Below are 72,089 nucleotides of genomic sequence, written 5' to 3' on the forward strand. Positions count from 1 at the left end.
TGAATAGATGTTTTTACACTCTACCTAGTTGCACATGTGGGTCTCTTGATGGGTTTTGTTAAGTTCATGTTTTAAAAGGATGCCAACAAGTTTGAGACTGAGATTTGTTTACCAGAATGAATTCGAAATTGTCCCCAAATTGAAATACGAATCTAAAAGCTAGAGAAGTTCACTTGTTTTGTTTAGTCTTGTAATGTTGTGCCTGTGGTTTCTTTTCTCTCCTTTTGAAATGACTTTCAAGAAAAGGAGCCTTTGTGTGTGTGTGTGTGTGTGTGTAATGCTTATTATCTGTTCTCAAGTGCTGCAGATTTGTTGCCCAAGTTTGCCCCCTACCGGTGGCGTTTGAGTATTAATTTTGACTTTGAAAACATGGACATACTGATGATTTAGCGTAATGAATGATGTACAGTAGGTTTTGGATGATTTGAATGAAACTAACATGCACATATTAACATATTCCTTTGTTTATATAAAAGGCCAAATTGTGGCATGATGCACCCAGAATGAAATCAAGGATGGGATCATTTTATTGTCTTTTTTTTCTCGTTTTGATGTTGAGTTTGCGTTACATAGATGCCAAATACGCATAGTTTTTTGGGCATTATAAAATTATGGATGAGAACATTTGTGTCTTTTTATTTTTTCCCCTCCTTTCTCAGTTCCTTGTTGGTTTGTAATTGAAATACTGTTCTAAAAGTATTGTGACATTTTTCAGACTTTAGAGGAACATGCTTAAAGTTACAACTACAGGTGTGAACTTGACGGAAACTGACTTCATTCACCAAAAAAAAACAAAAAAAAAATTTAGTAGACAATGATATTCATGTATAATGATGGCTTCAGCATCCAAATACGTTTTTTTTTTTTTTTTTTCTAATTAGTTTTAATAATTACAAAGTGCACTATTTAAAATATAACTTGTAAGCTAGAAAAAGCTCTATTTTTAGACGGGTATCCTCAGAAAACACCTACCTCAGCGCAAGGCTCTGCAAAAGGAGTAATAAGGGGCGGGCCCATGTACTAAACTAGCCAATCAGAGAACGCCGTTTTAACTGTCAATCATTTTGCGCGTTCGGGACACAAGGGTGGTTGACATGTCTTCAGAAAAAATCCCGCCGTTGCAGATCAAGGAGAGAAGGCTTAAAATGGCAGAAGTCAGCAAAATGCATTTAATTAATCAAAAACGTTAATTAATAAAGGATTATTTACGAGGTAAAACCAAAACTTCCAGCTGGGATAGAACAGGCGCACCCTCATCACGTGACGTACACAGAGAACTTGGTAGAGATCACGTGACACGGGAAGTCTGAATAGTCTCAGCGAACCGGTTCTTTCGAATGTTTCGTTTCAAAGAACCGGTTCAAGCAACTGATTCAGTATTGACATGGCAACCACTGCGTGCCGTAACGTTTCCAAACAATTAAGCCAAATGTAAACCTTCACTGGGTTTATATGAGTTTTTTTTTTAAATAATGGTAATTCATGTGCCCTCTTCAATTTAAGCTTCAGCTTATAGACCTATTTGTAAATTAAACAATAGTAAAATTATTTTACATCTCTTGGCTGAAGACGGCTATACTCGTTTAAAAAATGGTATTTATTAAAACGAACTATTTTCCACGTGTGTGTGTTGATAAAACCCGTACAGTAAAATCATAAACACATTTAAAGTAGATTTTATTTGTAACTTTTCTGATTGTGAGTCACAGCAGAATCGCTGACTCGAGAACCGCTCAGACTGATTCACTCCGATTCGTGAACGAATCATTCAGTTCGTTTCGTTAACCCGTTTTGTTCAACCGAAGATCCGACTCAAAAGAACGATTCGTTCAGTAGTCGGACATCGCTTGAGCGGAAAAGAGAGTCCAGTGAGAGCTGTCAACGCCTCTTCCATATCCATATTCCAGCGTCCTCTTCCATATTCAATTTCTATTCGCCCTCATGTGGATGTGAACGCAAAAGTGTCTGACAGCAAAGGTGAGTGGGATGAGTGCTGACTTCAGTACAGATGTGAGTGTATGATCTGTGATGCTTCTCATTGTGCTGCTTCAGTGGTCAGGAAGGGAAGTTGTGTGTGGTGAGAAACACATCTGTGGCCTGCCGTTTATTGTGTATTGCTCCAATTTGCAGGTTAATAACCCGACTGCGCAGCCACACGCCTCGGGTCGACGCTAACAAACCTTTTTCATGCAGTTTTATTTTGGTCACAAGCGGATGAGGTGCTTTGAGTCTGACGTGGCGCTCATTTAAATAACCAACACAACGCAGCTATATTCATCTTTAAAAATAACCACATGCTGCTTTAGAGTAGCGAGATATGTGGGAAAGTATATGAGCTGATATGAGCAACAGATCCTTACCAAATATTATGGAAATGCCATTGGTATGTATATGTAATAGTGTTAAAATATATAGTGCGTGTATATATATATATATATATATATATATATATATATATATATATATATATATATATATATATATATATATATATATATGTGTGTGTGTGTTTGTGTTTCCTGTGTTAAATTAGTTGGCATATCTTAATCTTGTTATATTTGATGATACAAATCATTCAGTGCATCTCTAGGTTGATAGAAAGCTTAGTGGTGATTTTAATTTGAATGTAAAGGAATCAGGAACCTGTAGGTAACCAATAACATAAGTACATGAAACGCATTACTCTGTTCAGATGGTTATCATGCATGTGCAGAGGATGTATTTTCTGTCTAGACTCAGGGCCATAGCGAGGAGTGACTTTATTAATACTTTGGGACCCTTACCTTTTTTTTAAATTTACATTTATAACATGTTGTGGTCTGCTAGAATAGACTTGCATGGAGTTAATCAGGAAGAATATTTTTATTTTACTAAGCTGTAGTAGAAAACTGCTTACAGTGCAATTATAAGTGAGTTCGTCTTGTGCGGATGTCCGTGAGGATTATGGGGAAAAGAACATAGTAGGCCTACTGGAGTTATCTTTGAGCAGTCAGGGAAGAAAAAGATATCAGATCTACATGCAGCGTAGGAGCTCTGGTAGTGCAGTTTTCAATTAAAATACTAAATAATAAAGAGCAGAGGAGAACGGTGATCTTTTTGGAGATATACATACCGTAGCTGATTTGTTGTAGGGTTTTTTTTAGATGTTGTATTTGATGAGTCTGTGTAATGTTAAATAAAAGGTATTATTTTTATTGGTTTACAATGTAATTCTATTGTTACAAGTGAACATTTTTGTCATTTGTCAAACTCATGTCATTCCAAACCTGTAAGACTTTCGTTCATCTTCAGGACACAAATGAAGATAATTTTTAATGAAGTCTAAGATATTGAAAGCCTACGCAACTAACACTTCCAAGCCCCAGAAATGCAGTAAAGACATCATAAAAGTAATCCATGTGACTCCAGTGGTTTAACATCAATTTAATGAAGCAACGCAAATGCTTTGTTTGCACAAAAAATAACATCATTTACCACTTTATTTACAAAATATTAATCTCCAGCATGTTCACGCAACGTCTGCTCTCGCCACAACACGCATACGTCATGGTGCTCTCGTAAACATGTGTTTGTTTGTTTTTTTGTTTGTTTTTTTAGGTACATTTTCATTTTTGAGTGAACTAAACCTTTAATTCTTAAAGGTGCCCTATAATTGAAAATTGAATTTATCTTGGCATAGTTAAATAATTAGAGTTCTGTACATGGAAATGACATACAGTGAGTCTCAAACTCCATTGTTTCCTCCTTCTTATGTAAATTTGATTTGTGCAAAAGACCTCTGAAGAACAGGCGAATCTCAACATAACACCGACTGTTACGTAACAGTCGGTATCATTAAAATGTACGCCCCCAATATTTGCATATGCCAGCCCATGTTCAAGGCATTAGACAAGCCAGTATTAATGTCTGGAGCAGCACACAGACCTTATGCAGGTAAGCAAGCAAGGACAACAGCGAAAAATGGCAGATGGAGCAATAATAACTGACATGATCCATGATATCATGATATTTGTGTGTTGATTATCAACATATATGTTGAGCACCTGAACACAAAGGCCAATCCAGAGGTGTTTATGAATCCACAACAGCACTCAAAGCGTCACATTTTTTAAATGTTAGAAGTCAGTATTTTTGACAAAATGACTAATTCTTATTGTCTTATTTTGTAATATATTAATTTTCTTTTCAACCAGAGATGTGCGATGAAAACCAGTCCTAAAGCAGGACAAGGCCAATCAGGTATGTTTTAGATTTATAAAATATATATTTTTTAATATCGCATAAACATTATATCGCATAGAGATCATCTGATAGTGGAGTACCTTGCCATTGAATGATTACCATATTCAAATAATGGTATTTACAAGGTTTTTCAGAAAATACCATTAAATTATCATGATACATATCCCAAAAAATAAACAAAAAACATTATATTACTATTGTATTAGGTCCAAAAACATTTATCTGGTATCTTTTTGGTACTTATTGTGAGTGTTAGATTAAATCTTGTAAATTATTCATCATATTTTTCAACGCAGAAGCTATTTTCTGTGAATGTGTGTGACTTCTGATTCATTAGCCGCTGTAAGTAAATAACTAGAAGGAAAAACAAATTGCAGTTAATGGTAAAACTATTTGCACTACAACCAGTGTTTATGCAAATAAATTTAATATGATAACAAATGGCAGTTTGCATTATCAAGCAGCTAAAAGCGGCTGACACCGGAAGCCTCACACACATTTACATTGGACATGCTCTTACATTAAAAATAAGGTGTATATAACATATGTCATTGTGATTTAAAAACAATTTTTCACAGCTACTATGAGCAGTGAGCTCAATGTGCCAATGGGCTCCCCAGCTCCCGGGTGCTCAGACCGCCTGCAGGATGGTGGTGGGATGGATTACAGGGACTGGGTTCGCCGCAGCTATCTGGAGCTGGTCACCTCCAATCACCACTCGGTCCAGGCTCTCTCTTGGAGAAAACTCTACCTCAGCAGGGCGAAGCTCAAGGCCTCCAGCCGAACCTCAGCCCTGCTGTCTGGCTTTGCCATGGTCAGTATATTACACTCTACGATCCCTCAAATGTGTGAACTATCAAATGTGTGCGGCTCTTGGTACACAATGGCTGTGTTCGAAAGCTTGTTCAGCTGACCTCACTGCCCGATCAGGCGATTACTTCACAGTAGGGATGTGACGGTGAGGAAATTTTCCCACCGGTTAATCAATGTGTGACAATACTGGTATCACCGGAGACTGGGAGTTATTTAACTAAATTCAAAAGCCAAAGTCAAATGCGCACTGCCGTATGGACATTCATAATGGTGCGGAGCAGAGCGAGCGTTTTCAGTTCATTCCTATGGGAGCTTCATGTATAATGATACTCTTCACTCTCTCTGCGCCAGTGGACACACACCGCTAGGAATGCCATGCACATTTTACTTTCACTTTCAAATTAGCGCCAATTTTGGGGCGGCAATTGCTTGAATTGCATTGGGAAGACACGTTAAGTTACGAAAATTAACCATGTTTTCATTGTAGTAAAACAATGTTTTTTCTTTTTGGCGTATTGATTTTAATTTGTATAACCATAGTTTTACTACAATAACCATGGCTTTTTTGGCTTTATTTGTTGTAAAACCATGGTTAATTTTCATTAGGGTTATTGTAGTGTCTGTTCTCTAACTGAAGTAAATTATTTTATTACTATAAAAAATCAAAACGACGCTGAGGGGTGGACAAGTGATGTAACTGGTGTTGAAGATGAACACTGTGTAACACTGGTAACAGACTATCACAGTAAACCTACTTCACAGGCAGCGAAGATACCTCACAAAACTGATTTCAGACAGACTTTTGAAGCAGCGTTTAATGATCTACAACAATATAGAGTGCTATATTTGGTGATAACAAAGTGAATATGTATTTACTATAACAGTAATTTCTCACTAGAAATGACATCAAAAGTGGAAAAAGTTAGTCGAAAATGGACATTTACACACAAACCGACCACCAAGTGCAACTTTCAGACACCATATTTATTTTTTAGCTCAGCGGTCACCCAATGGAACGCACAGGATTGTGGGATATCATAGGCAGTGATGGATACATCTATGCTGCCTTCAAAAATCGATCAGATGAAGGTATCTCACGAGACGGGAAGTGAAGCTAACATTGGTTTTCGGACCCGAAGGCAGCATTTTTCAGCTTTCGGATGCAGCCAATGAGTCTTGTGTACACTACTGACTGTGGCTTGTAAAGCTTGTGTGTTGTCGAATTTCTTAGAAGCATTAGATGATGTGGAGATAAGATTGTCTGAAACATTGTCCTGTGGAACTTTGAACCACTAACCAAAATAGAGTGTAACAGTGACTTCCCAAGTGACCGGAAGTATTTTCCACATTAATTTTCTCCATAGGGATTTCATACATTCTTCAGCAAAGAGTTACAAAAGCAACTAAATGAATCGCATCATTTGATTTGAAGCAAGCAAAAGTGTATGAAAAGACAAGACTGTAGCTAGTTCTGTCGATTTTGATTATTTTAGAAGAACAAAACCGAATCATTTAAGTGATTTTATTGTTGTTGACTGAGATATAAAACAATGTATTTTTAGTTTTATCACAAAATATTCAGACACACAAGAGCATGTAATCAGACTGACTTGACTGCAATGATTCATGGGAGTGGGCAGTATTTTCTGAGCTACCATAGTAACAACTCTCGCAGGTTCTGGAAGTAAAAGCTCCTTTCATTTTCTTCATAGGAATATTATTTTTTAACAACAACTTATAAACAATTAAAGACAACCTTACTGTGAGCTACGAGGTTGTTAATCGATGATATTTGCGTCCTTTGAAGACATTAGCCCACATTATTTCAACTTAGTTTTAAAAATAATCATGTTTAATAGGTGAATTCATGGTGAAAAACTACATTACCCATGATGCTGTACAGAATTCTACCAATCAGAATCAAAACATGCAAAATGCACTGAAAGATCTTGTTAGCTCCGCCCACTCCCATAACGTAATCGAGACCTATGTCCCTATGCTCTCAAAATACATAAATATTTGAATATATTCGCTTCTTGGGAACTATCATTACCGGGGATCTAAGGTGGGACTTAAACATGAATGCCGTGATTAAAAAAAGCTCACCAACGGATGTACTTCCTGTGGCAGTTGAGGAAGTTTAATCTGCCGAGGACAATGATGGTGCACTTTTATACTTCCATCATTGAGTCAATATTAACCTCCTCTATTACCATCTGGTATGCTGCTGCCACTGCTAATGATAAAGGCAGACTGCATCGTGTTATTCACTCTGCGGAGAAGGTGATTGGCTGTAGTTTGCCATCTCTCCATGACCTGTATACTTCAACGACACTAAAGAGGGCAGTTAAGATCGTGGTCGATCACACTCACCCTAACAGTTTGGAATGTTATGATTCACCTGGTTGGCTTGATTCAAGGCTTAAAACGCTGTAGCGAAGACTTTTTTGGAATCCCTATGGGAGAAATGATTGGAAAAAATACTTCTGAAACCAACACCGCTGGAAAAGTGGGTGTACACTGTTGCACTCTATTGGTGGATTTTTCTTTAGGATTATGGGTAGTGTAGTTTTTCTGTTGGGAAGTTGGCAAATACACTTTTTTTTTTTTTTTTTTTTTTTTTTTTACATGAACAAAAAAACGGTAATATCGCAAAATATTATTACAATTTCTATTTTAATATATTTTAAGATGTAATTTATTCCTGTGATCAAAGCTGAATTTTCAGCATCATTACTCCAGTCTTCAGTGTACGGAAGAGGATTAGGGCCAAGCAATAATACAAAAATAAAACCATCTCGAGATTAAAGTTGTTAAATTTCGAGAAATGTTGAGAATAAAGTCATTAAATTACGAGAACAAATAATTTAACAACTTTTTTCTTGAAATTTAATGACATTTTTCTCATAATTTAACGAATTTGTTCTCATAATCTAACTATTTTATTCTCAACGTTTTTTTCTCAACTTTTGTCTTGAAATGTAACGACTTTTCTCGTAATTTTACAACTTTAATCTCGAGATGGTTTTATTTTTTTATTATTGCTTGGCCCTAATCCTCTTCTGTATCAGTGTCACATGATCCTTCAGAAGTCATTCTAATATCTATTCTAAAACTTTTGGGATGTCTAGAGGTTTATATCAAATTAAACCTGCTTTCATTTTAATTATCATTTATGCCAACCATTTCCATCTCATAATGTGGTCATGACCAGGTGGCCATGGTGGAGGTGCAGCTGGAGATGCAGTACAGCTACCCAGCTCCCCTGCTCATTGCTTTCAGCATATGTACCACAGTGCTGGTGGCTGTCCACCTGTTCGCCCTCCTCATCAGCACCTGCATCCTGCCCAATGTGGAAGCCGTTAGCAACATCCACAATCTCAACTCCGTCTCCGAGTCTCCCCACGAGAGGATGCACCACTATATTGAGCTGGCCTGGGGCTTTTCCACCGCTCTAGGGATCCTTTTGTTCCTGGCAGAGGTGGTGCTCCTCTGCTGGATAAAGTTCTTGCCGGTTGACTCTTTGGAACTTAAGCAGAACCGTGTCACCACCACGGCTCAGCCCGGTACCGGCGGCTGGTATGCGGCCATGGCCTCCACCATCATCATGGTGCCGGTTGGATTGATCTTTGTGGTGTTCACAATTCACTTCTACCGTTCGCTAGTGCGACACAAAACAGAGCGGCACCATCAGGAGATCGAGGAACTGCACAAAATCAAGGTGCAGCTGGACGGCCATGAGCGAGGCCTGCAATCAGTGTGAGATCCACGGATGCTTTTGGTTTGCCGCAATGTTGCTAGACTCTTTAAGCTTTCAAGCACATCAACTCCTCCTTGAGTGTTTCGGGCTTTTTTTTTCTATTTTCTTCTTTGAGGTAAAGCCTTTTTGCCTGGTGAAAGGATTACTCAAGTAGAAGATTTGCAGCAAAAAGGTGCATGTTTACAAGATTGCAAGGGCTATTTATTTGCATTTCTTTAGGTCAGTTGTGTCTTTAAGTGCCATTTTCTGTTTCAATGCCTCTAAATACAGAAAATGAATGTCACAGAGTGGCTTTCTTTAAAGGGTTAGTTCACCCAAAAACAACATTTCTGTCATTAATTAATCACCTTTTCATCACCTTGTTCATCTTCTGAACACAAATTAAGATATTTTTGATGAAATCCGAGAGGTTTCTGATCCCCAAGAGAAAGCAATGTAATTACCACATTCAATGTCCTGAAAAGTAGTAAAGACATTGTTAAAAAATAGTCAACGTGACTACAGTGGTTCAACCTTAATGTTATGAAGCAACGGAAACAAAAACGTGCGCAAAAACAAAACAAAAATAACGACTTTATTCAACAATATCTTCTCTTCTGTGTCATTCTCTTGCGCTGTTTACGTCCAGCACTTCCAGGTTCTACGTCAGAACGCTGACTCAGTATTGGCCAGATCCTGAGTCAGCATCACACAAATGTGTCGTGGTGCTCACGTGATTAGCGTCGGCCAGTACTGAGCCGGCGTTCAGACATAGAACCAGGAAGTGCTGCACTGTGTCTACAACGTAAACAGTGTAGGAGACTGAACGGGAAGAGAAATTGTTGAATAAAGTTGTAATTTTGTTTTGATTTTGCGCACAAAAGGTATTCTCATCACTTCATAACATTACGGTTGAACCACTGTAGCCACGTTGACTATTTTAACGACGTCTTTACTACTTTTCTTGACCTTGAAGATGGTAATCACGTTTCTTTCTCTTGGGGATCACCAACTTTTCGGATTTCATAAAAATATCTTAATTTGTGTTCAGAAGGTGAATGAAGGTCTTACAGGTTTGGAACAACATGAGGGTGAGTAATTAATGACAGAATTTACATCTTTGGCTGAACTAACCCTTTAATAGAATTTGCCTATTTCTCTTCCTTTTGCCATGCCATCCTGGATCGATAGCGTGCCACAGATAATGAGACCAAATGATTTGGTCTTGGATCCATTATGGATCAGAGCTGCCAGAGTCACTGCCAGAGTATCTTTGACTAAAATATCCAATGTACATACTTGATTGAGCTTCAGTTTAAAGTAATTGTCCAGCCAGAAATTAACATTAGATCATCATTTAGTCATGTCATTCCAAACCTGTTGGACTTTCCTTCTTTCCTCGGAACACAAAAGACAATATTTTGAAGAGTGTTTTAATGTTTTTGTCCGTACATCTAAAGTCAATATTCGACAGCATTGGATCCCACTCACTTTCACTGTATGGACAAAATAACAAAAAGACACTGTTCAGCAACAGAAAGTCAGTCATACAGGTTTGGAATGAATAAATGATGACTGAATGTTCATGCCTTTAAGAACAGTGATGCACCACATAGTTTGCCTGTTTAATAGTGGATGTGTAATCCTGGCATTTTTCAGCCTGCAGAATTGTCACTCCCCAAAAAAAAAGATTCATTTTAAAGCTGTTACGTAAGTATCGCTCATACTAGACCTATATGTATTGCAGTATTTTTAGCTTGGGTGTGAAATCTAGATGCTTTAGCCATGCACAGTGTGTGCTTGTATTTCATTGAAGCTTTTGCATGTGTAATATAATGCACTGTGACTCGTCAAGCACAAAGGTGGAGTTTTTATCCATATTTCACATAAGGCCAACTGAATGTTATTCCTTTGGGCTACTAGAAGTTTACACTGTCGATGACAATAATCGCACTCAAAGATGATTTGCTCCAAGAAATTACTTTTAATGGGGACAGTTAATTATAAAATACTTGAGAAAGACAATGGGGCTTGCATCACAGGCCGAGCTGAAACCATTTAATGTGAACCAAGTTGGCGGTCCTGTCATCAGGCTCAAAATAATGTCTGATATTTATGTAATGAGTCAATTTGAGGACAACATTCCAGGGTCAAAAGATGTCGGACCAATTTCTAACTGCCTTAAATAACTAAACTGACAAAAGTGCACTTGTAATGTAGTCCATGGAAATGATGTGTCCTGTTTGTTTTGCAGACTGATTTCAACTGCTGTAGTTCTTTCAAAATGCAGTGTTCTAGTTTGCTGCGTCATTTCATGCCTGAAGCATTAATTTAATTTAGTATGTTCATGAGTCAACTCCATAATAAGGCATAGAAGCGCTACAGTTACACCTGCAGTGTGAATGCTCAAACAAGGGAACTTGACCAAAATTATGTGTACTCTGCTTGAAGGGGGTTTTAAAAAGCACTTTGCTTTGGTGTGTGTGGTAAAATATTTTTAGTATCATTTTTGATACTTTTGTTGCATTGTGCCACACTATCAGTATAGAGAAACTCAAATGAATATCTAGTGTAGGTGACTATATCGAAATGTTATGTTGAGCATGTCCTTTCACACTCTGTCTGTACTTGTATGTTAATTTATGTCGAATAAACACAGCCTATTTTGTTTACTTCAAAACTTTGACATTTCTGTGTCCAATGGAAATTTGGCATGCCTCGGAGATCCATTCAGGAAAAAAACTGCTGTTTTCCTTTTTTAAAAATCAATTTATTACAAGGAATGACCGAATCCGCAGACAAAGGGTGAATGTAAAAATGTTTGGGTCATGTCACTAAAATCTCATTTTAAGTACTAGAATAAAAAACGATAGGTGCGTCCCAATGCGTGTAATTCTGCACTACTCTATGCCGTTTTGTTGTATAAATAGTGCGAGGGAAAAGTGCACTTTAAATACCTGGAAGATGCACTCAATTAAAGGGCACCTATTATGCAAAATTCACTTTTACATGCTGTTTGACCATAAATGTGTGTTGGCAGTGTGTGAGCAAAACCACCCTAGAATGAGAAAAATCCACCTAAGTGTTTTTTTTACAATTTCAATAATTCATAAGCACTGTCTCAGAACGCCCTGTTCTAAGATTGCTCTCACTGTGATGTAGAATTGCGCTAAGCCCCACCCACGTGGTTTGATTGACAATCTGGTTTTGGCATAGACCCCGCCGTCGGTGATCGGTCAACCATCCTCCATTGTTTCAACGACAGCCGGTAATGTCTCCTAAGAAACATAAGTGTTCTGTTGTGGGATGTAATAATGAACATAGTAGGTTTTACTTACTTCCGACATCAGAGCCACTGAAAACGCAGTGGATGGATTTTATTTATGGAGGAAAGGCGCCACTCAAAATTCCAAAATACGTTTATGTTTGCGCAAATCATTTTTTGACTGACTGTTTTGAGAACGAGGGTCAATTCAAAGTTAATCCTCAAGTGTGGATCGTTGCCTACTGTTCGCGATCCAACGTCACCTCCAGAAGAAGTAAGTGTATTTAATGTTTTTTGAGCAAATAGTCATTTCAGTCGATGTCAGCCAATTCAATAACAAATGCGTCTAAAGTTGTTGTCGTCGTCGTAGAATTTCTGTGTATATAATTTAAACCTTGTTTGTATAGTGTGTATCTACAGGGTTTCCGCGGGGTCTTAAAAAGTCTTAAAAAGTCTAAAATTCTGAACTTTAAATTTAAGGCCTTAAAAAGTCTTAAAAACGGCCAGATTTTCATCAGAGGTCTTAAATTTTATTTAGTCAGGTCTTAAATTTTTTTTACCCATTTCCAGAAACGCTACCTGCTGAAAGTTATTACAAAGTAGCAAAAATGTAGCGAGTCGTAGTTCTTTCTGGGGTATATTGGTGTTGGTATACGCGGTGATAAAACTACAAATCCCGTGATAAATGCAATACCTGCCCGCGAAATACGTCTCCTCAGAGTTTGTTAAAGTTCGGCTAACGTTACGTGTGGAAAATGGGAAAGTGTAACGTTACTTTCAACGAGACATGGATCACAGCGATTTCTGCTGTTGGTTACAAGCGATACCCAAGCTCCCGGTACGAGGCTCACTGCAACCTTTGCAAAAAAAAAAAAAAACAATCAGTTAGAGAGTCTGGGTGTGAAGCGGTGTAAAGGCGCTGGAGTCACACGCCAGAGCGGAGAAACACAAGCTAGCCGCAAAATCCCTTCAGCGGACTCGGCCTCACCACTGCCGTCGTCCTCAATGCCTGTCCCTCCGGTCTCCAGCGCAATATCATCACAGCTCCGTCGAACAACCTTTGGGGTACTTTTGGAGCGACTGACACATCGAAAACCGAGGTGATTTGTATACTACACACGGTGACTAAACAAACACCACTCATTTAATAGCAACAGTGAGATTAGCGATCTCTTCCAAGTGATGTTTCCAGATTCAGTAATCGCGAAGCCGTTCTCTTGCGGGCCCAACAAGATCGCTTATGGCGAGATTTGGATTGGGGGAGTTTATAAAGAGGGAATTGATTCGTACTCTTACCGGTCCGTATGTCGTAACGTTCAGTGAAAGCCAAAATCAGACCAACAGGTCCCGAGGTAAGTATCTATCTATCTATCTAAAATAGATTATCTGGTGTGTGTGTGTGTGTGTGTGTGTGTGTGTGTGTGTGTGTGTGTGCTACATTGGTTGTTACATGGGTTGGAGTAGCCTGTTCAATCTTTATTAGGTTATTAATATGCTGTTTTGTAATGTAAATAAATAATGAGATGAAATCTATTCTATTTGAGGGCAAGTTTGTTTTAGCCTATTTTCATTTTGGGCCTAAGGTTTTGGGCATTTGGCACATTGATGTGTGTGGAAGGTTACTAATGTGATTGCTTTATCTGTAAATTAAATAAATGCTTTTTCAATGACTGAATTCATTGAAATAAAATTATTTTTTCAGAATTTTTTTGAGTTTAATATTTTTTGGTAATGCGTCGTGTAGGTCTTAAATTTCAGTCTTTATGGTCTTAAAATGTCTTAAAAAGGTCTTAAATTTGACTTACTGAAACCTGCATAAACCCTGATCTAACGTACTTAGCAAACGTTATCACAGTATTTGTGTTTGTAGTTTAAAAAAAAATGCGCGAACGTTATCACAGTGTGTGTGTATGTGTGTGTGTGTGTGTGTGTGTGTGTTACACATCCATAATTGCAAAGGGGACGCGATTAAAACTCTGTAAGTACATAAATGTATCAAATAACCATTCAGAGACGTCCTGCTCCATTCTCAATGGACTATATGCACGGAGCGTTCTTTAGAACTTCCGCATTAATATAAGCCAGCTCGAAAACTTCCGGTGAGATGTCATTTGCTGGTGTGTTGCGCATCAGTAGTGTAATACTTAGTTTATAATCAGAATATAGTCACTTAAATAGTCAGGCATAGCATTAATTTAGTTATTCAAACGTAAGACAGCATAGAAAATAAATGAATAAAGACGTAACTCAATGTTCCTCCTCGGCTAAATTCAATTCGACCATTAGTTTTCACACTTTTATGTGAAAAAAGCTTCAAAAATTAAATATTTATTGTGCACTTTAGTTAGATTAATTGAATAAAATGTGTGTTTTCACAAGTGTGCTGAAATCATTGATCTTGCGCTGCACTGACTGACAGCTGCTGTGATTACAAAGGGAGAGCGCGGTGCTCGCTTTCTGTGTAATTCACAATAAAAGTTATTGTTTTTCATAAGATTTTGTGAGTATTTCATACTTAACACTGACAAAATGTTTTTTCAAACCTAGTTATTTTATAATGTTTAATATTTAGTCAAAAACGAAGTGAAAAACGTTTAGAGGAAATGGCCGATATGTGCGCAAATAAATGCTACTTTGCCGCCACCTGCTGGTTAAAGTGCTAATTACTGTCTTTTTTTTATTTTTAAATAAGTGTTTTCTATCAAATGTTAAATTTCCTACATTTTTAAACGTTCGGTTTTACAATGGGGACAATCTCAGAAGGATGAACAAATAATGTTTGGTCATCGCATTAAAAATAACATTTGAAGTGCTGGGGAAAAAATGTGTGTGCGTGTCTAATTACAAACAGGGCATTTTTAAATAGTCCCAATAGCTTCGTCTTTATTGCAATCAATAAAACTGATTTATTGGCAAATTAGGTAGATGTAATAACTGCATTAAAATATAAATACAACATTAAAAAGTTAACCATAGATGGTTTTGTGTCGATGTACAACGACTACAGAATGAACAGCTAACAGTTCACTGGAAGTGCTCGAGCTGGCTTAACGACAACCAGGAAGTAACCCGTGCATTGTGTTTCTTCTGCCGGAGTCTCTTCATCATCTGGGACTGATTCCGGTTCAAACATGTACGGCTGAATGCCATACAAAACCTACTGTCTATGTACAAAACCTACTGTCTATGTACAAAACAGCGGGTCTCTCATTCTCAGCCATTCTACTTCTACCAACTGTTTATTGCCATAGGTATGCAAGTTACGCCCTCATCCAAAGGCAGGGCGGGGATATGCAGCTCATTTATATTTAAAGTGGTACACACCAAAACAACTCAAAACAACACACTCTTTTTAAAACAGGCCCCAAAAATGACATTTTCAAATGGTTATAATAAATTAACTGTGGGGTATTTTGTGCTGAAACTTCACAAATACATTCTGGAGACACCCAAGACCAATATTACATCTTGTAAAAAGGGGCATAATAGGTGCCCTTTAACTGAAAAAACTAAGACTGCATCCCAAATTGCTAACTCTCTTGAGTTGGTACTTATTCAAAATAAGTAAATACTTTACGAACACTAAAAAAGTATGTTCTATATAGTATGAGTAATGTAATCTAGACATACTATATTCATCATACTGTCATTATAATGTGACCTACCAGCAGTGTTGGGGGTAACGCATTACAAGTAACTTGAGTTACGTAATCAGATTACTTTTTCTTGTAACTAGTGAAGTAATGCATTACTTTTTCAGTTAAGTAATGCAAGTTACTTTTTCACATTATTGACTGACAGCTCTCCTGTACCCATGTTGAAAGAAATAAAGTTAAGTATTCAGTAATGCGATATTGTAACATGTTACTTTTAAAAGTAACCAACCAGCGTCGGTTGCGTCACTTCACTGCCATTCACAAATCATCTCCTGTAGCCTCATGGGATAGTAAAGTGTCCATCATATGTACATTTCCGAATCTCGCTGGAAGTAGTAGGTCATCCAAGTACTATTTGCCTACTCTTTTATGGGTACTGTGGATTCGGACATACTTCTTTTGTCACATACTGTTTTTCACATATTATATAGTAGGGAAGTATGCAATTTTGGATTCAGCCAATATCGGACACTTCATGCACTCAACTGTCACGGCTTTAGTTACTTAGCAGAGGTTTTCAGTTCTCTGATGTTGAATGACTGAAATAACCTTAAAAAATTAATACACTGCACGGTTGTGCACATAGTTTGACATTTGGGACTCAACTAAATTCTTATTAAAATTGCATTATTGTAGTTTTTTTTTTTTTTTTCTGCCTTTTAGTTAAAAAGTTGGGAAATGTGCTTAATTGGCTTAAAAAATGTCATAATGCAAAATGGGATTAATTTTCTCTTCATGCAAAGTACAAAACCTCTTTGTTATTTTGATTATGGGCTGAAATACAGACATTTTTGTGTGAGATTCATGTAGTACTGCACTAGACTGATCCTGCTCATTAGTATCTCGTTCACTAGGAGCGAGGGAGTGAATGTTCAGGTTTCACGGCTGTGACTGGCAGGCGCACATGAACCAAGGCTGCAGACACACTGGCTGAGAAAGGCATTTCAAATGAGATTAAAACATATGTCTAGTTATTATGCATAAAAATGCATAAAAAGTAATAAAGCCTCTGCACAAACATTTAAAAGAACATACATCAGCAACTTTAACAGAGAACGGTGTAATTCTGTCATTTAAACAACAAAAAAGTTAATATTAATATTCAGAATAAGGATATTAATATTATTATAATAATTATTTTATTATAACCAATAGCTACATTTGGAATAGGATGTTTCAGCATCACAAAGTATGTATACTGTACTTTTTTGCACAGAGCTCACAGATTAACATACAAAATGTTTCCCATAATGCACTGTTCTCCGCTTCTTGGCATGACAAATTCACTGTAATATCTACCACAGAATCTTTTTATGGCTCATAATGGATTGGACTGCCAAAAGAAAAAAAAACTATATACTATGACTAGGCACAAAAGAATTCATGCAAGCTGCACAGTACACTCTTAAAAATAATGTTTCCGAAGTGGGTTTCGTAGAGATGCCATAGAAACATTTTTGGCTCCTTTCAGTCAAAAGTTCTTAAAATAATCATTTTTTCCTTAGTGTAAAGAACATTTTAATAATCTAAAGAACCTTTTCCAGTATAAAGAACCTTTTGTGCAATAAAAAGGTTCTGTGAATGTTAAAGATTCTTCATGAAAAAAAATAAAGAGCCTTTTATTATGCAGTGAGCATATGCTAGTTTTGCATTGCACACATAGCCGATCTATGGAAACCCCCCTGAGCCTCCTCACATCCGTCAGGAGGCTGCAAAAATTGACATTTGATTAATTTAATAACTGAACTGTTGAAAAACAATGAATTAGAAGAGGTTGAAACAGGTTGCTCTCAAACACTTGGCTAACTGTTTGAGAACAACCTCATCTGAACTCAGTGACATTAATTAGTTCTCTAAATTAATAGTGATCCCTTGAGCTTGATTAGAAATTCAAGTGAAGCTGCCTTGTGCCACAGGCTAATGATGATGAAGTGAGAACAGGTGTGCAGTAAAGGCCCTATAGCCACTAGACAAACTATAAAGGTTAAAAGGCAAAAGCTGTTGTTTTGTTGCCTAATCAGTCAATGACTTGACAAACAGCATGTTGATGGTGATGTAGGAAACCAGTTTCAGCTTATTTGACTTATGTCTAATTTCTAACAACTCTATATTTAAGGTAGAAGAGAACGCGTTTTTGCTGTTAAATGCGAGATGCAGATTATTGGAACGACAAACAACGTAAGGTGTAATAACGTGTTTTTTTTTTAAAAAGTTGAACCTTTTAATTTGAGGGCCGCGTTTTTCACGGCAAAGACTCAAGGCGCGAGCTCAACGGTTAAACGTGTTTACGTCAACAAAGGAGAAAAATAGTGCAGTGGAATAGAAAAACATGATTTGCGTGAATGTCTACTATAATTTAACAATTAAACAAGCGAAAGCAACTTCAGCTTCTGAAAACTGACCATATGTTGGCATCTTTGTCAATTGGATGTAATCTAGATATTGGTTTGGGAAGTTTGACGCCATCTTAGATCCTACCTCTGTATTCAAGTTTTGGCTAAAGTGTTTTTCAAGTTTTGGTAGTTTGATGGCAAGTGATTCTGTTGATTTGAGAAAAATCATGTAGGTCTAGCAAAGATCCCAGCAGCGATGATGAGTGAAAGAACACATCTGACTTGGTATTGCTGCCCTTTGGCATCATTGACCAAGATCTGACTGAGTTTAATCTTCTCTCTGAGCTGTGAATGTTTGTAGGTCATTCTTGGGGAAGTTTGAGATGAGACCTTGTTTGCATTACTGATACTACAAAGGTAGGGACCAAAGGTGTTTGCTACTATGAACATACATTTTTCTTGTCTTCTCTTAACTATCATCACAAGTTCTGTAATAAGTGAGGATAATGCAGGGGTCTTTCAGGAAGTTTGCAGGGAGTGGTAAACGCAGGGTCTCATGGGTCTGGGGAAATTCCTTGGCCCTATTTTTAGACCTGGAATATCAATCTACCAGTTCTTTTGAATGTGCGAACTCCATCAGAGTGTCTAAACGAGCAGAGCGCTAAATGTCCAGCACTCTTAGAAGAAATGTTCAATTGGGTTCTATAAAGAACCCTAGGGTTCTTAACTCAATTTTAAAGCATTGTCATAAGTGATTGTGTAATACTTCAGTGGGCATTTCAGGTTTTTATTCTTTTGTTTTTCTCTAGTGAAGTATGTTTACAAGAGCCCAACAGTTGGGCTAGAAATTTATAAAAACCTGTTTATCTCCGCAAAGAGAATCCGACATACCCACAGTGCTCTGAAGTTACACAGGTTTGGACTTTTTCTGGTTTTCAAATACTTTTACATCAAAATGTGTAATATAATTTTTGTGTTGGAGCTGGTTGGTTGTAGTGCTCCACTGAATATGCTGAGTGGCCTCCTAAACTTGGGATGTGGAAAACAGATTATATATTAAACACTATTCATGCCTCGAAATTTGATTTCGCAACCATATGCTGTAAAAAGGGCTGTTCAGACAACTTTTTTTTTTTTTAAATAGTTTTAAAAATACAGTGAATGTTAAGATGCATTAATAAATAGTCATGAGACTTTGTTTTTCTGCTGCATTTCATTGCATAAATGTGATACAGGGCAGTAGAAATTAAGAAAAATTGCTAAATCTAGAAACACATTTATTGAAAGTTGAACTTTTAACTCAAGTGCCATGTTTTTAGAATGCTTAAAAAATGCTTTAAAATTCTGTCGTTAATTACTCGCCCTCATGTTGTTCTAAACCCGTAAGACTTCTGTTCATCTTCAGAACACAAATGAAGATCTTTTTAATGAAATCTGAGTTTTCTGTCCCTCCTTTGACATCCTACGCAATTACCACTTTCAAGCCCCAGAAAGGCAGTAAAGACTCTATTTTAAGTAGCAACATGAGTGCTTTGAGCAAATTTTTTTTTAACCTTTTTATTCAATAGCTCCTCACTGCAGAACACACGAGATCCAGGGCCCAGAGATGGGAAGGTTAAGGGATATGTAAAGTGGGAGGAGTTGGATCTAGATCCACCCCCGCCCCCTGAATCTCATGTTCTGCAGTACGAACCATTTCACTTTATTTACAAAATATGAATCTCCAATGCGCATTCATGAAACGACGTCCTCTCTCGCGTCAACTCCACACGCATAGATCATGGCGCTCTCGTAAACGTGCATTTGAGATTAAAATTTTTGTAAATAAAGTGATAAAATTGAGGCTAAACCGTTGGAGTCATGGATTAATTTAATGATATCTTTACTACCTTTCTGGGCTGTGAAAGTGGTAGTTGCGTAGCTGTCAATGGAGGGTCAGAAAGCTCTCAGATTTCACTAAAAAGATCTTTGTTTGCGTTTCGAAGATGAAGAAAAGTCTTCCGGGTTTGGAACGACATGAGGGTGAGTAATGACAATTTTCAGGTGAACTAACCCTTTAAGAAAGGATAAGTTTGAGGGAAAAGATAGAATTAACCAAGCTTTTTGGTACTTCAGCTTTTAAAAACTGTCCAGATGATGGCAACTTTGTTTACATAGAAATCCAATGGAATAATAGCACAGTGGAATTCAAATCAACATTGTGTCTGTGATTGGCCCATAATAAGGCTACTACATGGCATATTTTCTCTATTTTTTTTAGTCATTTGATTGATTTTTTTCCAAATGGTTTCTTTCTCTATTAATCAGCCAGTTCAGACTTCATATAAATAACTTCAGTTTGAGGCCCCTTTTTGTTTGAAATGATCAGCGGCCCCTTGGCATGCTGGTTCATTTGTGTTCTAGTCAGCTGTAAATTACTGTGACTGGAGGCATTACACATTTGCTGTCACTAAGCTGCAACAGATGGCAGATACTGTAAATTTCAGCATAAGCTCAAACTTGTTGCTATATTTGAAATGCTCTGCTTAAATTAATGAAACAGTTCAATTTGAATGGAACTGTGTGAAATAGCATCATATGAACTGAATTAGCCTAGTTGGATCAGCTGTCATCAATATCAGAGACTGTCCTGTGATCTTCTAAAACTATTTGGGTTCAATAAACAAATGGTTTGAATTACTATTCTAAAAATCAAAGAATATTATATAAAAACACCAAGGAAAAATGCACAAAATACACTTGAATAAAAGATGGCATGGAATTAATGTTGACTTGTGATCTTATTTGCAACAATTCATCTGTGCATGTGACATTTTTAAAAAATGTTCTTGACCTCATAATGTTTAATCAAAATATAACTTATACTTCTAGTAAAAACAAATTCTCTCTGGTGAAGTATGCAGGTCTTCAATCTTTTAGGGTCAGTTTACATGACGATGATGCACTAATAACACCAGATGTCAACATTGTCAAAATGATCCCCGTTCACACAGATCCACGAAAATGACTCAAACCGTTGTAGTATTAATGCCAGACCAGTAGTTGGCGACGTCACTTTGTAAGGAAACACTAAGCGCCTATAGATTGAACACACAATGTGCGTACACATGATGTCACTCATTTCACAAATTCGGGTTTTTTGTAGTTTACACAGAGACGAGAATGGTATTGTTTTCAAAAACTTGCACTTTGAAACCTCAAAAGTTAGCATTTTCAGGTCCCTAAAATGCCGTTGTTGTGTAAATGAATGTAAATGAATGCCCCAAAGTCCGCTTAAATCCCGCCCATGCATGCTCACATTTATCTGCTTCCACTTTTGAGTACAATGCCCACATCTCAAAAACCAACCAATGCATAACCAAATCTCCACCCTACATTATTTGTTCTTTTCTGATACAACCATTGTATGTACTCCACAATACGGAAGAAAAGATCTGTTACTACTTCCTTTGCACTGCGACAATAAATAAGAGTCAGCAATAATAATGCAGCAAGTATTATATGTACAATTTTAATATTTACACATTTCAAGAATTAGTCAACCATAATCATAAAAATTAATTTTAGTCTTCCCTGGGATAGCAATTACAAACAGATTCACCTGATCACTGTGTAATAATTATATAAATCTGACAGATTTGAAAAAATGAAATGTATTTGACCAGTTTATCCATCGGGTGAGTATATTTTAATGAGGTGCTGCAGTCCTGAAGGGTAGCCGGTGAGGGGACACCTGTGGTTGGCTTTGACATACACATATATACACTTGTAACAAAACACATAGCCTGAAGTGGCAAGGGCAGTGTCGTTGGTGCGCACTTTCCTGCAGAGCGGGCAGACTTTGATGTGTGTGGGTGACGTCTCCTGGTTGTGAAGGTGGAGAGGCGGTGGAGGGGTCGGAAGGGAGGTCAAGGACTTAACGGTGCTCTGGTTCTCGGATGAATACCACCACTCCAGGAACTGCAGGAAAAACACTCCCATCGAAAGGCTGGTTGAAAGAGATACAGCCACACCACCAATTGTTGTAGAGACCAGACGCTGAAACTTCTCAACAAAGCTGAAAATAAAGATATATTTGTTATGATTAAGCATCTTCATAGAAAATAATGTCACAATGAAAGCTTTTTTTCTAGGGCTGGGTAAAAAAAAAAGATATCATTTTAAACAATTCTCAGTTTTATGAACTTATTTTGATCTTTTATGAACTTTTTAGTCTTTGCTGTTTTCAGTTGATGAATGAACAGAACATTGCATCGCATTTCCCATCCAATAAATTGCAATAAGCTTTGTGCTTTGATACTTTTGATATGAAACAAAGTCTCAGATTTCAAATTCTGTCCATTTTATAAATATAATAAATATAATTTTGGCTCTTCCGCATTACTACTAGTTACAGCACGAATTAAACATGAATGAACATCAGAAGGTATGTTGAAAAATACAGTGCTTGCTGAAATAAATCCTGTCTACCTGATAACGGTATCATTTTTAAAAACTTGCACTTCGAATCACGTTTTTAAAATTTTGCATTTTCAGGCCCCCAAAATGCCGCTGTCGTGTAAATGAACGGCCAAAGAGCATACAATTTTTTCAGTTTTTAGTTGAAAACACACAAGTCAGTTAGGAAAATGAACTATTTTGGTAAATATTTGAACCATATTACATTATACATTATATTTTTCTTACTGTTCTTCAGTATGTAATGTATGTCTGAATAAATCAGTCAAGTTTTTATGACAGCCACCATTTAAATGCTTATATTTCAAAAACATTGCTTTTTAAAGGTGCAGTGTGTACGTTTTTTAAGTACCATCTAGCGGTGGGGTTGCGAATTGTACACCGTTAACCCTTCCCTTTCGAAGCACAGAGAAGCTACAGTGGCTGACACAGGACAAAAATGTCATCGTCTGAGACAGAAGAGAGTAGCCAGTCAAGCAATGAGGTTTCTTCTTCCAACAAAGAACGGTCTGCTTCTTATAAACCAGATGACTACTACTACTACTACTTCTTTGTGCATATTCAACATAGTGACAATGCAAGCTGCCACCAACGAAGAAGAAGAACATAGTGACAAAACGCACTCTGTAGAGCAGTTTGTCCATTTAGCTACTGTACAAACATGCTGGTTCAAAATGGCGACTTAAAATGTAAGGGAACCCATGGTGTATGAGAAATAAATGGCTCATTCTAAACGGTTCATTATGTAAGGTCTTTATACACCACTAAAAAAAACATAGTTATGTATATTATATTGCATTTCTGTCAATAGATCCTCCTAAAATTTACACACAGCACCTTTAAGTGGAATAGAAACATAATTATGTAACTATAAAGTTAGCATTATAACTATTATTATAAAAATTTAAGTCTTCGTATACAAATCAGTAAATTTCAACCTTTAATATTATAGTAATGTACCATCCGACTCCATCATGTATAGTTTACAGCATTAGTTGAGATTTTTTTTTCTTGAGAAAATTTGCCATGTACTGTACCTTATATATATATATATATATATACACAAATTAATCTATATTGTATAGAGTCACAAGCTTGTAATTCGAATCGAATCATGAAATGAGTGTCGATATTACCCAGCCTATTAATTTTTGGGTGAAAAATGACCCGAAATGCATGACAGACTCAAAATAAACAGATATGATAAATTCACCTTTGACTGGGACTCAGTGCCGGGCCTGATGGCTTAAGATCCAAGCTGCGGATGTCATTGGCCGTGAGATATGAGAGTTTAACCCCTGCCAGCCACAGAAGCGGAGAATGTGTCCGCGTTTTGCCGAAAACATACAAAAGCTGTTGGCAAAAGACCCAACCATCCCAGGCCATGCACACAAATGGGTACGCAGCCAAAAAAGCCCTGTACAACTTCTGCATAAAGGACTGCGGCAAGCGGATCGAGAAATCGTCTTCCTCTCTCTGTCGAGCCAGGACTTTTTCCAGTTTGGTGTGCAGGTAGGGAAGGAGGGCCAATAGGAGCAAGGAGCGCCAGTGCTGTCTGCACCGGAGTCCCAGGTGGGCAGCATGTGTGCCGTCTGCTCCGCTACTGACACGCTTCAGGCCGTAGAAGTTCTCCGAGAATGAGGCGCTGGTGCGGGAAAGGAAATGATGCTGCAATAACATATCCAGGATAGCATAAATCTCATCAAACCTCCTCCAAAGAAATCCATAGCGAGCAGGGTTAGATGTAGCGAGGATCTGTGGACAATGGCAGGGGTTTTACATCAGACAGCACAGAAAATACTATAACGTTCATTTTTATACTTTGTTAAAAAATAATAAAAGTATACTTGAAACACTCAATGAATCAAATAGTACTAGCCTATGCCACAGGTTTTTAAAACAGGATCCACTGAAAAGTTTAGAGAAAAACTAAAAATAAATATTATCAAAATAAATAAAATAATTAATATTAGATTCAAATAAATAAATGTGTTAAATAAATCTAACAGTACAGTACTATAATGAGTGGAAAATGTGCAGTAATTAGGGCTGGGTTAAAAATATTGATTTCTTGATTGATTGATTTTTTTAATCGATTCTCATTTTTATGAACCGATATCGATTCTTGAATCCCAAGAATTGATTAGTGTACTCTGTTAGTGTTTTCAGTTGATGAATGAGCAGAATATGTAGCGCCTCCCATCTAATAAATGGCAATAATCTTTGTGCTTTGTTACTTTTGATATGAAGCAAAGTCTCAGATTTCAAATGACGTCCATCTTATTATGAGATTCAAAAATAAATACCGTTTTGGCGCTGTTTAATGTGGCGTGACAGATCGCTTTAGCGCCTCAGTTAAAGAGAAGCGGCAGTACGAGCGCATGTAAACATCTCCTCCGCTTTAATACCAGTTACAGCGCGAAATAAACACGACTAAACATCTGAAGGTATGTTAAAATATACAGCACAACTTTCCGAAATCCGTATCATGTCTCGTGTAATCGCTCAATCAGTGTTTCAACTGCGGAAAGACGTCAATAAAACGGCTTGTAAACAAATGTCACGTAACATCACATTTACCTCAGAAAAACATATTCAGTGACAAACTCGTTAGTCAGCTAGAAAAATGTACTCTAGAAAGGAACATTCTGATAAATATAGCTATGCACTTATTAATTATAATTTTTAATGTTCTTCAATATTTAATGCATGTTTGAATAAATCAGTTATGACAGCCACGATTTAAATGTTTATATTAAAAAAAAACAATCGAATCGGAGTAGAAATATGATTATGTAATTCTAAACTTTATTCATAATAAAAACATTCTTACATTAATTTGAGTGTAATTTAAGTGTTTGTATATAAATAAGTTAATTTAACCTTTAATATTATTATAGTAGTACCAACTGACTTAAATGTGTAGTTTACAGCATTAGTTGAGAGATTTAAGAAATTTGCCATGTACTGTAACTGAAATACTAACTTACATCCAAAATAATCGACATTGAATTGAAATCTTAATCGAATTGAATCGAAAGCATGTAAATAGTAATCAAATCGAATCGTGAAAATTGTGTCAATACCCAGCCCTAGTAGTAATGTATTGATAGAAAGTAAATATATATATATATATATATATATATATATATATATATATATATATATATATATATATATATATATAAATCACAGTATAAGTTGTTTCTTTATACAAGAAACTATGCCTTTTCAATTTTATCATGAGGGTCCATAGCATGAAGATGATCATATTTGGGGGTCTGTGGGATCTAAAAGATTGTAAACTCCTGGCCTGGGCCAATCTCACAAATTAAAATGGTTATTTTGTGTTTTAAAATTAAATTTTGTGTAAAAAGCTTCAAACAGTCCAATCAGATAATACGCAGTTTATAATACATCTGGTTCATTCTTCACACTGCTCCAGTCGAACGTACTGCATTCAACATGTTCCAAGCACACACAACCTTCTTTAGGTTGTATGCTGCTAATTATGAAAAATATAGCTAGTCTTGATATTCAATGCAAATGGGCTGAATTAAATCCCAGAACAACTGCTTACAGTACACAGCATACATAGTACATACTGATAATATTCAATTTAGCACACAGCCCAAGTTCTTAATCGAAACCACTTGAAAATCTGTCCTGTGTTTTAGTGCACGAGATGATGTTAGATGTTTAGAAGCAAGATTGATTGAACTTCTGCTTTGCACCATCACCATGTCAGGTAACGTTACCAACGCTCGTAAAATGGTGGCAAATGCAGTACAAGATCTTTTAAATTCGTAAGCATACCTTCACAGCATGCAGTAATGCAGGTTTGACAGCACCCATCAGTGAGTCCTGCGCTAAAACCTCAAATATAGACGGTCTGTCTTCATCAGCTGGAGCTGCTGTTGTTAAATGTGCTCCTCGCTCTGCCATCACGATTGGGTGTGAAGAAGTACTGCAAACTTTGACAGTTGAGACAACAATAAAGCGTTCTTAAAAGTGTATTATTAGTCCTAGGAGTCTTTTAATAATATTAATTGTGTCATTTTTATCAAGCAAGACTATTTAGGCAGAAAAACAATGCTCGGTTCAACTGTCACAATCCTTTTTCCTGTTACTGTCGTACTGTTCTGTCTGCTCAACAAAATAGTTTCATACTGCCATCTACTGTGCTGGGGTGTGAAGAGGATAAGATAAAAATATTGACCACTGTATCTAATGAATGGACTCTAAAACTATCAAGAAAATACTTTTCAAAATAAAACTTAAAGCGGAACAACGTCAGATTGTAATGTCAACTTCAAAAAAAAATCCTAGCTTATATTTGGGATGTTTGATAAATATTTGTGTATTTGATGCATTTTTATTCTTAAAGATAAAAGTGCCATTGTATCGTACAGTTGCTATTTTATGCACAAGAAAATATGAGCTCTTTGTGAACCATCATTTATATATGACTTTTATTCATATTTACTTTGTTTTCGGCCCATGAACTCAAAAACAATGCCATATGATAAAACATGTCTGCAGTTTATGAAAATGTATTTATTCCTGTGGTTATTAATGTATGTGCCTCTTAATGTGATTAAATAAATACAGTTAAAAAGGTTAATTAATTTATTTAACAAAAGGTACAAGAAAAATATTTAATTTATGCATTCGAACTGTTCTTTTTATATCTTGTTTTAACAGCACATACCTGCATATGTACTTTGAACAGTAGAAGCCTATATACAACTTATTTCCTCTCAAAATGTACAAAACACTTGAAATGAAAAGCAATATACTCTGCAACATTTGAAATAGTGAACAGAATCCTCTTGAATGCATATAAAATATTCTTTGAAGTGCATCCATATTTACTCTTTTAGAATATGCAAGGAAGCTCCCTTCCGATTCCGAACGTTGCGCAAGCAGCTGGCAGTATGGGGAAATCCCTTTCTCTGACCAATCCCTGAAGCTCAATATCATAACACCAATTTGCATTTAATTGGCCAGTGTGGTTCTCGCCTGCCATGTGTGGCGCGAATGCCTTTCTCATAAGGCACCTTCTTATAAACCTCTTTCCCAATCCTTTTCCTTCAGGACTGCGCTTGATCCTGTGTCCTTCGGCGTAACCTCATAGCACTAAACAATGGTTTCACTGCAAGAGCCTACAGATCCTTTTCCCTGTTTCAGCAACAGCACTTTAAAGAGGAAAAAAAGAAGACGTTTTCAAAATCAAATTTCATATAAAAAAAAAAAAGCAATCATTTACGAGAGCTATTTCACCTTTCTGGGCCGGTGTGATGACAAATCAGGTCCACCCTTGAAATTGGGTCTCCCCAAACTGTCAGTCAATGATTATCCTAATATATACAAATAATATTAATTTAAAATATGCATAGCTTACTATAAAATGCGTACGAAAACACAGTACATAATAATCTTTTATCTGTATGCTATGCTAGTATACAAGCTAACTAGTACAGACATAAATGGTCATTATAATGTAGTTGAAACAATATTTATCATAACTTGATTTTGTTGGAATTTTGATTAGGAGCTAAAGAGAGTGCCTATTAAAAGGAATTTGAACCAATGGGATCGCTTGGGTCCTATAAAGGAGAGCTGATTTTGGGAGGGGATCCAATTTGTCTCTACACCGGGCCTGTGCAGAAGCAGCTCTCATTGAGACTTTGGCCCAATCCCATATCTACCCCTTTCCCCTACACCTTCATTTTGCGCGTTCATGTGAAAGGGTAGGGGTGTCTTGCTTCTCTTTTGGCTGGAGTGGTAGGGGTAAGGGGAAGGGCCAGTTAGCCCTTCACACAAAGATTTTTCGGGACCACACTTTCTCGGTATGAGAAATTTCCCTGCATACACAGACTACCGTGCTGCTAGAATGTGTGTAGTGATCATGGTATTGATATTTCCACTCAGGATCAATCACTTGTGTGTTACCTGGCTGCCAGTTTCTCCGTAGCTTGCTAAATGGGCTATTTGAATGATGTGAACACAAATGAGTGATACAGTTAAAAGAAATATCTGGTCATCCGCAGACAATCTTGTTTGTCTGTAAACTCTTGTGTTACCAAGGCAACAACTCACCTGTTTGTATTACATTGCAAAGAGCTCCATTATCGTTGCACCACAGTAGAAAACAAAACCATATCCATTCCGGCCGGCTCGGCACGAAATGCAACAGTTAAACAAACAGCTTGGCCTGATGGAAAAGTGGCTTCACTAGTCTTGGGAAACTCAAAGACTCATACGATTTGGAACTGAAACCGAGCACCGTCCAAAATACAGCGCAAAACAATGTTGGGAGTGAGTAAACTGTTAAACATGCTCATGCCTGATTTCTGTTGATATGCACACTTCATTGCTGTTCATACTGGTTAAATGTTACAGGACACTAATAAAAGAAACTAGGTATGATGACATGTGTAATAGTGTAGTAGTGGTGTCCCATTTCTTAGGGGAATATTTTCACCCCTACACCTGGTCACTCTGTTTGAAGGGGCAAGGAGAAGGGCGAAGGGGTAGGTGAAGGGGTATAAAATAGAATTGGGATTGGGCCTTACTGCCTTTACTGTGAGGGCTTGACACTTGGGACGCTGTACTCTAGAATCGTCTCATTCTATGATGGCCAATTTAGCCTCCCAAACCCCACTGCTGTCCCATTCAGCGGTAGATTCTGCTGTCCCCTCCATGAGGAGACAGATAAGTGACTATCCACAGTGGATGCTAAGCTCATTCACATTCTTACAAGGACAGTTCAGGAGCTTTGCTTGGAATGGTCTTTCCAGTTCAAGCAGGCTCACTCACACTTAAGGCATGGGTATACTTCATTTTCTTTCATGTCCGCACAGCTTTTTAAAGCTGGACATTTAATGGACATTCACTCGGAAAGATAGAAGATGAAAAGTAGCAGATCTGCCATTGCATGCAAAGTTTAGAGCAAGAACCAGAACAAAAAGGATGGAGAAGGATATGCTGCTTAGATTCTTGTTTTGTATGACTCTTTCCGCACTATTCCTCGACTACTGAACAGTAAATCACAACAGTGTGTACTGCCACCTAGTGGACTCTTCTGTCTCACCATTCACCTTTTGCATGTGCTGTTGTACGAGTACTGTCCGCAGACCCTCCTGATGATTAAAATTATATTACGCAGCCAGTGTGCAGCCCGTCGGATGACCAAAGTATACTTTAGGTTTCCACACATACCCTACTCTGCTGAAGCCAACTCATCAGGAGTTGTAGTGTTTTCAATGCTGGCTCCTGTAGAGGAAGCTGTCGCCATGCACCGTGGCTTCCCTCGGCTAGAAATTCTGCTCTGCCTGAGCCTTGTTGGTTTATCTCAAATCTGGTGGGCAATGCTTACACGGCGGCCGGCCAAGTATCAACAATGCACCTGCTTCACAGAAGTTGGCTGAGCCAACAGTAAAGCCGTAATTCCTATGGCCCAAAAGCCTGCCAAACTTTGGAACAAAGGCTCCCCTCTTATGGAGCGAGCAGCATTTCCTCTCGTAGCATGCATGGCCACTTTAACTGTGGAGTAGACCTATGGTAACATCAGGGAGTGGCCCCAAGGGCTACATTCCCAGAGAGTTCTGAGGATTTGGGATGTCTTTGGGAGTGTTAGATTTGTGTACCTTCACAAAGACCTTTCATTGTCCCCTATATTAGAACAAATCTCTTGAATGAACAGTCACAGTCACTTGTCACCACCTACTGATGTAATGTTTAATTGATACAATATTTATAGAATCAAGTTACTTAAGAGATATATCCAGTTAAGAGTATATATCCAATCTGTAAACTTTTATCACACTTCTGTGGTCATTTGAATTATTGTCACACAGATATTGTGTGGTTAAAAAGACTGTTTGTAATGCTGTTTCATACCTATACATGACAACTAACAGATCTCTCCGGGTCAGCGGCAGCGCCAACACAGATCTGAATGTTCTGCTTTGATTGTACTTGTCAAAGGTTTAATAGGCATAGCCGAATCATTATCATTTAGAAATAAGATTGCGTGGTTGTTTGAATCGAGATTGCGATCTTTATCGATTGATCGTGCAGCTTTATTTCATACGCCAATTCAGACTTTCAGGGAAGCTTTAGGAATACCTGTCTCAAATCAGAGATTGTCTCAGTTTATCGTAGACATGATTTCCTTGGTATGACGCAAGTGGTACAGAATGCCTCATTGGAGTGAAAGTCCATTCCACAAAAGGAATGGCCTCTTCCTGGGCATGGTCAAGCGGTGTGTGCCTTCAAGACATTTGTCTGGTGGCAGTTTTTGCCAGTTTTTATAATATAGACCTTTAATTTCTCACATCACAGATTTTCATTTTTAAGGAGAGCTGAGTCCATATCTCTAAAGCCCACAGAAGCCTTATTATCTTCCCAATCAATGTGGTGAAGTGCTTGTTTAATTTATTCCCTGGCCATGTTGAAAGTGTACGTGTATTATTGTGTTATGCTTCATTGATCATGTGCCGGTGATGCCACTGCAAACTTGTTATATCTCCACCATCCTGGTGGTTCCTTGTCTTAAAAACCCCTATTGGTACTGCGCTTTTAATAAGGCATGACTGAACACTGTTTCCCATAGCATTAGCTAATCCAGGACCAAAGTTGCCAATCCCTGTTCCAAGATTTTTAACAGCTGACGCAAAGTTTGTGCTGGCAAGCTGTCTCGCACCACCGAAACTAACTCTACAACCAGATTTTGTTTGAAATGATGTCACAAACATTCCTTTTACAATTTCGCTTGAAGTATATAGCCCCGTTTCCACAGCAGGAACTTTCCCCAGGTACTAGGGACTTTGGTGTGGTACTAGGTGTGTTTCGACAGCAGGGACCAGGATCTAAATAAAGTTCCAGGTAAAAACTTTCCTCTCAGAAAGTCCCTGCTCACAACGTAGTACTTTTTCAAAGTTCAGAAACTTTTGGGGGTGGGACTTGGGCGCTGAACATGCTGATTGGTTGAGTTCACGCAGAATTATATTTCATCCGCCAAAGTCTATTGCGGTGTGTGGAGTAAGAGTTGTTTGCTATTCGAATCAACAATGGAGTTTAAAAAAAGATGGCAGATGGACCAATGACATGTTTCAGCCTGTATTAAGCTTATATACAGAGGACGAAATCCGCGATGGAAATGCAGACAGTAACAGGTCTGAAGGGAAAAAAGTTCCTAGGATAAATTGATCCAGGTTATTTTGGTGGAAACGAGGCTTATCAGGCTCTTCGGAAATAGAAGTCGGAGGGCATCTGCTGCAAATTGGATGAAAATCCTAGAACTGCCCCTGACTAAAATGATAAAAGTTGTTTATTCTTTATGCAAGTAGAATCAGCAAATAAAAATGGACAAAATGTAGATAAAAAGTTTAATCAATGATTACTTGGTAAAACAAATACAAAACACATGATAAAGATCTCTCAGTTTTTAATGACTTACAAGATGGCCAAAACAAACAAGCAGTTACTGGTTGCAAATTTACTTGTTAAAAATGGTAAACATCATACATGGTGGAATAGCTAAATGTTCCAAGCACAACAATGACAAACAAGTTAAAAATAAGTATCAAAGTGTTACAGCCTTTTCTTCAGCTTCCTGAACTATACACGCAAGCACAAGAACATTTGGTAAACACCTTTCATAAAAGAGAGTAAATTAATTAAGAGTATGCTTGAAAAAAATAAACATAGCATAATGATAAAATGTATAGAAAAGCAAAATTATATTTAAGAATAAAACTTCTTAGATATTGTTCTTTTGGAAGGAACTCCATCTTTGAGGGTATAAAATGGGCATGAAAACTTTGTTCACTGTGACAACTTTGATATTTCTTTGTCCTCTCATTTGTTATGGCTCATTAGGAGAGATTTACATAGAAAGGTTTACTGTTTCTTACTTTTTGTGTGACTGCGTAGAGAGGCTAATTTACTAAAACTGTTCTCACTTGGAGGACAGTCATCTGACTCCTCTCCACTATGGATCCTCTCGTGTGCTTTCATGTTTCCTAACAGAGAGAATCTCTTGCCACAGTGTGAACATTTATAAGGTTTCTCTCCAGTGTGAAATATCTGGTGCTGTTTAAGTTCGGAACTTGTAAAAAACATCTTCCCGCACTCAAAACACATATAAGGCTTTACAGAGTTGTGTCTTTTCAGGTGCATTTTTAAAAGCGCCAAGTACCGAAAACTCTTTCCACATGAAATACACGAATGACGTTTCTCCTTAGCATGAATTTTCAGGTGGGTCCTCAGGACTGATTCCATACCAAAACCTTTACCGCAATGATCACAGTAAAATGGCCCTTCTACAGAATGGGTATGGAGATGTGATTTTAGAGTGCTTCCATGCATGAAACTCTTCCCACACTGATCACATGTGTACGGCTTCTCTCCGGTGTGGATTTTCATGTGTGTCTTAAGGTTACTTCTTTGTGTGAAAGTCTTCCCGCACTGATCACATGTGTACGGCTTCTCTCCAGTATGGATTTTCATGTGTTCCTTTAGGCCCATTTTGGTATTAAAACTCTTCCCACATTGATCACATGCGTGCGGTTTCTCTCCAGTGTGAATTTGCATGTGTTTATTAACGTCTCCTTTGCGTGCAAAACTCTTCCCACATTGGTCACATGTGTGTGGCTTCTCTCCAGTGTGAATTTTCACATGTCCCTTAAGTTCGTCTTTGCGTGCAAAACTCTTCCCACAATGATCACATGTGTGTGGCTTCTCTCCGGTGTGGATTTTCATGTGTCTCTGAAGGTGTTTTTTTTGTGTGTAACTGTTTCCACATTGATCACATGTGTATGGCTTATATCCAATATGGATTTCTTTCACATGTTCCTCAAGTTCTCTTCTGCGTGCGAAACTTGTCCCACAGTGATCACATGTGTGCGTCTTCTCTCTATCGTGGATTTTCATGTGTATCATAAGGTTTCCTTTCAATGCGAAAGTCTTAAAACACTGATCACATGCATGCGTCTTCTGTCCGGTGTGGATTACCATGTGTATCTGAAGCCCGTCTTTTCGTGCGAAACCCTTCCCACACTGATCACATGTGTACGGCTTCACTCCGGTGTGGATATTCATGTGTGTCTTAAGGTGTGCGTTTTGTGTGAAATTCTTCCCACATTGATCACATGTGTGCGGCTTCTCTCCAGTATGGATTTTCATGTGTTCCTTTAGGAACATTTTGGTAGTAAAACTCTTCCCACATTGATCACATGTGTGCGGCTTCTCTCCTGTATGGATTTTCATATGTTCCTTAAGGTTTCTTTTGCATGCAAATCTCTTTCCACATTGGTCACATGTGTGCGGTTTCTCTCCAGTGTGGATTCTCATGTGTTCCTTAAGGTTTCTTTTGCAGGCAAAACTCTTCCCACATTGGTCACAGTCAGAAATCTCTCCAGTGTTTATCTTTATGTTCCTCCTAATGGCTTTTTTTTGTTTCAGCTTCTCTCCGTTATGAACTCTCATGTGAATCTTAAGGTGCGTTTTACGTGTGAAACTTTTTTTGCAATGAGAGCAGTTGACAGTTTTTTTGGCTTCCAGCTTTCCTTTCTTGTTCGCTTCCATCAGGTCTAAAACAAACATTACACCATAAAAAAAAAAAATAAAAAGAGAAAGAAATTAAAAATTGAATCCCAAAGTTAAAGGGATAGATCACCCAAAAATGAACATTTTCCCATGATTTATTCACCCTCAAGCTATCGTAGGTGTATATGACTATCTTCTTTCAGATGAACACAATCAGAGATATATTTAAAAATATCCTTAGTCCTCCAAGGTTTATAATGGATGTGAATGGGGAGCCGCATTTTAAAACAAAAAAAATGCATCCATCCATAATCAAAGTAATCTATACGGCTCCAGAGGGTTAAAGGGTTAGTTCCCCCAAAAATGAAAATTCTGTCATTTATTACTCACCCTCATGCCGTTCCACACCCGTAAGACCTTCGTTAATCTTCGGAACACAAATTAAGATATTTTTGCTGAAATCCGATGGCCCCGTGAGGCCTCCATAGGGAGCAAATGACATTTCCTCTCTCAAGATCCATAAAGGTACTAAAAACATATTTAAATTAGTTCATGTGAGTACAGTGGTTCAATATTAATATTATAAAACGACGAGAATATTTATATAACGACTTATATAGTGATGGCCGATTTCAAAACACTGCTTCAGGAAGCATCGGAGCATAATGAATGTATCGAATCATGATTCACATCGCGTGTCAAACTGCCAATGGCTGAAATCACGTGACATGCTCCGAACAGGAGATTCGATACACTGATTCATTTGTGCTCCGAAGCTTCCTGAAACAGTGTTTTGAAATCGGCCATCACTAAATAAGTCTTTATTTTGTTTTTTTTTTGGCACTCCAAAAATATTCTCGTCGCTCTATAATATTAATATTGAACCACTGTACTCACATGAACGGATTTAAATATGTTTTTAGTACCTTTATGGATCTTGAGAGAGGAAATGTCACGGAGCCATCGGATTTCAACAGAAATATCTTAATTTGTGTTCCGAAGATTAACAAAGGGCTTACGGGTGTGGAATGGCATGAAGGTGAGCAATTAATGACAGAATTTTCTTTTTTTGGTGAACTAACCCTTTAATAAAGGCCTTTTGAAGCAAAGAGATGCGTTTTTGCAAGAAAAATATCCATAAATAAAATCCATTTAAAAATTTAAAATTCAAATAACTAGCTTCCGGCGGACGACTGTACGCATACTGCACACGTCGATTTTGGCGGAAGAGCAACCTTTGACCCGACGCAATGATGTGATGACGAACGTGGAATTAGAAGTCTAAAACTAGAAACTTTAAAGAGAAATATTGGAGGATTTCGATATAAGAGAAGAGGAGCTTGAGTTTGTTGCCCAGCCCTATTTGTTTGAACTGTGAGAGGCGTCAAAGCTTACGATACTCTTACATCCTGCGTCATACATCACATCAATGAGGGTTACCCATTTGGCGCAAATCAACTTGCGCAGTATGTGTACGGTCATCCGCCAGAAGCTAGTTGTTTGAATTTATGAAGTTTTAAATATGGATATTTTTCTTACAAAAGTGCATCAAAGGGTCTTTATTAACTTACTGGAGCCATATGGATTACTCTGATTATGGATGGATGCATTTTTTTTTTTTTTTTAAACATGGCCCCCCTTCACAACCATTATCAACCTTGGAGGACTAAGGATATTTTTTAAATATATCTCCAATTGTGTTCGTCTGAAAGCGGATAGTCATATAGGCCTACACCTAGGATGGCTTGAGGGTGAGTATATCATGGAACAATTTTCATTTTTGGGTAAACTATCCCTTTAAGATCTTTGTTTTAAAGAGTTAATTCACCCAAAAATGAAAATTATTTACTCATTATTTACTCCAAACCTGTAACTGACACTTTGAAGCTTCAAAAAGTTCATAAAGAGATCGTAAAAGTAATTCATATGAATTGGGTGGTTTAGTTCAAATTTTCTGAAAAGATACAATCACTTTTATATGATGAAGAGACTGAATTCAGGCTTTTATTCTCATTTAAAAATTGATCATTGAACATAAACAGAAGCTCAACTGAACCTGCTTGACGCACGAGACCAAACCTCATTGGTTCTTGCAGAAGCACAAATGTGCTGCGTAACAAGAGAATGAACCTCATTGGTTCTCACACATCAAGCAAACATGCTTGAGCTTCCGTTTACCACAACTGATGTGTGAGTTAATGAATGTTTGTATGTGAATAAAAGCTTAAATTAAATCTGTTCATCATATAACCCTGTACAGAGATGACTCCTTTGAGGACTTCAGATAAAACGCTGAATCAACATGCACATATGCTAAATGTTCTATATATTGTAATGAGCTCATTGTTTCTGCCTTAAATTAATACATTAATTTGTTTGATAAAAACAAAAACAAACATGATGTGAAAAAGTGAGAGAAGTTCCAAGCCTCCAAGGTTAACAAAAAAAATAAAATAAAAGGAGTAGTGATGGTACACTCGCAAGGAGACAAGAGGAACGGAAGATAAGAGTGGCTTCAGTATGTTGAATAGCCTGCTTTTATGAAGAAACATCTTATCGTTTAATGAATTCTATGACATCCTATTTTCAATCTTCAATGTCTTATCAAATGATTACTTTAGAGTGAGCTATAGTTGGAGTTTACAATGAAAAAATTGCTGTTTTATCAAAGAAGTCACTAACTTTGCGGCAGGTTGTATCAAACAACTATACATACCAAAATGGTTCACAAGTATGAGAGAAACTGCAATGTGCTATTAGCTTCTCTTTCTAAACAATAGATCTAATCACCAAATACTAAAGTCATCATGTTACTGCAGCTGCCTTTAAAAGCGCTGGTAGACTACAAGAAGTGATAAGTGATTTAACATGAAATTATTCATAGACGTTTCATTCTTTCAAGTTTTTAAGTAGTTAAACATGCCCCTCGTGCTATTGATTTTCTGACTTTAAAATCTAGTGAGCACCTGGAGCTGACATCATGATGGTCTTCAGTATCACTAATGAGGAATTAAGAAGACACCAACCTCTTTGTTCTTGAATATCATGAAGTTTTACTGTGCAGGGTTTTAGATCACTCATGTTCTCACGATTCTCCTTCCAAGTGTGAATTAAGATCACTGTGGTGTAGTTCTGCCAAAAACAAAGAGAGTTTAATTTCAACAAATATATCATTAACTCAATAACATTAAAAAGAAATATATATCTATATCTAATTTTTATATATATATATATATATATATATATATAACAACTTTGTGAGAATGTGAACCAACCAAGATGAGTGACGACTCTTTGTGTGCTTTGTACTGTGCAAAAGTCTTAGGCCACCACCATTTGTTGTTTTAGCAATGTTTAAATGACCATCCATATTTATTTTTGGTCTTTATTATGATACAAACTGAAAATACAGGAAATATGTACAAAATGTAAAAAAAAAAAAAAAAAAAATCAGAACAAAATGGATTCTTTAAGCAATCAGTATTTAGTGTGACCTCCTGGAATTCTTCCATTTTCTCAAAGAAGAAAATATGAGAAACTTCTCATCATATTTCTCATCATATGAAGGTTTTCTTGGCCTTCCGGTCCTTTTCCATTCCATTTATGTTTAAGAGAGCCGGTTCATGCTATTGCTCAAGTGTAAGGGGAGGTCACTAAATACTTTACACTTTAGCCTTTTCTGTTTTTTAATACTGCATACAAATTTACTGTATTTTCTGGTTATATTTTAATGAAGAGACTGAGAAATAATTATAAAGGGTCATTATACCATTGCTAAAACAACATCCAATGGTGGCCTAAGACTTTTGCACAGTACTGTATAATCAGTTCAGAAATGTAATAAATCTTTTGTTTTTCATGCTTGACCAGCGGTCATGTACACGCGGAGTGATATTAAATGTTAAATATTAAATGACGCAGTATTGATGTGCGCATGTCCAGTGGCCATAAGTAGTTATTACCCTGGGGCATGTGTCAAAAAGTGATTTATTGCTTCCGGTACCACGCCCTTCCGGACCACCCATGTCGCCCCCCCTCCCCACATGACCTTGAGTGTCCAGCTGTGTCAACACAACCTTTGACCCCGATGTCATTGACCTATGACCTCCGGATATTAGGATGAATGTAATGTTGTTTGTGTTTGTCCATCTGTTTCTGGACTGTGTTTATGAGTGTCATATGTTTTTATGTTCAGGAAGTGGAATGGTGTTGGGGGTGTTTATACAGGTGTGGTGGCCAATCTGTCGATTGTATTGGATGTGAAATGGTGTGGTAATGTTTATAACAGGCGGTGGGAATTTGATGATTGAACGTATGAACTTTGACATGATGATATCCGCATTCCGGCACGTGTCTGTAAATGAAACAATACAAACAAGATTAATAAATTAGAAGCGCTGTTGTTTCTATGGAACCGTATTAAAGAAAGCATATGAAATAGTGTTTATATGAAATAAGATTAAATAAACTGAAATTATTATTAATATTATTATTAAACCTTTATTTAACCAGGAAATAAAACTCTTGAGATTTAAAATATCTTTTACAAGAGGGCCAAGACAGACAGCACATTTAATTGAACATATAGCAAAATACAGTAATTCACAGAAATACACAAAATCACTCAAAAACAATCAGATGACACAGAAGCTAGATCCTTTAAAATACCCTTAAAATCATTTAGTGATACAAACTCTTTTAAATGTAAAAGAAATAGAAATTATATGAAAAAAGTATTTTGAAAGCTTTGAGAAGTTTGTTTTCCAGCTTAATAAAATACTGATTTTAAATAATGCAGTTGAAATATCTATTTTATGAATTAAGATAAAATAATATTTTTGATGCTTTAAGAGGTTTTTAACTTTAAGAAAAGTATGATGATAAATGAAACATATAAAAAGGGTTTCTATGAAACCGTATTAAAGCATATGAAATAGTGTTTATATGAAATAAGATGAAATAAACTGAAATTATTATTATTAAACCTTTATTTAACCAGGATATAGAACTCTTGAGATTTAAAATCTCTTTTACAAGAGGGCCAAGAGGCAGTACATTTAGTTGAACATATAGCAAATACAATAATTTACAGAAATACATAAAATGCACTCAAAAACAATTACAATCAAATGACTCTGAAACTAGATCCTTTAAAATACCCTTAAAATCATTTAGTGATACCAACTCTTTTAAATGTAAAATAAATAGAAATTATTTGAAAAAATATATGTATTTTGAAAGCTTTAAGAAGTTTGTTTTCCACTTTAAAAAGTACTGATGTTAAATAACGCAGTTGAAATTTTATGAATTAAGATAAAATAATATTTTTGAAGCTTTAAGATATTTTTAACTTTAAGAAAAATATGATGATAAATGATACATATGAAAGGGTTTATATGAAACTGTATTAAATATTACGGATGTTAAGTAACGCAGTTGAAATAGTAATTTTATGTAACAAGCTGAAATAGTATTTTTAAGGCAACTTACCAGTTGAGTTGAGATGCATGCAGTCCATTTACTTAACTGAAAATGAGTTGGTTTCCCGTATTGCTGTGGGCGGGTCTAACTCTGTCTGTGGATGTGATTGGTTTGCAATGTTTCAAACTATTAAAAGTGAGTTAGGGTGGATATAACACCTCTTATGGTTTATTATTGAGGGATGAAAGCTAAATCTTTCTTCCTTCCTTCCTTCCTTCCTTCCTGGCTCCCCTGACACTGACAACCTGGGAGACCCCCCCCCCCCCCCAAAAATGACACCTCATTTCTGACACCTACTGAAGATATTCCATTTGCTTTATTTTGTTTCTATTAAGACTTTTACTCACTTTTTCTATTGCATTACATATTTGTAGTTTACATGACAGAGATCTTACCAAACATTTTAATCTTACAGTTTTTAAAATGTTTACACACTAAAAGTGTTCTAAGGCCTGCTCACTGAATCTTGTCAATACCTTCTCTCTATGTTGCAAGTAACAAAAATAAGATTCTAATGAAGAAACAGCCAGATCAAACCATAAGAGATATTGTGGTCATGTCCAGACATGTAGGGGTTTCCATGTTTCCACATTTCAAGTAATAAATAGTTAAAATAAATAAAATAAATAAATATATTTTATAAGCTGTTTTGCTCATGGGACAAATTTCGCTCAGTTAGCACAAACACACACAATTGGTTCTATAAAAAGGAATTTATCTCTAGTTTCAATTAAATGATTATAAATAAAATATAAGACAATGAATAATAACAAATATGTTACTAACATTTCTTTAAACCGTTATAGTTTTAGCTGATGAAAATATAAATACAAATAAATAAATACCATAACTTTAAAATGTTAGATCAAAAAGTTCATTCAAAAACATACACTTCTTTTAAACGATTATAAATAGTATTTATGATTGTATATAACACTCCCTACAATAAACGTGCTACTAAAACAATGTTAAACATTTATTATAGTTTTTAGTTAAATAAAAGTATAAAAGATCTTATATTCTCAGAGAGTTGAAGATGTAACTCCTTAGGCTATATGATGTATATTTATTGAATGCAATAAGTTGAAACATAAACTCTCTCTCACCCTATCTCTCTAACCACTTCTCACACCAAGGTGTGGAATGTAAGACAGTCACAGCAGTGGGGCAGGGAACAATCTGTGGATACTTCCACATGTGGGGATTCCATGTTTTATGGGGGTTTTCCATAGACATGATTTTTGTAGTGTAACTGTATATTTTAGCCCATACACAAACACACGACCCTCGCAGAAACCTTTCTGCATTTTTACATTTAAGCAATAAATAAATAAATATATTTTAAAAGCTGTTTTTCTGATGGGACAAATTTTGCTCAGGGGTGAAAATGGGTGGTATTACTATACTTTTGATTAAAAGCAATTCATCTCTATTTTAAATGAAATGATTATAAAAAAATGTATAAGACAATGAATAATAACAATTATGGTACTAACATTTATTTAAACCATTTTAGTTATAGTTTTACCTAATTTAAATGTGTATATATATATATATATATATATATATATATATATATATATATATATATATATATATATATATATATATATATATATATATATATATATATATATATATATATATATATATGAAAACAACTTACATTTTCAGAGAGCTGACAAAGTAGTCCTTTATGTAAAGATAAAAAATAAAATAAAATAAAATAAAAGTGAAATAAATAGTTGTATCATAAACAAGACACTCCCAGATCCACCCATTCAGGGATAAACTCCAGTGTGAAATGATGCTTCAGACCCTCACATGGACGGGGGAGTCAGACTACATGAGCCTCTGTGTCACAGCATATGTTAAGACCGCCAACTCCTTTCCAGAGTGAATGTTTTTTTTGTACTAAATTTATTTCAAAGCACAATCTTAAAAGTTTAAAAGTGATCTTTTAATTTTAAAAGGTTGTTTAAATCCAGTCTTTAAAGATTTAATAATCTTTTTATCTTTCTGGAAGTCTGCTGTATAAAGATAACATCTGACGAATGATGGTAGAAACGATTTCCTTAAATTTTACCTAAAGTATTATTTTTTATTTTTATTAATCAAGAATTGTAAAATGTTGAAATCAAAAACCTGTACTTAGTTGTCTTAGATCTTATTTCTCAAAGATTGAAACAGTATTTTCGTCCATGCAACACACAAAGTTTTTGAAAAATCTGTATGTTTTTAAGATAAACTGCGAATGTTTCATTCAATTTTTAAAAATCCAAATGTGAAGGTGTCTGTGTGTTTGATGCCTCACAACTCTCACGTAACCTCAAACGAGGGCTTAACATTGCTCTTGTATAGCTTAAGTTGTATCTTTAAGAAATTCACACATATTCAAACAGAGACCAGGTGTTCCTCTGGGCTGTTCCCATGAAAAAAATGTCTTGAGTGAATATTTAATTTTACTCGTCTTAATTCGAAGCATTATATTATTTTAAACTTCAAATAAAAAAGTGGTCATATGTTGTCATACTCTTATGGTGTGCCTGAACTCAACATCTGACATAAGTGCAATACTAGATCATGGCTACTGCAAAATAAGTTACATTCAAAAATTAACTTTCACTGTTGTTAATTTCACTCAATCCATCCCTGTTCACATTACTAAAAAAAAAAAAAAAAAAAAAAGAAAAAAAATCATGCAACTACATGAACTTAATTTAACTGAGTTGTTTTTACTAAAAATGAATATTGTCAGGTTTACTTAAGTGTTTGTTCAGTAAACTTAACATTGCCGAGTGAAACACACAAATTAATGTAGACATAACTAACTGGGCAGTGGATCCGTAGTTCCCGGCATGCTTTGCAAGGGTCTGCATTAGGAGAGAAAATTTTCCATTTTTCAGTAAAGGGGAATATGTTGGTTGTTTATGATAGTGTTTCATGTTCAGTTATGTTGGACATTTAGAGAAGTTTCTGTAATGTTTTTGAATTTTGCGGTTACCATTATGCAGAAGAGTGTCGCCTGTGTTTAGGCTGTGTGCACTCGTATATGCATGTTTAGGTTGGAATTCTTGCTCGCAGTTCAATTGAGTTTGATCAATGAGTTAATTTTGAGTGCATTTTGTATAACAAATAGGTAATTCAATAAGGTAAATTAAGTCAATAAATATATTCACCATACATAATAAACATGACATAACAATAAACTGCACATATATATTATGTAACTGACAAATTCAAATGATTTGTATTTACTCAGACATTCTGTCAGCTTTAAATTGTTATTTGTACAAATTACTCAATATAGTTGCGACACTTTTTATTTTTATTTATTTTATTTTATTTTTTGTAAAATTATTTTATTTTGAATGTGGTCTTTATCAGTGTGGAATACCCTTTACTGAAAATATACAAAAATGTATAATATTGGTTATCTACTCAAAATAGATGTAGAATTTTAAAAATGTTGATGCCACAGTTTGTCTGTTGGTCGCAGTGATGACTCTAGCAGGAAGAATGCCCTTTGACACCCAGCGTTTTTGCAGGGTGTTAAACACCCTACAAGGTAGTCATTAATTGTCATTCATACTGTTAAAAACTAGCGTATGATGTCTGTTAAATATGTTTATTTGTGTTTAAAAACCTTACATTTAAAATTACATTTTAAGGTGAAGTATAGGTCACACAAAGCCATCTGATTTGACTTTTCTTATTTCTACAAAGTTTCAATTCCTAGTAAATATTAATTAAACATATGACAAAACAAGAGAATACTGTTGACAAATATGTTTTTTAAGAAATAGGGATTACCATAGTCCAAACAGTTCCTCACATAATGACACCATTAAGGAAGGCCAACACATCTACTGTCTCTGTGTGTGTGTGTGTGTGTATGAATGGATGTACTGGCCAGATGGACTGCCGCTGTCCATGAGTAGCTAGTTTTACCCCAAATTAAATATTGTATTACACTTTTTCTTCATACCTGTGTTCTGACACAATGTCATTAATTAGTGCTTTTTGTTTTATAAAATGTTCACACTACTTTTATCACAGCTAAACCAGATAACACGTCATTTTTCTTTTTGACAAACCCCCATTTCAGATCCAACAGTGAAGTGGAATAGGTCTTATTCTCAAAGTTTTGGAATTGATGCAAACATGCGATACAGGTATCTGGCTAAAACCACGTACTAAACAAAGAAGGGAATATGCCTCAGCATGTATAATACAACATTTTTACTCAAAGTATCATGGTTTCAGACCATTTTTAAAAGGTTTTAGTGCAATGTCTACATTTGGTCTCTTTGTAGTTTTTAGATGAAGACTACTCTTTGAGCATAGTAAAACAGGCATAGGCATTAATGAACAAATACAGCATAAGAAAATTGAATGGCAGTCCTTATACATTAGACACCGTATGCATTTTTGTTTTGTTTTTTACATATATGACTTTTACACAAGTTACAAATTACAAGTCAATCATGTCACGGACACACAATTTGACATGTTTCTCTTAATAACTTGTTCTTCTTTAAGAAAACCAAAATGTTTTAACATATCGTAAATTTCAATAGTTAGCCAGCAAATGCAAGTGAACTGTTTATTACTGAGATAATTTACAGATATATGTGAAACAAGCTCTGTCACATCAAAGTTAAATTCTAGTTGAACATTGCTATTTCCCCCACATGTTTAACAATGCTAGTGTTCTTGGTCACAAAGTTCTCATTGTAGCATACTGGCTCTGAACACAGACCAAATATTAACATGTAACAGTTTGCAGACATTTGTGTTTTTTATGTTTCTTTCATTTTGTTTACCTTTTTCTGAAACACACCGTTTTACCACGGTTTCATTTTTAACATCACCATTCTTCTTTTGTCTGTAATTGTTTTCCTTTATCGTTTTACCCATTCCATTTTGTCTGAAAAACTGTTTCCTAGAATCTGTTGTAATGTTTGTGAACTTTAGGTGTTCTCTGCATCTCTTTGTTCGTAGCATTTGGTTGATTTAATAAAATGACGGTTTCATCATCTTCATTCAATCATCGTCTTGGGTCATTTTATATACTATGTTATATTTTGGGTAATAGAATGCAGAACAAAGATCTTTGAAACATTTTATTTTGAAAAACATTCAAATAAGGCATTATCGATGTGTAGTGTTATATACAATATGTAGGCCCTACATTGCGTTTAAATTTTACTCGAGACACTTTAATATGACAGTGTCAACAAAAGTCTTTAACTCTTAAAAGCCTTGAACCATTTTTAATATCTTAACATATTTGTATTTGTTCATTAATGCCTGTTTTACTATGCTCAAAGAGTAGTCTTCATCTAAAAACTACAAAGAGACCAAATGTAGACATTGCACTAAAACCTTTTAAAAATGGTCTGAAACCATGATACTTTGAGTAAAAATGTTGTATTATACATGCTGAGGCATATTCCCTTCTTTGTTTAGTACGTGGTTTTAGCCAGATACCTGTATCGCATGTTTGCATCAATTCCAAAACTTTGAGAATAAGACCTATTCCACTTCACTGTTGGATCTGAAATGGGGGTTTGTCAAAAAGAAAAATGACGTGTTATCTGGTTTAGCTGTGATAAAAGTAGTGTGAACATTTTATAAAACAAAAAGCACTAATTAATGACATTGTGTCAGAACACAGGTATGAAGAAAAAGTGTAATACAATATTTAATTTGGGGTAAAACTAGCTACTCATGGACAGCGTCAGTCCATCTGGCCAGTACATCCATTCATACACACACACACAGAGACAGTAGATGTGTTGGCCTTCCTTAATGGTGTCATTATGTGAGGAACTGTTTGGACTATGGTAATCCCTATTTCTTAAAAAACATATTTGTCAACAGTATTCTCTTGTTTTGTCATATGTTTAATTAATATTTACTAGGAATTGAAACTTTGTAGAAATAAGAAAAGTAAAATCAGATGGCTTTGTGTGACCTATACTTCACCTTAAAATGTAATTTTAAATGTAAGGTTTTTAAACACAAATAAACATATTTAACAGACATCATACGCTAGTTTTTAACAGTATGAATGACAATTAATGACTACCTTGTAGGGTGTTTAACACCCTGCAAAAACGCTGGGTGTCAAAGGGCATTCTTCCTGCTAGAGTCATCACTGCGACCAACAGACAAACTGTCGCATCAACATTTTTAAAATTCTACATCTATTTTGAGTAGATAACCGATATTATACATTTTTGTATATTTTCAGTAAAGGGTATTCCACACTGATAAAGACCACATTCAAAATAAAATAATTTTACAAAAAATAAAATAAAATAAATAAAAATAAAAAGTGTCGCAACTATATTGAGTAATTTGTACAAATAACAATTTAAAGCTGACAGAATGTCTGAGTAAATACAAATCATTTGAATTTGTCAGTTACATCATATATATGTGCAGTTTATTGTTATGTCATGTTTATTATGTATGGTGAATATATTTATTGACTTAATTTACCTTATTGAATTACCTATTTGTTATACAAAATGCACTCAAAATTAACTCATTGATCAAACTCAATTGAACTGCGAGCAAGAATTCCAACCTAAACATGCATATACGAGTGCACACAGCCTAAACACAGGCGACACTCTTCTGCATAATGGTAACCGCAAAATTCAAAAACATTACAGAAACTTCTCTAAATGTCCAACATAACTGAACATGAAACACTATCATAAACAACCAACATATTCCCCTTTACTGAAAAATGGAAAATTTTCTCTCCTAATGCAGACCCTTGCAAAGCATGCCGGGAACTACGGATCCACTGCCCAGTTAGTTATGTCTACATTAATTTGTGTGTTTCACTCGGCAATGTTAAGTTTACTGAACAAACACTTAAGTAAACCTGACAATATTCATTTTTAGTAAAAACAACTCAGTTAAATTAAGTTCATGTAGTTGCATGATTTTTTTTCTTTTTTTTTTTTTTTTTTTTTTTTTAGTAATGTGAACAGGGATGGATTGAGTGAAATTAACAACAGTGAAAGTTAATTTTTGAATGTAACTTATTTTGCAGTAGCCATGATCTAGTATTGCACTTATGTCAGATGTTGAGTTCAGGCACACCATAAGAGTATGACAACATATGACCACTTTTTTATTTGAAGTTTAAAATAATATAATGCTTCGAATTAAGACGAGTAAAATTAAATATTCACTCAAGACATTTTTTTCATGGGAACAGCCCAGAGGAACACCTGGTCTCTGTTTGAATATGTGTGAATTTCTTAAAGATACAACTTAAGCTATACAAGAGCAATGTTAAGCCCTCGTTTGAGGTTACGTGAGAGTTGTGAGGCATCAAACACACAGACACCTTCACATTTGGATTTTTAAAAATTGAATGAAACATTCGCAGTTTATCTTAAAAACATACAGATTTTTCAAAAACTTTGTGTGTTGCATGGACGAAAATACTGTTTCAATCTTTGAGAAATAAGATCTAAGACAACTAAGTACAGGTTTTTGATTTCAACATTTTACAATTCTTGATTAATAAAAATAAAAAATAATACTTTAGGTAAAATTTAAGGAAATCGTTTCTACCATCATTCGTCAGATGTTATCTTTATACAGCAGACTTCCAGAAAGATAAAAAGATTATTAAATCTTTAAAGACTGGATTTAAACAACCTTTTAAAATTAAAAGATCACTTTTAAACTTTTAAGATTGTGCTTTGAAATAAATTTAGTACAAAAAAAACATTCACTCTGGAAAGGAGTTGGCGGTCTTAACATATGCTGTGACACAGAGGCTCATGTAGTCTGACTCCCCCGTCCATGTGAGGGTCTGAAGCATCATTTCACACTGGAGTTTATCCCTGAATGGGTGGATCTGGGAGTGTCTTGTTTATGATACAACTATTTATTTCACTTTTATTTTATTTTATTTTATTTTTTATCTTTACATAAAGGACTACTTTGTCAGCTCTCTGAAAATGTAAGTTGTTTTCATATTTATATATATATATATATATATATATATATATATATATATATATATATATATAGACAGATAGATTTTGTAAAACTATAACTAAATTTGTTTAAATAAATGTTAGTACCATAATTGTTATTATTCATTGTCTTATACATTTTTTTATAATCATTTCATTTAAAATAGAGATGAATTGCTTTTAATTGTGTGGACAAAATGCGGCCAAAAGTATAGTAATACCACCCATTTTTACCCCTGAGCAAAATTTGTCCCATCAGAAAAACAGCTTTTAAAATATATTTATTTATTTATTGCTTAAATGTAAAAATGCAGAAAGGTTTCTGCGAGGGTCGTGTGTTTGTGTATGGGCTAAAATATACAGTTACACTACAAAAATCATGTCTATGGAAAACCCCCATAAAACATGGAATCCCCACATGTGGAAGTATCCACAGATTGTTCCCTGCCCCATTGCTGTGACTGTCTTACATTCCACACCTTGGTGTGAGAAGTGGTTAGAGAGATAGGGTGAGAGAGAGTTTATGTTTCAACTTATTGCATTCAATAAATATACATCATATAGCCTAAGGAGTTACATCTTCAACTCTCTGAGAATATAAGATCTTTTATACTTTTATTTAACTAAAAACTATAATAAATGTTTAACATTGTTTTAGTAGCACGTTTATTGTAGGGAGTGTTATATACAATCATAAATACTATTTATAATCGTTTAAAAGAAGTGTATGTTTTTGAATGAACTTTTTGATCTAACATTTTAAAGTTATGGTATTTATTTATTTGTATTTATATTTTCATCAGCTAAAACTATAACGGTTTAAAGAAATGTTAGTAACATATTTGTTATTATTCATTGTCTTATATTTTATTTATAATCATTTAATTGAAACTAGAGATAAATTCCTTTTTATAGAACCAATTGTGTGTGTTTGTGCTAACTGAGCGAAATTTGTCCCATGAGCAAAACAGCTTATAAAATATATTTATTTATTTTATTTATTTTAACTATTTATTACTTGAAATGTGGAAACATGGAAACCCCTACATGTCTGGACATGACCACAATATCTCTTATGGTTTGATCTGGCTGTTTCTTCATTAGAATCTTATTTTTGTTACTTGCAACATAGAGAGAAGGTATTGACAAGATTCAGTGAGCAGGCCTTAGAACACTTTTAGTGTGTAAACATTTTAAAAACTGTAAGATTAAAATGTTTGGTAAGATCTCTGTCATGTAAACTACAAATATGTAATGCAATAGAAAAAGTGAGTAAAAGTCTTAATAGAAACAAAATAAAGCAAATGGAATATCTTCAGTAGGTGTCAGAAATGAGGTGTCATTTTTTGGGGGGGGGGGGTCTCCCAGGTTGTCAGTGTCAGGGGAGCCAGGAAGGAAGGAAGGAAGGAAGGAAGAAAGATTTAGCTTTCATCCCTCAATAATAAACCATAAGAGGTGTTATATCCACCGTAACTCACTTTTAATAATTTGAAACATTGCAAACCAATCACATCCACAGACAGAGTTAGACCCGCCCACAGCAATACGGGAAACCAACTCATTTTCAGTTAAGTAAATGGACTGCATGCATCTCAACTCAACTGGTAAGTTGCCTTAAAAATACTATTTCAGCTTGTTACATAAAATTACTATTTCAACTGCGTTACTTAACATCCGTAATATTTAATACAGTTTCATATAAACCCTTTCATATGTATCATTTATCATCATATTTTTCTTAAAGTTAAAAATATCTTAAAGCTTCAAAAATATTATTTTATCTTAATTCATAAAATTTCAACTGCGTTATTTAACATCAGTACTTTTTAAAGTGGAAAACAAACTTCTTAAAGCTTTCAAAATACATATATTTTTTCAAATAATTTCTATTTATTTTACATTTAAAAGAGTTGGTATCACTAAATGATTTTAAGGGTATTTTAAAGGATCTAGTTTCAGAGTCATTTGATTGTAATTGTTTTTGAGTGCATCTTATGTATTTCTGTAAATTATTGTATTTGCTATATGTTCAACTAAATGTACTGCCTCTTGGCCCTCTTGTAAAAGAGATTTTAAATCTCAAGAGTTCTATATCCTGGTTAAATAAAGGTTTAATAATAATAATTTCAGTTTATTTCATCTTATTTCATATAAACACTATTTCATATGCTTTAATACGGTTTCATAGAAACCCTTTTTATATGTTTCATTTATCATCATACTTTTCTTAAAGTTAAAAACCTCTTAAAGCATCAAAAATATTATTTTATCTTAATTCATAAAATAGATATTTCAACTGCATTATTTAAAATCAGTATTTTATTAAGCTGGAAAACAAACTTCTCAAAGCTTTCAAAATACTTTTTTCATATAATTTCTATTTCTTTTACATTTAAAAGAGTTTGTATCACTAAATGATTTTAAGGGTATTTTAAAGGATCTAGCTTCTGTGTCATCTGATTGTTTTTGAGTGATTTTGTGTATTTCTGTGAATTACTGTATTTTGCTATATGTTCAATTAAATGTGCTGTCTGTCTTGGCCCTCTTGTAAAAGATATTTTAAATCTCAAGAGTTTTATTTCCTGGTTAAATAAAGGTTTAATAATAATATTAATAATAATTTCAGTTTATTTCATCTTATTTCATATAAACACTATTTCATATGCTTTCTTTAATACGGTTCCATAGAAACAACAGCGCTTCTAATTTATTAATCTTGTTTGTATTGTTTCATTTACAGACACGTGCCGGAATGCGGATATCATCATGTCAAAGTTCATACGTTCAATCATCAAATTCCCACCGCCTGTTATAAACATTACCACACCATTTCACATCCAATACAATCGACAGATTGGCCACCACACCTGTATAAACACCCCCAACACCATTCCACTTCCTGAACATAAAAACATATGACACTCATAAACACAGTCCAGAAACAGATGGACAAACACAAACAACATTACATTCATCCTAATATCCGGAGGTCATAGGTCAATGACATCGGGGTCAAAGGTTGTGTTGACACAGCTGGACACTCAAGGTCATGTGGGGAGGGGGGGCGACATGGGTGGTCCGGAAGGGCGTGGTACCGGAAGCAATAAATCACTTTTTGACACATGCCCCAGGGTAATAACTACTGCCATATCTGTATCCCTTCTAGTCTTTACTGATTATACTCCGAACTGTCTTTGTGAAAATATCTTTCCATGGTTCTTTATTCTCAATCTAATCTTCAAAGAATGTGGTGGTGGTCTTAATTTTCTACTAGTTTGTGATTTTAAATGCACTAAACTCCCAATTAAGTTGTCTTAATTTTTAACAAACAAGCTTTGAATGTGTGGAAATTAGTCTACAAACACAATTTCTCTCCCCATTCCTGTGTAATTTTGAATAATCAATATATATTATTCAAAAACAAAACAATTTTTTGGAATGATTGGTTTAACAAAGGGTTAATTTTTGTTACAGACTTAATAAATCAGTCAGGTGACTTATATAATTATAATGACTTTGTTAATTATTTGGGGACAAATGTATCCTCTAAAGTATATTTAAAACTCATTCATTGTATCTCCCCAAAACTGCTCTATCTTATTAAAAATGAAATATAAGATGTATAATCCTGTAATTGGTTCTCTTCCTACTCTGACTGTTGGGGGCCTTTCCATTAGGGATAAAAAAAAAAAAAGAATAATATGTATATCAGAAGAATATTAACCAAAGAAAAAAAGTGCTTCACCTAAGACTATGGTGAAGTGGAAACAGGATTATCACCAGGGTTGCCAGGTTTCCACAACAAAACCCATCCACGGTAAAATTCACATTCCAGGGGCTAAATATCATGTTATTTTGGGTCAATTCAACCCACGGACATGAAAAACAACCCGTGGTAACAGTGTAAAAGTATCCCAATTCCGCGGGAAAACCGCAGACTTGTCAACACTGATTATCACTCCCTTGTTTTTCAGAATTTGTGATCAGATATAAATAAATTTGTACTTCCTAATAAAGTCAAAGAAACTCATTTTATTTAAATCAGATTAATTTTCAAATAGTTTGTTATAAATCAGCATCTCAGGAAAATGTTATGGGGTTTCAAATCAAAATATTACTTTCTGTTACAAAACAGGACACTGATTTCATACATGACCTCTGTAGAGGACACCAGGACTTAAATCATGTTTATCAGGCATTTTAGGAGATACAACAAGTGAATAGTGAAATAAATTATATCAATATTCCTATTAATTATTACATATTATTATGAAAATGTTGCCAATTCTTACTCCCATTATTAAACTTCTTTTTTCATTACATGTTGCTCCAAGAACACATTAATATGCAAATTAGATACATTGTATTGAATGGGAAAATCCACGTATGATTATTTTACCCACATATTGCGTAAAGTAAAATGTTATTTCAATTAATTCCATTATATCTTTCATAACATAGTTGAGAATCATCTTTATACAAAGTTTGTTTAAAAACAATCCTGAAGCCTACAAATTGATTGGTGATTAAAAAAATCCCATTGTTTTTGCCTTTACATGTCATTTCATGCCATGTTATTTTTTAAACAACTTAATCCTGGTGTCCACTAGAGGACATATGAATAAAATATACATTTTCAAAAATGTTGTTTTTTAATTTGTTTCTTGTGCTCTAAACAATATAATGACATGAAAAAATACTAAATTCAACCAAGTTTTTGTTCCTGGGTCTTTTTTATGACTCTCTAACATCAATACAGAACAATCGAAAAGATGTTAAGACATCTAAGCTGTTGAAAAGGATACTTAAAGGTGCCCTAGAACACTTTTCACAAGATGTAATATAAGTCTATGGTGTCCCCTGAATGTGTCTGTGAAGTTTCAGCTCAAAATACCCCATAGATGTTTTTATTATTAAATTTTTTAACTGCCTATTTTGGGGCGTCATTAAATACGCACCGATTCAGCACACGTCCCCTTTAAATGCTCGCGCTCCCTGCCCAAGAGCTTGCGACTCTATAATACATTGCATAAACAAAGTTCATAAAGCTAATATAACCCTCAAAATGGATCTTTAAAAAATGTTTGTCATGCATGCATCAGATCATGTAAGTACAGTATTTATTTGGATGTTTACATTTGATTCTGAATGAGTTTGAGGCTAGGCTCAGTGGCTAATGGGCTAAAGCTAACATCACACACTGTTGGAGAGATTTATGAAGAATGAAGTTGTTTATGAATTATACAGACTGCAAGTGTTTAAAAATGAAAATAGCGATGGCAGTAAGAAACGATGGTAACTTTAAGCACATTTAACAGTACATTAGCAACATGCTAACAAAACATTTAGAAAGACAATTTACAAATATTACTAAAAATATCATGATATCATGTCAGTTACTATTGCTCCATCTGCCATTTTTCGCTGTTGTCCTTGCTTGTTTACCTGCATAAAGTCTGTGTGCAGCTCCAGACGTTAATACTGGCATGTCTAATGCCTTGAACATGAGCTGGCATATGCAAATATTGGGGGTGTACATACTAATGATCCCGACTGTTGCGTCACAGTCAGTGTTATGTTGAGATTTGCCTGTTCTTCAGAGGTCTTTTGCACAAATCAAATTTACATAAGAAGGAGGAAACAGTGGTGTTTGAGACTCACTGTATGTCATTTCCATGTACAGAACTCTAATTTAACTATACCGAGGTAAAGTAAATTTTCAATTCTAGGGCACCTTTAATGTAATAGAAAAATTATTGATTTGTGATATACGATACAGAATTTTGTCTTTGTATTCCCCTACTGTTGTTTCGATAAAAAAAAAAAAGGAAAAAAAAACTATACGTGCTCGGGAGCTGCAAATGGCCACAGGTGACTTTCAGCCGAATTTCCACAATCGATGAACAAACGGAGGTCGTTGGGAGGAGCGGTGAGGTGTTAATGACTGCAGCGATTTAACTAGCCCACCTGTGGAAAAAATCTGTTGTCCAAATGGAAAAAATCTTTCTTTTTGTAAAATAAGCTTCGAAAGTATTGACAAGCAGCTGTCCTGCTCCGGTGTGCACATCTGAATCAAACATTTTCCTCAACAAACGCAAAGCCACATCATTCGAGCACGATTAAACATGACTATTGTCCGTGATCAAGCGTTTTTCTCGTCTTCATTCAAACCCCCATAAGGCCCACCATCAACCGTGTGGTCCACCATAGTGTTTCATTGAAACTAGAAACATAAAACTAGATTTTATTGCACATTTTTTGAACGTAATGCCTCTGGATGTGAACCAAAACATGCTCAAGTGCGCCACATGCGGATTCCTCAAGTAATACAGACAGCGACTGATTTATCCCAGGAGGAGTGGTTCGGTTCCTCACTTTTTCAACCACGATTTTCACAACATAACGATAAACAGGTCGGACATTAATGGTAGTTTGACCCAAAAATGCCACCAAAAATTCAAGATACGACCAAAAATGCCCCTGTATGAATTCTTAATGAGTGCAGTTATTAACATGAGCAACAATACTTCCACAGGAGCAAAAGTGTTTTTCGTGATCAGCACGATTGAAAATGTGACAATGATTATTTCAGTAGAAAAATAAGTGATTATTAATTGACTTACCTTGACACGATATTGCACGTTTTTCCCTGTATTTCGCCGACGATTCAAGCTCATTCACTCAGTCGTTGCGCGTGTCCGCAGCTGTATGTTTCCTATGGGGATGCGTCCCACCAGTCCCTTTGAGGCTTCTTGGCGGGCCCAAGAATTACACCCCCCTTTGAACCCGAACTAAATGCCATTCCTGAACTTTCATGGACCGTTTGGTGTATTTGCACAGATGTGGAATCTTTTCAAAGAAAATACTGGGAGCTTTTCAAGTTTCAGAATGTATGCAATCAATGAATGACAGAAGCTAAAGGATTTTTTTTTTTTTTTTGCTGAAAATAATTTATCTTTCAAATTAATAATAATAATAATAAATAGAGTGGAACCAAAGCCACAAGTCAAAAGAAGTTGTTTAACATTTGAGGATGATATAACAAAACCTGAGGTTCCTGCAAGTTTTTTTTTTCTGGGACTAGAGATATCTCCAGAAACTGCCATGGAGATCCAAACCCCAATTTTGTAGCATAATGATCTGAGAGCTTTAAAGCTATTATAGTTACTTTTACATGTATACCTCATATACTTAACCTTTCTTGTAAAATGTGTTTTTATGCAATAACATTAAATAAATGGCATCAAACAGTAAATATAACATCACACAAAACCTAATTATTTACAAAAACCTTTTACAGCCTCCATAAACTTTTTGTTTTTTTCTCCTTACATACACACATACTATGTTGATGGCCAGTCACAGCAATCAGTCTCCAAAAACATCTCCATTCATACACAAATACAGCTCTTTGGACAGCAGTTAGCCTCCAAAAACAATCTTTTGTCTCCATACATATAGGCATTCCTTTGATGGTCGGCTATACTGACAAAATACTTTTGAATTTTAATAAAAATATAATATTTTTACATTACAAATAAACTCATAATATATTTTGTAATGATATACAGTATCTAAAGTTTTATAATATTATGATTAAAATGCAAGCATGTATTTGTGCAAGAATGTATTTAGCAAGCTATAATATTATAAACACGTTTTTAATATTTATAATACTTAATCATTTAATTACAAATAAGCTGATAATAATACATACACACATATAGAAAAGGCTATATACAGTTACAAGAAAAAGTATGTGAACCACATCTATGAAAATGTGAATAATTTTAACAAAATATAGGAGATAATACAAAATGCATGTTATTTTTTATTTATTACTCTCCTGAGACAAGACAAAAGACAAGACAAAAAATCCACAAGACAAAAAATAGCTGAATTTATTAAAATAACCCAGTACAAAAAATTGTTTGTGAACCACTGATTCTCAATACTGTGTGTGGTTACCTGATGATCTATGACTGTTTGTTTGTTTTGTGATGTTTGTTCATGAGTCTCCTGTTTGTTCTGAGCAGTTAAATCCTCCAGCTCCTGCAGATTCTTCAGTTTTCCAGCATTTTTTTTGCATATTTGAACCCTTTCCAGCAGTGACTGAATGATTTTGAAATCATCTTTTCACACTGAGGACAGCTGAGGGACTCAAACACAACTATTAAAAAAGGTTCAAACATTCACTGATGCTCCAGAAGGAAACACGATGCATTAAGAGTCGGGGGGTGAAAAGTTTTGGAATTTGAAGATCAAGGTAAATTGTATTTAATTTGTCTTCCGGGAAACATGCAAGTATCTTCTGTTGCTTCCGAAGGGCAGTACTAAATGAAAAAAAAAAAAAAAAAAATTAAACAAAATAAGAAAAATTGTGACATCTTCATCCTGTTCAAAAGTTTTCACCCCCCGACTCTCAATGCATCGTGTTTCCTTCTGGAGCATCAGTGAATGTTTGAACCTTTTTTAATAGTTGTGTTTGAGTCCCTCAGTTGTCCTCAGTGTGAAAAGATGGATCTCAAAATCACACAGTCACTGCTGTAAAGGGTTCAAATATGCAAAAATGCTGGAAAACTGAAGAACCTGCAGGACCTGGAGGATTTTTCTGAAGAACAGAGCTCAGTTTAACTGCTCAGAACAAAGAAGAGACTCATGAACATCCATCACAAAACAAACAAACACAGTTGTAGGTCATCCAGGTAACCACACACAGTATTGAGAACCAATGGTTCACATACTTATGAATGAGGTTATTTTAATAAATTCAGCTATTTTTTTTTTGTCTTGTGAATTATATGTAAATAAACATCTTTTATGTGAAATATCTTACTCAGGACAGTACTAAATAAAAAAATAACATGCATTTCATATGATCTCCTTTATTTTGTTCAAATTATTCACATTTTCTGCAAGTGGTTCACATACTTTTTCTTGCAACTGTATATATATATATATATATGTGTGTGTGTGTGTGTGTGTGTGTGTGTGTGTGTGACATATCATTTTAATTCATTTATATTCTACTTTAACATGTAAATGGTCCTTGTGGAGATGTTCTGCAAACTCTTACCCATGTTAGGAGGGAAACCTTCCTCTTCTGCCTCCTAAGCTGTGAAATATTTCACAAATAAGACAGTCTGTTTGAAACAAATATGACCTGTCTAGGAGGACAGTTTTGTAAATTATGAGCCTTTTGTCTTAGATCACAATTATTCTACAGCATATGCATGTATGAAGACTCATGAAAAAGCAAAATGAACTGGTGAAGGTTTTGACAAAATCAGTTTTATCTGAAAAGACTGTTTTTCTACCATGTATGGCCGAATGCACAATCAAGGCCATTAACTCCTCTTTTTCTGAAAGCAGAAAGGGTTACCAGACAAAAACTGTACTGTGGCAAGAAAAGGAGAAGTCATTGGGGACATGTTGATCCTAATATTTTAGAATAAAGTTTGTTGACATTTGATATTATATTATCTCCTGCAGGATGTGTCTTAATATGACCCTTTGAACTGATGTAATAAGCTCGCCAGGCTTGTATTAAATCCACTTTTTCAGGAATGGTACATGATGCACCCTCATTCCCTACTACTGGTATGAAACGTCCTCTGCATCCGGTGTAACATCTGTGTGGCTCCGATCTCACACATTCTTCTCGTTTGTTGGTTCCGCTCTTCATTTTGTTTTTCCGGGTGCGCTCCATCTTCCAGCGCCCGACCAAGCTGTGGCAGAAACCGCATCTTCCATCTTCCATCTCCCCACCGGGAAGAGCTCCAATAACCAAATATTAATCGCTTCGATTCTTACACCTCTTGTGCGTATCTGTTTTTTTTGTGTTTTCATCAATTGTTTGTATTATGATTTAGACAGGAAAGATGCCTGTATTTCAGTCGATAAAATCCTGCTTCCAAGGTTTTCACTAGCTTAGCATAGCTAGATCATTTTGGGTCACGCCCAATTAATAAACTTAACAATCACTAAATTTGTGAGGTGCAGCTGCACGTGTTATTTTTGACATATGTTTTATTTTGTAACGTCTTGTTCCTGTGGATATGTTACTGTGTTGTTGTCTCTTCATGTAGCAAATGGTCTGCATAACTGTTCCTGATGATTTCCTGTGTAAACTGGGAATTACAGACATGTTTCAAATTTTTACGTTTTCCTAATTCGTGACCTTTACTGAAAATGGCCAGTTGGCCATTAAATGTATTTTGGGATTATATTATTGTTGATTTTATGCATTGTTGAAATGTGATTTATATTTACTTTCAATTATTTCCTTCTCTTCAGACCTGAGAAGCTGTCAGAATGACTGACTCCAAGTATTTTACCACCAACAAAAAAGGCAAGTACATTTAAGATCTGTTTAAATATGTTCATTTATTTTATGGGATGAAATTAAATTATTGAAATTTTTGTTATGTGGGAAAAAAAACAAAATAATTATGTATAATAAATTTTTACTGTAAACTTGCATTGAAAATCCATTTGGCTCAAAGATCGGAGGAGGCACATGCTCCTAAGCATGACACCTCTGTGTATGTGCACTCATTTCTGTGAAAGACCTACAGTATAAGAAGAGGACACACACACAGTTCCTTCATCTTTCCGGGTTGCACACAGGCAGGTTTCCTACAATAGGTTTTCTCATAATATACATTGCAACCTCACTTCTTTTCTCAAAAGAAGTGATGAAATGGCTCGATTAAGGATTCAGTCTCTCTAAACTCATCCTTGTTGAGTGCCTACTCTGCTCTGATTGGTCGGTTGGACCAGTTTGTTGTAGGGTGTAACGATACAGAAAACTAATAGCTTGGTTTTGAAGTCATGGTTCAGTTTGGTTCGGTACAGCAGGGGGAAAAAAATTAAACAAAATTGCCTTTTTTTAATTAAACAGTAGTGTACTGAACAAATTATGTCTCTGTATTTAAATGAATTCAATTATAATTAAAAGCTTAAGGATAAAAAAATATATATCTCTGCTAATGCTGTAAACTATATAAGGAGCCCATTACTATAATATTAAACTTTAACAACAGAGCCCAAACTATTAGCCTAAATTCGATTATTTATTTTTTAGATACAATACTTAACACTCAGATAACAAATTGTATGCAAACTTGTAAACTGCACATTTGGCATTTTTTGCCAAATGCATTCTAAATTGCATTTTTTAACTTCTAAATTGTTTTTTTACTCCAATTCGTTGTTGAAATATAATGATTTACACAGTGGCTGTCATTTTCATGACAGATTTATTTAAACACACTTAATAATCAAGACATCATTAACAAGTTAAGCGAAATATAATCAATATAGGCTAATGTAGTACATATGTTTAGCGAAAGAGTTAATTTATCTGGCGAACTAACAAGCTGTGGACTCGCCTGAGGTAAATGCTAGCTGATACAGTGTATAAAAGCTGTTTTCTTGACGCTTTCCGCCGTTGAAACACTGAGCGATGAGTAATTATACGTTATATATTATACTGTATCTTTCAACATACCTTCATATGTTCATTCACGTTTATTCTGTAACTAGTATTAAAGAGGAGAGGAAGCTCTCCGAGTTGCCGCCTGAAATGAGGCGCCTGTACAGTGATCTATCACGTCACATTAAAGAGCGTCAAAATGGCATTTTTGTTGTTTGTTAGAATTTCGTTTATTAAATGGACAGAGTTTGAATGATGACACTTTGTTTATTATCAAAAATAACAAAATGCAGAGCTTATTGCTATTGGTAGCTAGGCTACAATGCCGTATTTGTTGTCTAGATGCAATGGGCTAGGTGGGGCAGCAGGGGGCGGGGCTCATTCTGTTGTGATTGGTCTATCATTAACAGTGTGTGTTGGAAATAAATCGTTCATTGCCATACCTGAATTTCAGCTCCGGAGCTTCCTCAGCACAGTGATACCAACAGTAAAAATGGTGTCTGTTTTACCGAATCAATTCGAGTCCTCATCCTTTGGAAGTGCATTCAAAGTGGATTTGCTTTCGTAGCACAGAAAACAGCTTCTTTTTGACAAGTTGACAATGTAAACCAAACTCTTCCAGGCCTCAGCTACAGTTACAGTGTTTGAGGGTCAAAGTAAAGTAGTCATGTTTGCAGCCAGTGTAGGTCATATGCTGGCATTATGCAAATTTGTTACAAACCTATGTAGGCTTGGACAGGTAGTAGGACTGGAATTAATGACGGCTCGTTTCAGGCAGTTCAGAATCAGTTCTTTCTTTTTGGAGACAATAACTCCATTTATTGTGCATTTTGATCTTCAAAACTTTACATACCTTTTAAATTTACAAACGCCTATATTACACAGTACATGAAAGGTTATATCTGAAAAAAAAGATAATCTCTAGAAGTAGAAGTTGCATCAGCATCAGCCTTTGAAAACCTCAGATCAGATGACCACTCTAATCATGTTACTCTCTTGTTTCAGGTGAAATCTTTGAGCTGAAGGCTGAGCTGAACAATGAGAAGAAGGAGAAGAGGAAAGAGGCAGTGAAGAAAGTCATTGCAGCCATGACAGTGGGCAAGGATGTCAGGTGCTCATTCATCACCATTACACAATCAAAGATGCATTCTCACTTCCCACATTACGTAAAAGATGATTAATTTGAATTAAGCTAATATCTTATCACTGCTTCTTTAGTTCCTTGTTTCCAGACGTGGTAAACTGCATGCAGACCGATAACCTGGAGCTGAAGAAACTGGTTTACCTGTACCTTATGAACTATGCCAAGAGTCAACCTGACATGGCCATCATGGCCGTTAACAGCTTTGTAAAGGTAAGACTTGCTGTTATAGTTTGGATCAATCTGATCATCAACGTTTATGAAATTCCACCAGATTGTCTGAAGTTGTTCTTTCCTTTTTTCAGGATTGTGAGGATCCGAACCCACTGATCCGAGCTCTGGCTGTGCGTACAATGGGCTGTATTCGTGTGGATAAGATCACTGAGTACTTGTGCGAGCCTCTGCGAAAGTGTCTGAAGGATGAAGACCCCTATGTGAGGAAGACCGCAGCAGTATGTGTGGCCAAACTTCATGACATCAACGCCCAGATGGTGGAGGACCAGGGCTTCCTGGATTCTCTCAGGGACCTGATCGCTGACTCCAATCCCATGGTTAGATACTTTTGATCTAATTTCATTGAATGCATACCTCCACATTCACAGTACTTTACTAATATCTGAATTTCTCATAGGTTGTGGCTAATGCAGTTGCTGCTCTGTCTGAGATCAGCGAGTCTCACCCCAACAGCAACCTTCTGGACCTGAATCCCCAGAACATCAATAAGCTCCTGACGGCGCTCAACGAGTGCACTGAGTGGGGCCAGATCTTCATCCTGGACTGCCTCTCCAACTACAACCCCAAAGACGAGCGTGAGGCCCAGAGGTGAGGGGATAATGATCCTCTTAGGTTTCTCTACAGGTGTATGGAGATTAAGGAGAGTGAATGAAGTTTCCAAAAAAAAAAAAATCCAGATTTGCTGTGCTTGTTTGTTTTGCTCGTTTGTAGGGCTGCACAATTTGGCCAAAGTGATTTGGTTATAAAGCCAATCAATATGACTATAAGATAGTAATTTTAAGTAATTTTAACAATAATAATAATTATTATTACTAAATAAAAATAAATAAATAAATAAAAACAAAATACGAAAATACTATTGTAATACTTTATGGTAAATAAAAAAAAAAAAATATATATATATATATATATATATATATATATATATATATATATATATATATATATATATATATATATATATATATATATATATATATATATATATATATCTGTCTGAGAAACTACCCCAGTAAGTTTTAAAATGTTAAAGGTTTAAAATCATATAAGAACATAAAAATGAATACGAAAAATAAGTGAAAATGAATTATTTTAATTAAAATATGAATTAAAACTAATAATAAATAAGGAAAAAATAATACAGTGCCCGGTTCTTATTTAGAGAATGCACTGGTGAACTGATATCTTTAGACTATTTTTTCCCCAGTTTAGATGTGAATGTGGCAACCAACATCTGACATCTTCTGAAATCTGGTTTCTTTAAAGATCTGGAACAGTTAATTTTATTACAGTCAAGTTTTCTTTCTCTCCTGTTATTATGAATTTGCATTTTAAAAGTGGATTTAAGTTTAAGTGGATTAGAGGCTGTAAAAAACCTGTGTTGTCTGATCTGACAGGTTGAGTTCAGGCACATCTAGCCGGTAAATGTCAACAACTGATTGTTGTACTTGGATTGTCAGATGAAGAAGATTAATTATATACACCAGGCATATGATAACATTATTATTTATTTTTAGTTTAAGAATAGAACAGCAATAAAATATGTAGTGCTGCTTTATAGTGAGCTGTATGTTAATATTAATTTATTTTCCTCACAGGTCTATTTTAAGATATGACATTTTATTCACATGGTATTTATTTTCTCTTTCAGACTGTTATTAATATTGACTCTTTTCAGAGATAAACAGATTTGTTGTGGAATAAACATCTGAGAGGAAATGGAGGCTTGCATTATCTATTTAGGTCTAACACTTCTTGGATTACATTCATAGAATTCATATGTAAATTGTGTAGCAGCTTGAATAATAGTACAATACAGGTCATATAAAAAGGTCTTATGAATTGCTGCATAGATTTCACAAGTTTTTCCAGATTTGGTTTTTAATACAGGGTTTGATTTACACAACCTTATTTTAACTAAAAACAGAAAAGTTTTGGCTGTTCATTTACACAACAACTGCATTTCGGGGGCCTGAAAATGTGAATGATTTCAAAGTGCAATTTTTTGAAAACGATACCATTATCGTCTCCGTGTAAACTTCAAAAAATGCAAATTTGTGAAAACAGTGACGTTGTGTATACGTATTATGTGTTCAATCTATAGGTGTGTAGTGTTTCTTTACAAAGTGACATCGCCAACTACTAGCCTGGAATGAATAATACAGCTTTTTTTTTTTCCGTGGGTCAATGTGAAAGGGATCATTTTGACAGTGTTGTGAATTGTATATAAAAAATGCAAAAGAAAAACCTTTCCGTTTTCAGTACATCGTTGTCATGTAAACGTACCCTTAATCAAACCAAGCCATTTCAACAAAACATAGTGTATCTCTTTCTGAATGTTTGCCCTCAGAGAAAATTATACTTTTTGTGATTGCCACATCAATATTGTCAGTACGGCTGAAACAGCTTTGTGAAATGTGCATTTGTTCTATTACCAATACAGGAATAAAATATGTTATGTGATTTCTGACATTATCAAATGAAAGTAAATAAAGACTATATAAAGTAGGATCCAGGACAGAACCTTGATGGACTCCACACTTTGTATTACTTTTTGCAGAGTATTGCCCACTAAGAAAAAAACACAAATGGGTACAGGGAAGATTTAAACTGTAAATGACAAATTTTATAATCAACCAATACAAAATTGAAAAACCTCAATTCAGGAGTGCCAGGATTAATACAGATGAAAACCCTAGTAAGCATAACTCCTTCTTCCTGTCTCTTTTAGTATCTGTGAGCGTGTGACTCCACGTCTCTCTCATGCTAACTCGGCTGTGGTGCTGTCAGCGGTGAAGGTACTGATGAAGTTCCTGGAGCTCCTGCCCAAAGACTCTGATTACTACAACACTCTCCTGAAGAAGCTCTCACCTCCCCTCGTCACGCTGTTGTCTGGGGAACCAGAGGTCCAATATGTGGCCCTCAGGAACATTAACCTTATTGTGCAGAAAAGGTTAGACTGCCACCCTTATTTTTCAGTCCTGTTCATTTTCTGAGGCACTAGTTCAGAGTTCTAATCACTCAGTTTCTGACATAGATGACTAAATTCCATCACTAGATGGCAGTATTGTCCATTTTGTCTGTTTGCTTGGAAATACTGAATGTTTCGACTAAGACGGTGATCTCTTTACCTGCAGGCCTGAGATCTTGAAGCAAGAGATCAAAGTCTTCTTTGTCAAGTACAATGACCCTATCTACGTCAAGCTGGAGAAACTGGACATCATGATCCGCCTGGCCTCTCATGCCAACATTGCCCAGGTATTTCAAAAGATGTTTAAAGGGTTAGTTCACCCAAAAATGAAAATTCTGTCATTTATTACTCAGCCTCATGCCGTTCCACACCTGTAAGACCTTCATTAATCTTCGGAACACAAATTAAGATATTTTTGTTGAAATCCGATGGCTCAGTGAGGCCTGCATAGCCAGCAATGACATTTCCTCTCTCAAGATACATTAATGTACTAAAAACATATTTAAATCAGTTCATGTGAGTACAGTGGTTCAATATTAATATTATAAAGCGACGAGAATACTTTTTGGTGCGGCAAAAAAAAACAAAATAACGACTTATTTAGTCAAGGCAGTCAGCTTATCCAGGGCTTTAAAAGTTCAAACAATAGAGATTATTCTACAACTCTAATTAAATCTGAAATAATTACAAGTATTTTCTCAAGTATTTTCTCAAGTATTTTCTCAAGTATTTTCTCAAGTATTTTGTCAAGTATTTTGTCAAGTATTTTCTCAAGTATTTTCTCTGTAATTTATGTTAATATAGAGATCACACTCTCTCTAGATCCACACAGTCCAAAATAAAAAAAAATAAAAAAATAATATATACACACACACACACACACACACACACACACACACACACACACACACACACACACACACACACACACACACACATTGTGTGCAGAATTATTAGGCAAGTTGATTTTCTGATAATTTTTTTCCAAGCACATTTTACCAATTCCAATCCACATCAATCTTAATAACTACTATTAATATTGTTTTTAATCATTTATAAGTGATATATAATTGTTCATGAAGGCTGGAAATGAAAAATGCCCTATATTCAGGTGTGCAGAATTATTAGGCAAGTTTGATTTTACAGGCAAAATGAGAGATTTAACTCAGACTGAAAAGTCAAAAATGATTAAATACTCATGAGAAGGATGCAATACTAATGCAATACTAGAAATTGAAAAAAGTTAAAGCATGACCAAGGGACGGCAAAATGCTCATTGGGTCAGCGGAGTCATACAAAAACAGGTGGAGCAGAAAAGAATCATGTTAACTGCAAAATAATTAAGAATTCAGGTGAAGAATTGAGTGTGAAACCGTCAGGAACCCTTAAGTCTCCAGCGCCACCATTTCCCAGTACTGAAACCTACCTGGAGTCTTCAGAAGTGTGAGGTGTCAGGATCTCAGAGACTTAGGTTAGGTGAAGAATCCTAAAAAATGACCCGCACTTAATAAGAATCACAAGCTGAAGTGTTATAAAATACATGAAGACTGGGTTTTTATAGGCCTTATAGACAGACAGCTTGAGAGTGACTCCTGAAGGACCAGCACCACATCCTCTTGTACCACTGTTTGAAGAATTTATCTTCCAGAATCTGGCAGTAAGGTGTGGGAGTTCACTTTTAGTCCATCTCTTATCCTGAAATGTCCGTCTTGCAGATATGGACTAAAAATGATCTTCCAAAACTTACTGCCAGATTCTGGAAGATAGGCGCTGGAGACTAAAGGGTTCCTGATGGTTTCACACTTAATTCTTCACCTGAATTGTTAATTATTTTGCAGTTAACATGTGTCTTTTCTTTTCCACCTGTTTTTGCCTAATAATTCTGCACACAGTGTATATATCTAGGACATTGGTTGCATTCCCCTGTGATTTAGATTTTATTAACAGGAAAATGTATCGGCACTTCACTTCAAATGAAAAATTACATGTTCAGCTGAATGTTGCATAACACTGTAATACTAATTGACGTGCAAATTAGCTGCTATTTGATTTTGTCCTTTATGTACGAGTATGAAAGACCTAAATATGTACACTTTTTATTTTGCACTTTACTTTCTTAATTGATTGTGCAGTTTGTGTTGCAAAGATAACAAATTAACTTTCAGTAGAACTGCATCATCGATTTGTCCCTCTAATTACATATTGCTTAAAAGTGTGCCTATTTAGTTATATTTTCCACTCAGTGGAGGTTTGTCGAATTGTTTAACTAAAACACATGCTCAAGCTTATTAAGCTCTGTGCTGCCTGGCATAAAATGACAGCTGTGATTACTCTGCATCTGACAGCAAATTGCTTCATTGCATTCCGTTATTATACATTCCATCTTTGTTATATTTTTCATTTACTTATATTACGTCATTTAGCCTTTTCCCCCATAAATACGTCTGTTTGTTAAACGTTAACATCAGACTCTTCTCACACTTTTCCTCCTGAGCTTATAACCTTGTGAGTTATCTATCCTTGTGGAGGTCATTCAGCCTTTCACAGTCTGTTTCTATAGAAATCCTTTTAAAATGTTGATTTCTGTAGGTACTAGCTGAACTGAAGGAGTATGCCACTGAGGTGGATGTAGACTTTGTTCGGAAAGCTGTTCGAGCCATCGGCCGTTGTGCCATCAAAGTGGAGGTAAGTCTTGCCTCATTATTCACCCCTAAATACCTACGTTTGTATGACTTTATTCTTTATTCCCTATAGAAATGTCTGATAAACCTCTGCTATTTAGCTTGCTTTTTGGTCATTTAGCATCAAAATTCCTAAACACAAGCAACCTTTATTGATTTTTTTTCATTGCATATTGTGATCCAATAGCTGTAGTGCCTCAATGAGTTTTATCAGTGTAATTTATATCTGTGACTATCTGTGAGTTTTCTCTTATATCTTTGTGTACAGCAATCAGCTGAGCGTTGTGTTAGCACCCTGCTGGACCTCATCCAGACCAAAGTCAATTATGTTGTGCAAGAGGCCATCGTGGTCATCAGGGACATCTTCCGCAAATACCCCAACAAGTCAGTCCATAACTCTCATCTGAACTATTTTTATTGATATTTTTCAGTACTGAAATGTGTTTCTTCGCCGCTCTACCAATTTAATTTTCACTGAGCTTGTCACAATGCATTCTGGGATTGTCTTATCTGTAAAGAATACATGCCTTAGAATCAGACTACAATGACGTATCTCAGCGTTATTAAAGGATTCGTTCACTTCAGAATTAAATTTTTTCTGATAATATACTTATCTCCATGTCCTCCAAGATGTTTGTCTTTCTTTCTTCATTTGAAAAGAAATTAAGGATTAAGAATCCAGGATTTTTCTCCATATAGTGGACTTTGATGGGGTTCAACAGGTTAAAGGTTCAAATTGCAGTTTCAGTGCAGCTTCAAAGGACTTTACATGATCCCAGCCGAGAAATAAGGGTCTTATCTAGTGAAACGATCGTCATTTTCTAAAAGAAAAAAAAAAAAGTGTGATGCGATGCGCTAAGCATTACGTAATTACGTTGGAAAGGTCACGCATGATGTCGGTGGAAGTACCGCGGTAGGGCGAAAAACTCCATCTCATTTTCTCCTCCAACTCAAAATCGTCCAACATTGTTGTTTAACCTTTTTTTTTTTTTGTAAAGGCCGTTTGACTTGTCTTTGCATGTTCGCTTTGTAAACACTTGCTCGGTACTTCCACTTATGTCACACGTGACCTTTCCAACATGATTACGTAATGCGTAGTGCATCGCAAAGATGTGCAAGATGAGCATTTGTGGTTAAAAAAAGTTTATAATTTTTAATTTTTTTTTTAGTAAATGACCGATCGTTTCACTATATTAGACCCTTATTCCTATTCTGGAATCATGTAGAGCCCTTTGAAGCTGCACTGAAACTGTAATTTTGACCTTCAACCCGTTGAACCCCACTGAACTCCACTACATGGAGAAAAATCCTGGAATGTTTTCCTCAAAAACCTTATTTATTTTTTACTGAAGAAAGAAAGACATGAAAATCTTGGATGACATGGGGGTAAGTAAATTATCAGGAAATTTTAATTCTGAAGTGAACTAATCCTTTAAATAACCTACATTTTGGAATAGCCTCTACCTAAGAAGCCCTCCTATGATCCTTAAAATGTCGTGTACACAACTTGGTACGTTTTGGAACAGAGTAAACACCCCTCTGTTGTCTGCACAGATATGAAAGTATAATTGCCACTCTGTGTGAAAACCTGGACTCTCTGGATGAGCCTGACGCTCGAGCAGCCATGATCTGGATTGTGGGCGAATATGCCGAGCGTATCGACAATGCTGATGAGCTCCTGGAGAGTTTCCTTGAGGGCTTCCATGATGAAAGCACTCAGGTTTGGCATAATTTTGTGTGTTTTGTCTGTTCAGTCACAGAAAGGGAACTCAATGGGGCCGGCGTGTGTCTGTCACACAGACAGCGTTCCAGTACCGCACTGCGTTCTCTTTTGTGTCTTGTCGCGCTTTAATGTGTTAATTTTAACAGCGCGTGTGTGTGTGTGTGTGTATGTATGTATGTATGTATGTATATATATATATATATATATATATAATTATAAGCTCTATTATAACATAAAACAAAAATGTTAATTTTACTCTTATTTATTTAATTTATTTTATTCTCACACATTCTTAGTCATTGTGGATCTGCATTGAAAAGGGTTTTTTTTGCAACGGGATGTTTTCTATATAATGTATTTCTTTAATAATACATATTTAATACATCTCTTATTATAACTAACTAATGTGAAAGCAAAATGGCTAAACATAAAAAATAAACTTATACAGACATTATCTTTGCAAACCTGTTTTTTAGTTTAATCAATCTTTCTTTTTTAATTTATGATTAGCATCTAACAAACAATATAATTCTTGTTCACAGTAATAAAAACTGATTGAATATTTAAAGATAAGTTTAAAAAAATGACACAACTGTCTACACTGGATGTGATGTGGCGCGATGCTACGTGACAAATTCCCGACAGTAAACGGATTCAATTTCTGACTTAGTCCAAGTGCTTTCCAACGGTCGTGTGGTCGCGTTCAGTGTAGACAGCTTTTAGCTGTTGTGGCGCAGCCATTAAACAAAACTAGTAGTATAACAGGCTTTTTCTTAGCGTCCGTTTCCAAGGTGACTCCTGGATTCAGCGCTTGGTTAAGAATATCTTTGCGAGGTCACCGTTTAAGGCTAGTTCACACAGCACAGACAAACCCCAACAAAAACATTTGTTGGGTTTTGTCGGATCAGTTTGTTACCCCTGTCATTGTCTGTTGGTGTTGGTCGGGATTTGTTTCATCCGACTGTACAATCAATGTTTGTCAGTGTCTGTTGGGGCAGTGTGTACATGAGTTATTTTTCATAACATTCTAAATCCATCAGACAACTTGTTTGTTGTTGTTTGTCTATGTGGTGTGAATTGGCCTTTAACTCTGAGTTTCATTCTCTGAAGTTACCTCAGACCGCAGTTTTCTGTATACCTCGAATAAGCAAGGTTTGGGTTAATCAACCAAGAGTTCAGGGTATATTTGACATTAAGTTAACTTTGCTTTCTGGAATACCCCACAGGTCAATGTGTGTTTTGTTTCAATGTTTATTTGTTTGTTTGTTTGTTTTTATTTTGTTTACCGTTATAGTAATAGTTTCTTTAAAATCAGGGACTTCCTCTGATTCAGTATCCACTGCATTGTTTCTTTCAGGTCCAGCTGACTCTCCTGACAGCCATAGTGAAGCTGTTCCTGAAGAAGCCCTCAGAGACTCAAGAGCTGGTTCAGCAAGTGCTCAGTCTGGCCACTCAGGTGAGATGCGCTTGAGCATTACAAACCATAGTGTTACACTACAACTGGATGTTATCGGCTAGGGATGTGCGAGAGTAGTCAACTAAATGATACTACTGCCGATAGTTGACATTAGAAATACTAGTCGTTTACCTTTCTATTTGTTTTTTTTGCATATTTATATGTTGCTTTATATATTTTATAACAAGGATATGTTCAAATTACTGTGTTCTTAAGCGTACATTTTGAAAATAATACATTATTTTGCTTGCGTTAGTTTTTTCCATGTCACTCATAATTCAAAGCCAGTATTCAGTATGGGATTTGGTTCTTTGATTCACAGATTAAGTAGACTATTTCAAATGGATCACTTATACAGACTGTTTTTTGACTTCTCTTCTGGGGGGTTCTTAGACTAGTCGACTAATTGGTTACACAGTTTCCGTTTGAACGTTATGGAAATTAGTTATGCGACACTATTATTATCCCTATTATCAGCTGAACATAGCTGGGTTTCCATCCAAACGTGAAGTGAATCTTTTCAAAGTTCGCAAAACAAAACAAACAAATGAAATTAGGTACATTTTCATCAGGCTGTTTGAACGGACGGCGGTGGTATTGGTAACCCTTGTAACCAACACTATATAAAACACCATCAGCGGACACAGCCGATTAGTCACATGAGTTTAATGTTCGCTACGTCAGAATTTTTTTGGAAAATGAATTTCCATCTCCCATTTTTCACATTTCCTCTTTTTCGCACTGGTCAAAAACCACCTCAAGCGAGCATAAAAACCTTTTTTGTGAATTAAGGGATTTTTTTTTTTTTTTTTTTTTTGGAAATTTTGCGTTTCCATCACTCATTTCTGATGCAATCATTCAAATTGCACATAAAAGCAGGGTGATGGAAACATAGCTAATCAGTGATATGTTTGTTTGGCCTTTTGAAAATACAGTTAACAGATGTTTGTGCAGTGTATATCAGAGTAAGATACATTTTTTTAATGTCTATTTATAATGAAAGACCTTTGAAAACTTATGCTTATTGCATACAACATTGTATCAGCATCAGCACAAGTTCACATAATGACAAATATCACAAGAGCTCTGCATCTGTCTGTCAGTGTCCCGTTTCCTCTCCTTTCAACCTGGTCTCGTTCTCCATCTCAGGACTCTGATAACCCTGACTTGCGTGATCGCGGCTACATCTACTGGCGTCTGCTGTCCACCGACCCTGTGACGGCTAAAGAGGTTGTGCTGTCTGAGAAGCCTCTGATCTCAGAGGAGACGGACCTGATTGAACCCACCCTGTTGGATGAGCTCATCTGTCACATTGGCTCGCTGGCCTCCGTCTACCACAAACCCCCCAATGCTTTTGTGGAAGGAAGCCACGGCATTCACCGCAAACATCTGCCCATCCAGCACGGCAGGTACTAAGACGGCTAAAACTAGATCTAGCTAAACCTTTTAAATATTTCATTGGCTGTCTAGAAATTGCTCTTTGTGAGTATGTGTGCTGTAATATGGTTTAAAAAGTCTGGACAGATTTCCTAACAGATTGCATGAGCACAAACCCTCTTTTGGGGATTTACTAAAGACACGCAGTGAAAAATTAGTGATGGAAGCCGTGGACACTGTTATTTTTGCAGCTGACCTTATTATATGTGCACTCCTACAGAGTTTCCATTTCAGGCACAAAATTTATTGGAATGAGAGTATTTAAATCATGCAAAATGATCGTTTGAGGTAGTCAATTTACTGGTATTTGTGCCATTATTTAACGCCTAGTCTTGCGTAGACAGACTTTCAAAGGATGTCTGACTGACATGTTAATCAACTAATTACAGTTAGTTTTGTTCTGGGTCATGTCTAAGGGCATGAAAATGTAAAGTCATTGTCCCTATGATAACAGACAGGCGTGTATCTAATAAATATTTAATTCAAGAATATTGTGAAAGTTTACTGCAACAGTGGCACTGTGAACTTCACAATCCAGAGTCACATAATTGAGTGTGTTTACATGCACCCTCATAATGCGATTATAATGGGCTTTTGGCAATATTGCGAATAAACTTTAGCTTATGTAAACACAATACTTCGATCAAGCGAATGCGATTAAGCTCCTAATCATAGCAGCCATTATTGCATTAAACTAGGTTGTATACTGCAATTTTAATCACAATAAACAGGCATGTAAACACCTTAATTGTATTGTTACCGCTCTGACCAAAGTCTGCATGTGCTCGGATGTACATGTGTTGTTCACACAACTTCTTGAATGAACTCTGTGACATTATTCTGATGTTTTCTCTTCTCCAAATCACTTAATTCTGTCAACACAACTCGCGCAGTCTCTGCAACGTATCTTCATCCAGACGGTGCAAAGTATGCAATGGCAGTGTAGGCAAACTCGGTCTTAGGATGTTCATCATTGCGCTGAATAATATCCAGTACGTCAATAAAAATGTATTTTGAATTTGATGCGAGTAGATTAAAACAATGGCCGGTAACATGCGCTATATTGCCAAAAGTTTTGGGACACCTGCCTTTACGTGCAAATGAACTTTAATGACATCCCATTCTTAATCTGTAGGGTTTAATATGGAGTTGGCTCACCCTTTGCAGCTATAACAGCTTCAACTCTTCTGGGAAAGCTTTCCACAAGGTTTAAGAGTGTGTATATGGGAATTTTTGACCATTCTTCTAGAAGTGCATTTGTGAGGTCAGGCAGTGATGTTGGCGAGAAGGCCTGGCTCACAGTCTTCACTCTTAATTCATCCCAAAGGTGTTCTATCAGGTTGAGGTCAGGACTCTCTGCAGGACAGTCAAGTTCCTCCACACCAAACTCACTCATCCATGTCTTTATGGACCTTGCTTTATGCACTGGTGTGCAGTCATGTTGGAACAGG

At 35.7% G+C, this 72,089-nt stretch overlaps 5 protein-coding genes and 1 non-coding gene across 7 annotated transcripts in view; 4 read left to right on the top strand and 2 right to left on the bottom strand.

The window, feature by feature from the left end:
- bckdk (branched chain ketoacid dehydrogenase kinase) overlaps nucleotides 1-591 on the top strand; it is a 32,701-nt gene extending 32,110 nt beyond the window's left edge. The window contains exon 11 of the mRNA XM_067408151.1: nucleotides 1-591. This exon is cut by the window's left edge and continues 794 nt beyond it. The gene's annotated coding sequence lies outside the window, so the exon portion shown is untranslated.
- Nucleotides 592-780: 189 nt separating this feature from the next.
- orai2 (ORAI calcium release-activated calcium modulator 2) lies at nucleotides 781-9,241 on the top strand. Its single transcript, XM_067408152.1, has 4 exons — nucleotides 781-1,977; nucleotides 4,194-4,239; nucleotides 4,821-5,056; nucleotides 8,270-9,241. The coding sequence occupies exons 2-4, from the start codon at nucleotides 4,203-4,205 to the stop codon at nucleotides 8,816-8,818; spliced, it is 822 nt and encodes a 273-aa protein (XP_067264253.1). The 5' UTR covers nucleotides 781-1,977; nucleotides 4,194-4,202; the 3' UTR covers nucleotides 8,819-9,241.
- A 9,059-nt stretch (nucleotides 9,242-18,300) lies between these two features.
- On the top strand, nucleotides 18,301-18,396 carry LOC137035153 (Z30 small nucleolar RNA). Its single transcript, XR_010897047.1, has one exon. It is a non-coding gene; the product is annotated as a Z30 small nucleolar RNA (small nucleolar RNA).
- A 3,156-nt stretch (nucleotides 18,397-21,552) lies between these two features.
- Nucleotides 21,553-26,643, bottom strand: pex12 (peroxisomal biogenesis factor 12). Its single transcript, XM_067407559.1, has 3 exons — nucleotides 26,323-26,643; nucleotides 23,720-24,261; nucleotides 21,553-22,105 (listed from the first exon to the last, which is right to left on the bottom strand). The coding sequence occupies exons 1-3, from the start codon at nucleotides 26,449-26,451 to the stop codon at nucleotides 21,715-21,717; spliced, it is 1,062 nt and encodes a 353-aa protein (XP_067263660.1). The 5' UTR covers nucleotides 26,452-26,643; the 3' UTR covers nucleotides 21,553-21,714.
- A 5,424-nt stretch (nucleotides 26,644-32,067) lies between these two features.
- On the bottom strand, nucleotides 32,068-37,303 carry drll.3 (draculin-like, tandem duplicate 3). The gene is made up of 2 exons (XM_067408079.1): nucleotides 37,089-37,303; nucleotides 32,068-34,106 (listed from the first exon to the last, which is right to left on the bottom strand). Exons 1-2 carry the CDS (start codon nucleotides 37,234-37,236, stop codon nucleotides 32,416-32,418), a joined length of 1,839 nt encoding a protein of 612 aa, XP_067264180.1. The 5' UTR covers nucleotides 37,237-37,303; the 3' UTR covers nucleotides 32,068-32,415.
- A 19,944-nt stretch (nucleotides 37,304-57,247) lies between these two features.
- ap2b1 (adaptor related protein complex 2 subunit beta 1) overlaps nucleotides 57,248-72,089 on the top strand; it is a 56,866-nt gene continuing 42,024 nt past the window's right edge. The window contains exons 1-13 of one of the 2 annotated variants that reach the window (XM_067406471.1): nucleotides 57,248-57,378; nucleotides 57,855-57,909; nucleotides 60,001-60,106; nucleotides 60,214-60,349; nucleotides 60,442-60,687; nucleotides 60,768-60,958; nucleotides 63,102-63,323; nucleotides 63,508-63,628; nucleotides 65,931-66,026; nucleotides 66,291-66,406; nucleotides 67,577-67,742; nucleotides 69,103-69,201; nucleotides 70,351-70,610. In XM_067406471.1, coding sequence (XP_067262572.1) covers nucleotides 57,873-57,909; nucleotides 60,001-60,106; nucleotides 60,214-60,349; nucleotides 60,442-60,687; nucleotides 60,768-60,958; nucleotides 63,102-63,323; nucleotides 63,508-63,628; nucleotides 65,931-66,026; nucleotides 66,291-66,406; nucleotides 67,577-67,742; nucleotides 69,103-69,201; nucleotides 70,351-70,610 — 1,796 coding nt within the window. In that variant the 5' untranslated portion in view covers nucleotides 57,248-57,378; nucleotides 57,855-57,872. Of the gene's footprint in view, nucleotides 57,379-57,854; nucleotides 57,910-59,998; nucleotides 60,107-60,213; nucleotides 60,350-60,441; nucleotides 60,688-60,767; nucleotides 60,959-63,101; nucleotides 63,324-63,507; nucleotides 63,629-65,930; nucleotides 66,027-66,290; nucleotides 66,407-67,576; nucleotides 67,743-69,102; nucleotides 69,202-70,350; nucleotides 70,611-72,089 lie in introns of those variants that run through there. The other variant, XM_067406472.1, reaches the window with a different exon arrangement.

Source organism: Chanodichthys erythropterus, chromosome 13, assembly GCF_024489055.1.
Source record: "Chanodichthys erythropterus isolate Z2021 chromosome 13, ASM2448905v1, whole genome shotgun sequence".
NCBI classification, from domain to species: Eukaryota; Metazoa; Chordata; class Actinopteri; order Cypriniformes; family Xenocyprididae; genus Chanodichthys; species Chanodichthys erythropterus.

Bases quoted from the DNA above. Each gene is read 5' to 3' on its own strand.
- pex12 (XM_067407559.1), bottom strand. From the start codon at position 26,451: ATGGCAGAGCGAGGAGCACATTTAACAACAGCAGCTCCAGCTGATGAA. The intron at 24,262-26,322 runs GTATGCTTACGA...CATTGTCCACAG, and splicing joins CATTACTGCATGCTGTGAAG to ATCCTCGCTACATCTAACCC. The intron at 22,106-23,719 runs GTGAATTTATCA...CTTTATTTTCAG, and splicing joins GCACTGAGTCCCAGTCAAAG to CTTTGTTGAGAAGTTTCAGC.
- orai2 (XM_067408152.1), top strand. From the start codon at position 4,203: ATGAAAACCAGTCCTAAAGCAGGACAAGGCCAATCAG. The intron at 4,240-4,820 runs GTATGTTTTAGA...AATTTTTCACAG, and splicing joins AGCAGGACAAGGCCAATCAG to CTACTATGAGCAGTGAGCTC. The intron at 5,057-8,269 runs GTCAGTATATTA...GGTCATGACCAG, and splicing joins TGCTGTCTGGCTTTGCCATG to GTGGCCATGGTGGAGGTGCA.
- drll.3 (XM_067408079.1), bottom strand. From the start codon at position 37,236: ATGATATATTTGTTGAAATTAAACTCTCTTTGTTTTTGGCAGAACTAC. The intron at 34,107-37,088 runs GTTGGTGTCTTC...TGTTTGTTTTAG, and splicing joins TGATATTCAAGAACAAAGAG to ACCTGATGGAAGCGAACAAG.